Here is a 71,602-nt window from a genome sequence, read left to right as displayed (position 1 = left end):
AAATAAAATTTTATTATTTGATTTGAAGCTTGTGGATTGCTACCCGAAAAGCTTGACCCAAGATAAACAATTTAAAGGCAATGCTACCAAATACTAATTGAGTGTATGTAAACTTCTGACCCACTGGGAATGTGATGAAAGAAATAAAAGCTGAAGTAAATCATTCTCTCTACTATTATTCTGACATTTTACGTTCTTAAAATAAAGTGGTGATCCTAACTGACCTAAAACAGGGAAATTTTACTAGGATTAAATGTCAGGAATTGTGAAAAACAGATTAAATCTTTTTGGCTAAGGTGTATTTAAACTTCAACTGTGTATATATATATATATATATATATATATATATATATATATATATATATATATATATACAGTGGGGAGAACAAGTATTGGATACACTGCCGATTTTGCAGGTTTGTAATTTTTATCATAGGTACACTTCAATTGTGAGAGACGGAATCTAAAACAAAAATCCAGAAAATCACATTGTATGATTTTTAAGTAATTCATTTGCATTTTATTGCATGACATAAGTATTTGACACATCAGAAAAGCAGAACTTAATATTTGGTACAGAAACCTTTGTTTGCAATTACAGAGATCATACGTTTCCTGTAGTTCTTGACCAGGTTTGCACACACTGCAGCAGGGATTTTGGCCCACTCCTCCATACAGACCTTCTCCAGATCCTTCAGGTTTCGGGGCTGTCGCTGGGCAATACGGACTTTCAGCTCCCTCCAAAGATTTTCTATTGGGTTCAGGTCTGGAGACTGGCTAGGCCACTCCAGGACCTTGAGATGCTTCTTACGGAGCCACTCCTTAGTTGCCCTGGCTGTGTGTTTCGGGTCGTTGTCATGCTGGAAGACCCAGCCACGACCCATCTTCAATGCTCTTACTGAGGGAAGGAGGTTGTTGGCCAAGATCTCGCGATACATGGCCCCATCCATCCTCCCCTCAATACGGTGCAGTCGTCCTGTCCCCTTTGCAGAAAAGCATCCCCAAAGAATGATGTTTCCACCTCCATGCTTCACGGTTGGGATGGTGTTCTTGGGGTTGTACTCATCCTTCTTCTTCCTCCAAACACGGCGAGTGGAGTTTAGACCAAAAAGCTATATTTTTGTCTCATCAGACCACATAACCTTATCCCATTCCTCCTCTGGATCATCCAGATGGTCATTGGCAAACTTCAGACGGGCCTGGACATGCGCTGGCTTGAGCAGGGGGAACTTGCGTGCGCTGCAGGATTTTATTCCATGACGGCGTAGTGTTTTACTAATGGTTTTCTTTGAGACTGTGGTCCCAGCTCTCTTCAGGTCATTGACCAGGTCCTGCCGTGTAGTTCTGGGCTGATCCCTCACCTTCCTCATGATCATTGATACCCCACGAGGTGAGATCTTGCATGGAGCCCCAGACCGAGGGTGATTGACCGTCATCTTGAACTTCTTCCATTTTCAAATAATTGCACCAACAGTTGTTGCCTTCTCACCAAGGCAACAACTGCTTGCCTATTGTCCTGTAGCCCATCCCAGCCTTGTGTAGGTCTACAATTTTATCCCTGATGTCCTTACACAGCTCTCTGGTCTTGGCCATTGTGGAGAGGTTGGAGTCTGTTTGATTGAGTGTGTGGACAGGTGTCTTTTATACAGGTAACGAGTTCAAACAGGTGCAGTTAATACAGGTAATGAGTGGAGAACAGGAGGGCTTCTTAAAGAAAAACTAACAGGTCTGTGAGAGCCAGAATTCTTACTGGTTTGTAGGTGATCAAATACTTATGTCATGCAATAAAATGCAAATTAATTACTTAAAAATCATACAATGTGATTTTCTGCATTTTTGTTTTAGATTCCGTCTCTCACAGTTGAAGTGTACCTATGATAAAAATGACAGACCTCTACATGCTTTGTAAGTAGGAAAACCTGCAAAATCGGCAGTGTATCAAATACTTGTTCTCCCCACTGTATATAAACTCAGCAAAAAAAGAAACGTCCCTTTTTCAGGACCCTGTCTTTCAAAGATAATTAGTAAAAATCCAAATAACTTCACAGATCTTCATTGTAAAGGGTTGAAACACTGTTTCCCATGCATGTTCAATGAACCATGAATAATTAATGAACATGCACCTGTGGAACGGTTGTAAAGATACTAACAGCTTACAGACAGAGGCAATTAAGGTCATAGTTATGAAAACTTAGGACACTAAAGAGGCCTTTCTACTGACTCTGAAAAACACCAAAAGAAAGATACCCAGGGTCCCTGCTCATCTGCGTGAACGTGCCTTAGGCATGCTGTAAGGAGGCATGAGGACTGCAGATGTGGCCAGGGCAATAAATTGCAATGTCCGTACTGTGAGACGTCTAAGACAGCGCTACAGGGAGACAGAACGGACAGCTGATCATCCTCGCAGTGGCAGACCACGTGTAACAACACCTGCACAGGATCGGTACATCCGAACATCACACCTGCGGGACAGGTACAGGATGGCAACAACAACTGCCTGAGTTACACCAGGAACAAACAAACCCTCCATCAGTGCTCAGACTGTCCACAATAGGCTGAGAACGGCTGGACTGAGGGCTTGTAGGCCTGTTGTAAGTCAGGTCTTCACCAGACATCACCGTCAACAACGTCGCCTATGGGCACAAACCCACCGTCGCTGGACCAGAATGGGCTGGCAAAAAGTGCTCTTCACTGACGAGTCGCGTTTTTTTCTCACCAGGGGTGATGGTCGGATTTGCGTTAATCGTCTAAGGAATGAGCGTTACACCGAGGCCTGTACTCTGGAGCGGGATCGATTTGGAGGTGGAGGGTCCGTCATGGTCTGGGGCAGTGTGTCACAGCATCATCGGTATGAGCTTGTCATTGCAGGAAATCTCAAAGCTGTGCTTTACAGGGAAGACTTCCTCCTCCCTCATGTGGTCCCCTTCCTGCAGGCTCATCCTGACATGACCCTCCAGCATGACAATGCCAGCAGCCATACTGCTCATTCTGTGCTGCAAGACAGGAATGTCAGTGTAATGCAGCTGGTGGCCATACCAGATACTGACGGTTACTTTTGATTTTGACCCCCCCCTTTGTTCAGGGACACATTATTCCATTTCTGTTAGTCACATGTCTGTGGAACTTGTTCAGTTTATGTCTCAGTTGTTGAATCATGTTCATACAAATATTTACACGTTAAGTTTGAAAATAAACGCAGTTGACAGTGAGAGGACGTTTTTTTTTGTTGCTGAGTTTATATATATACACACACACATTGACACACACTTTGGGTGACACGCAGTATATTGTAAAATTCAACTGCGCAACAGACCACACAACTTTTGACCTAAATTATTCATACTCATTTATATGTTAGTATTAAACTGTTATCTACTTTCTCAAAACACAAGATTAATCTGTAAAACAAATAATGAGACAATATTTGGTTACAACACTGAAGAAGATATTGGTGAAGAACCATTTTAAGAGTCTACAGGAGGGCGCATTGGGCTATGCAATGAAAAGTTGACAGGCAAGTCATTTTTTTTTTTTTTACCGGAAAGCTAGCCAACTAGTCAACTATCTAGTAAACACTTCAGATACGAGGTTGATGTCTCTTTTTTGAACAAAATTAAACAGATATATATCTTGTAATTAAACAAAATAGTAAGGTGGCCAGTAACTGGGGACCGTAAGCAGATAATACGGACATCTTTTTTTTGCTAAACCGTTTATCAAAAAGCTGACAGTAGTAATATTTCCACTGAAATGTCAAACATGCTAATTGATAACTCGTTAGCTAATATTTTTACGACACCAATAATCACAAAATATTGATGTTTGATCACAAGATAACACTGTTGAAGGTAATATATTTCTTAAATGCAGTTGAATATGCCGATAATACGGGGTGTTACGCTACTAACTTCAAAGAGGGAACTTTAGCTAGTAGCATAAAACCCACATGGAAAACTGAGATTCGGCAAATAACATATAAAGAGTGGCTTATTTGACGCCAAACCAATAACAATAGTTACTAATAACATAATTGCTAATGTACGATGCAAAAGGTGGATTTTATACATTTATATCCTGGGACCATTCAATTTTCAACTCACCCACAGCAATTCTACATAAATCTGCTGTGGATTACCCAGAATCCCATACTTATATCACTGAGTGTATTAGACAATGTAAACACACTAATCTACCAGGAGGTGGCATAATACCCATTTTATGCAATACCCATTTTAACAATTTAATTACACTGTTACATAGGCACACTTCAAACAGCTCATTTACATATCCCCTTAACCTTCAACCTCGAGTGATACTGATTGGCTGTTAAAAACAAGGGAGTTATGGACTATCATTAAAGGTGTATAGCTCCATATATTACATTATTATAATATTTTTTTACCTTTATTTAACTAGGCATGCCAGTTAAGAACACATTCTTATTTACAATGACAATCTAGGAACAGTGGGTTAAATGCCTTGTTCAGGGGCAGGATGACAGATTTTTACCTTGTCAGCTCGGGGATTTGATCTAGCAACCTTTCGGTTACTGGACCAACTCTCTAACCACTCGGCTACCTGCCGCCCCAAAGCAGTCCTTCCTCCTGGTCGGGGAATTGAACCCGTCTCCCGCGTGACAAGCGGGGATACTCACCACTATACTAATGAGGAGCAGGTGGTACAATGCCAGGAGCCACTGGTATATTTGAGAGCGCATAGTTCCACCTCCGACACAACCAAAACAACTGCTATGCGGATGTCGGTTGTGAGAGCTGGGACCACAGCGGATGTGATTGAATAGAGCCCCTGGTTTTCAAGCTGTCATCAAGTTCTCTTTGGATGATTTGATATGTTACTATGGAGCTATATATCAAATTAAAGTTTATTGGTCGCGTACACAGATTTGCAGGTGCAGCGAAATGCTTATGTTTCTGCATTGTTGCTAGAAACAAGCTTTTCGCTGCACCTACAATAACATCTGCATATCTGTGTACACGACCAATAAACTTTGATTTGATATATAGCTCCATAGTAAAACTTTGCGCTTGTGCAAATATCAGGCAAGTTGGCTATGTAACTGTTGGGATTTCCTAAATGACTGGGGCTTTTCCTAGAGGGAGGTGGCACATTGTGTAAGTGTAAATGTCACATTGTCTGACATCATTGGGCAGAGATTATCCATTATAACTTCAGTGTCATGAGTCTGTTTATTTGTCTACACTCTTAGAAAATAAATGGTGCTATCTAGAACCTAAAAGGGTTCTTCAGCTGTTGCCATAGGAGAATCCGTTGAAGAACCCTTTCCACAGAGGGTTCTAAATGAAGAGTTCTACCGGGAACCAAAACAGTTTAAAATGTATGAGGACTGCCAAAGAAACCTTTTGGAACCCTTTTTTATAAGAGTGTATAAATAAACCTATTACACTTCTGCTCCTACCCCACTGCTCTCAGTAAGCGCTTTGCCATCTGCTGCCCAGCAACCGGCGGGTAGTTCCTACTCAGGTACATCTTCACCTGCTTAACTGCTATTCTCCTTATAGAGCCTTTTGATGTGGTTCTGTTTACATATATAAGGTAATATCTTCAGACACAATATAGCAGAAATGATTACAGTTACATGGAATGTGTTTGTTATGTCTGCTCTGCTCTTCCTCTTCAGAGCCCTGTGTGCTGCATCAAGAGGTGAGTTCAGGCTTCTGGCCGGCCGCCCTCTACCTGTCCACGGAGGTCCACCAACACCAGCACACCTCTACCCTCTTCCAACATCAGCCCCCTGGCATACTACCCATACCTGTTCCACCAATGCTGGCGACACCAGACAGAAATGTATGGAGAAGTACTACTGTTTTATCAGTGTTTTATATAAATTATATCGATGATGCCTGTTTAAGCCAAGATACAATTATTATTTTATTTATTTATTTTTCTCCCCAATTTCGTGGTATCCAATTGTTAGTAGTTACTGTCTTGTCTCATCGCTACAACTCCCGTACGGGCTCGGGAGAGACGAAGGTCGAGAGCCATGCGTCTTCCGAAACACAACTCAACCAAGCCGCACTGCTTCTTAACACAGCGCGCATCCAACCCGGAAGCCAGCCGCACCAATGTGTCGGAGGAAACACCGTACACCTAGCGACCTGGTCAGCGTGCACTGCGCCCGGCCCGCCACAGAAGTCGCTAGTGCGCGATGAGACAAGGATATCCCTACCGGCCAAACCCTCCCTAACCTGGACAACGCTAGGCCAATTGTGGACCTCCCAGTCGCAGCCGGCTGCGACAGAGCCTGGGCTCGAACCCAGAGTCTCTGGTGGCCTTAGACCACTGCGCCACCCAGGAGGCCAAGATACAAATTTAATGAACACCTTTGTTTTTTACTCTACAGCTGCCCCATCCCCATGTGATGCTGAGGTTGTCCCCTATGGCAGCCACCGTTGTCCCCCTCCTAGGACCCTTCGGCTCCCTCCATGGGGCCTTCCAGCCAAAGACATGCCCTCCCCAGGTACCAGGGGAAAAGGGAGTGATGGGACTAGGAAGTTGGGGCTGAGGAAAAATACATAGTATTTATGTATCATCACGTTATGGTATAATCAGTGGTGGTTGGTGCTATTTAAGATGAGGGAGGACACTTTTTTGTTTTACGAGCATGGCCTTATTTATATTACAGCATATTGGATGACTGTCATTCATATTCCATTCACCCGGCTCAAAGTAACATCGCTAGGTTTAGGCAACTACATGATGATCGAATTTGCCCTATACCCATCATGAGGTTGCTACAACCTAGCCTAAGAATGAAAGTTTACAGCCAGGGTTGGGTAGGTTACTTTCTAATTTGAATCCATTATAGTTACCTGTCCAAAATTGTAATCAGTAACATAACTTTTGGAAGATCCAAACTCCGTAACGTAATCTGATTACATTCAGTTACTTTTAGATTACTTTCCCCTAGAAGAAGAAGAAGACAAATATTTATGTTACCAATTGAACCATATCTATTGCAGGATAAATCAATGTTAAAGTTTACATAGCTGGCCATACAGTGGGGAGAACAATTATTTGATACACTGCCGATTTTGCAGGTTTTCCTACTTACAAAGCATGTAGAGGTCTGTAATTTTTATCATAGGTACACTTCAACTGTGAGAGACGGAATCTAAAACAAAAATCCAGAAAATCACATTGTATGATTTTTAAGTAATTCATTTGCATTTTATTGCATGACATAAGTATTTGATACATCAGAAAAGCAGAACTTAATATTTGGTACACAAACCTTTGTTTGCAATTACAGAGATCATACGTTTCCTGTAGTTCTTGACCAGGTTTGCACACACTGCAGCAGGGATTTTGGCCCACTCCTCCATACAGACCTTCTCCAGATCCTTCAGGTTTCGGGGCTGTCGCTGGGCAATACGGACTTTCAGCTCCCTCCAAAGATTTTCTATTGGGTTCAGGTCTGGAGACTGGCTAGGCCACTCCAGGACCTTGAGATGCTACTTACGGAGCCACTCCTTAGTTGCCCTGGCTGTGTGTTTCGGGTCGTTGTCATGCTGGAAGACCCAGCCACTATCCATCTTCAATGCTCTTACTGAGGGAAGGAGGTTGTTGGCCAAGATCTCGCGATACATGGCCCCATCCATCCTCCCCTCAATACGGTGCAGTCGTCCTGTCCCCTTTGCAGAAAAGCATCCCCAAAGAATGATGTTTCCACCTCCATGCTTCACGGTTGGGATGGTGTTCTTGGGGTTGTACTCATCCTTCTTCTTCCTCCAAACACGGCGAGTGGAGTTTAGACCAAAAAGCTCTATTTTTGTCTCATCAGACCACACGACCTTCTCCCATTCCTCCTCTGGATCATCCAGATGGTCATTGGCAAACTTCAGACGGGCCTGGACATGCGCTGGCTTGAGCAGGGGGACCTTGCGTGCGCTGCAGGATTTTAATCCATGACGGCGTAGTGTGTTATTAATGGTTTTCTTTGAGACTGTGGTCCCAGCTCTCTTCAGGTCATTGACCAGGTCCTGCCGTGTAGTTCTGGGCTGATCCCTCACCTTCCTCATGATCATTGATGCCCCACAAGGTGAGATCTTGCATGGAGCCCCAGACCGAGGGTGATTGACCGTCATCTTGAACTTCTTCCATTTTCTAATAATTGCGCCAACAGTTGTTGCCTTCTCACCAAGCTGCTTGCCTATTGTCCTGTAGCCCATCCCAGCCTTGTGCAGGTCTACAATTTTATCCCTGATGTCCTTACACAGCTCTCTGGTCTTGGCCATTGTGGAGACATTGGAGACTGTTTGATTGAGTGTGTGGACAGGTGTCTTTTATACAGGTAACTAGTTCAAACAGGTGCAGTTAATACAGGTAATGAGTGGAGAACAGGAGGGCTTCTTAAAGAAAAACTAACAGGTCTGTGAGAGCCGGAATTCTTACTGGTTGGTAGGTGATCAAATACTTATGTCATGTCTCTCACAGTTGAAGTGTGCCTATGATAAAAATTACAGACCTCTACATGCTTTGTAAGTAGGAAAACCTGCAAATTCGGCAGTGTATCAAATACTTGTTCTCCCCACTGTATATGGATGTTAAATGTTACTTTATGGGTTGGTTATGTAGGCTTCTTCTTACCCATCGCTTTCTACTACGTATAATAATATGATTACAGGAGAAACAGGAGACAAAGAGCTGTGAGACAGGTTAAATCCCTGATACATGAAAAGTGGGATGTACACGAAGCGTGTGGGGCAACAGAAGACGAACAGCAGAGGGGCTAAGGATTTTTTAGAAGGGGAAAGGGACGATGAAATGGGGGAAAGTTACGGGACTCCACCCGGAGGGGCAGGTCCTGAGTGGAAAGCCATACCCTCTGCCCGAGCCGATACCGGGGCAATCCGCCTGTCACTGATACCTTGATGTGGTCTTCAGATGAGCGGCCCAGGCTCTCTTCCAGGTACGGCGACAGCAGCGGACGAACATCTGGCAGAGGGTATGCTGACTTCTTCCTCTTGCTCAGGGAAGAGCACGGACTGATATCCCAAGGAACACTCGAAGGGCTAGAGACCAGTGGCCGAGCAGGGAAAGGTGAAATGGGTGAATATCAGGGCCTGACGAGCCTGCCTAGAGTTGAGGCGCTTGGTGGTGCAGAGATATTCCAGGTTCTTATGGTCAGTGCACACAAAAAGTGAGTGTTCCACCTCCTCCAACCAGTGCCTCCACTCCTCCAATGCCATCTTGATGGCGAGGAGTTCTCAATTTCCCACATCATAGTTCCTCTCAGCAGGGGTAAGACGATGGGAGAGAAAAGTGCAGGGGTGAAGCTTTTTGTCCTGGGCAGAATGCTGGGACAGGGCGGCCCCCACTCTGACATCCGATGTGTTGACCTCCACCACAAACTGACGGGACGGGTCGGATAGATTATGATGGGGGCTGTAGTGAATAGATGTTTGAGATCTGAGAACACCTGGTCAGCTGCTGGAGACCACATGAATGGAACCTTGTTAGAGGTGAGTGCTGAGAGGGGCAAGCCAGGGTGCTGTAACCCTGGATGAAGCAGCGGTAAAAGCTAGCAAATCCCAGGAAACATTGGATTTGAGGGTTGAGGCCAATCCACCATCGCTCTCACCTTGTCTGGATCTATCTGTATATGTCCTGCATCGATGATGTATCCTAGGAAGGAGATGGTGGAGCGATGGAATTCATACTTCTCCGCTTTAACGAAAAGCTGGTTCTCCAGAAGATGCTGAAGGACCTATCGGACGTGTAGGACATGCTCTTGAGCTGAACGGGAAAGGTAAACAAAGATGAACCAATTCAGCATGTCCCGGAGCACATCGTTGACCTGGGCCTGGAACACAGCGGGAGCGTTAGTCAGTCCGAATGGCATAACCAAGTACTCATAGTGCCCGCTAGCCGAGTTAAAGGCTTCCACTCGTCTCCTTCCCGTATCCGAAGCATATGGTAGGCGTTCCAAAGGTCGAACTTTGAGAAGATGAAAAAAAAGCCGCCCCCGAGGTGGTGTAGTGCCCGGGAGACGGTCAATGGCACAGTCGTAGGGTCGATGTGGAGAGAGAGACGTAGCACAGGCCTTATTGAAGACCTCGTCAATGTCCAGGGTACTCTGCGGGAATGGCGGGGAGATCCGAGGCTTCTCCCAATCCTGCAGGAAGATATTCAGGGTCAGGCTGTGCCGACTTAAGACAATGCGCATGAAAAACGGGAACCAACCCACGATAGAACCAGTAGCCCAGTTGATCAGGGGATTGTGCTTCTGGAGCCATGAATACCCCAAAACCACGGGTATATGTGGAGATTCTAGGAGCAGGAACTGCATACTCGTAGGTTGATAGGAACCGTATTGCGGGTGACTCGGCCAATAGAGCGCCCATCCAGCGCTCTGACGTCAATGGGAATGGAGAAGGGTTGAGTGGAGATAACGAGCTCCGACACCAAGGTAGCGTTGATAAAGCTCTCGTCGGCCCCAGAGTCAATGAGCACCCGGAGAGTTTTGCCCTGGTCACCCCACAACAGGGTGACATGAAGAGGGGTACGAGTAATGGAAGATTGGAAAATCCCGTACGGCTCAGAGTTCTCGTACCTACTAATGAGCCTGGTCTTTTTATTGGACAGGTAGAAATATAATGTCCTGTAGTCCTGCAATACAGACAGCTCCTGGTGCACAATCTGCGTGAATGTTCATCCGGAGGCAATCTAGCACTTCCTAGTAGCTTGGGCTCTGGAGGAGGTGAGTCGACCGCCCTTGGTGATTCTCGTGGGAACTCGGGTGACATTGGATTCTCTCAGTAAGGTGGATGTTGGGAACTTCCGGGATTCCTCGGTGGCAAGGTGGGAGCAGTGGGCGAGTGTGACCGGGAACAGACCTCTCCCTCCTATGTTCCCATAGCCGCCCATCGATCCGTAAAGTCAAGGCGATGAGGGAGTTCGAGGAAGCTCCTGGGCTGCAAGCTAGTCTTTAACCTCCTACAATACTTAGTGAATGAACGTGTCGAAAAGAGATTCCGGGTTCCAGGCACTTTCAGCGGCCAATGTGCGAAAATATACCACACTACGGGAGTTGACACAGTTGGAGTAGCTTCAGAGCAGACTCTTTCCCGGACAGAGAATTAAACACCTTCCTACTCTCCGCCACGAACTCCTCCAGACTGAAGCTAATGGTGGGATGTTGCTCACACACTGCTGTCGCAGAGGTGAGAACCCTCCCGGTCTTCAGCGTTATAAGATACTCTATCTTCGAGCGATCCGAGGGAAACGAAGAGGGCTGCAGCTCGAGGATGAGGGAGCACTGGTAGAGAAACGCTCGGCAGGTTCCTGGATCTCCAGCTTATCGCTCCGGAGGAGGTAAAGCAGGGTTCTCGGGAAGCTGGGATAGGCTGGGGAGAAGCGCCTCTGGTAGCAGGGTTACTAAAAGTCTGGGGGTTACCATAGAGGCTTGCTGCCTAGTAGAATATCCGCGGAATTGCTCCAGCAATGCATTGAAAGCGCGGTCGTGGTGTTCTGCCAAGTTCTGGAGTACTTCCATGAGGTTTTGAAGTAACTCCTCGTGTCTTCCAATGGTGGCTCCTTGGTGAGGAGACAGCGTTGCGGAGCTGGTCCAAGTCTGCTGCGTCAGTCAGGGCCAGTTCATACTATCAAGGCTCAGGCTAAGACCCAGATGAAGACAAAGGAGGTGGATAGTACGAGTCTCAGAATTTATTCAAGTACAAGGGGCAGGCGAAAGGTAAGTCAAAGCAGGCAAAGAGTCGTAATCCAAATCTGAGTCAGGCAGGTACAGGATGGCAGGCAATTGGTAGGTCGAGGACAGGCAGAGGTTCATAACCAGGCCAGAGTCAGAAAGGTACAGGACGGCAGGCAGCTTGGGGTCAGGGCAGGCAGAATGGCAGGCGGGATCAGGGTCAGGGCAGGCAGAAAAGTTCAGAACCGGGAGGACTAGAAAACAGGGACTAGAGAAAACAGTAGTACGGAAAAACACACTGGTACGCTTGATGAGACGAACTGGCAACAGACAAACAGAAAATGCAGGTATAAATACACAGGGGATAATGGGGGAAGATGAGAGACACCTGGTGGGGGGTGGAGACAAGCACAAAGACAGGTGAAACAGATCAGGGTGTGACATGGAGAAATGTAACCACTCTCAGATTAATAGACATCTATGGATGCAAGGACTGACCATCCATGATATCAAAATGATTGTTTTAACCATGTTATGAGGCTATACAGTGTTTGTTTACATTTACAATGTTTACAAACATTGGAGAAAAACAAGCTCATATTTTGGGTTCTCATGAAGTTTGACAGTTGAACTAAGCTCATGAGGCATTTATATATTCTTCAAGAATCAATGGATATATAAATATATATAAACACTACCGTTCAAAAGTTGGGGGTCACTTAGAAATGTCCTTGTTTTTGAAAGAAAAGCTAATTTTTCGTCCATTAAAATAACATAAAATTGATCAGAAATACAGTGTAAACATTGTTAATGTTGTAAATGACTATTGTAGCTGGAAACGGCTGATTTTTAATGGAATATTTACATATGCGTACAACGGCCCATTATCAGCAACCATGACTCCTGTGTTCCAATGGCACGTTGTGTTAGCTAATCCAAGTTTATAATTTTAAAAGGCTAATTGATCATTAGAAAACCCTTTTGCATTTATGTTAGCACAGCTGAAAACTGTAGTTCTGATTAAAGAAGCAATACAACTGGCCTTCTTTAGACTAGTTGTGTATCTGGAGCATGAGTATTTGTGGGTTCAATTACAGGCTCAAAATGGTCAGAAGCAAGTACCTTTCTTCTGAAACTCGTCAGTCTATTCTTGTTCGGAGAAATGAAGGCTATTCCATGCGAGAAATTGCCAAGAAACTGAAGATCTCGTACAACGCTGTGTACTACTCCCTTCACAGAACAGTGCAAACTGTCTCTAACCAAAACAAAAAGAGGAGTGGGAGGCCCCGGTGCACAACTGAGCAAGAGGACAAGTACATGTCTAGTTTGAGAAACAGACGCCTCACAAGTCCTCAACTGGCAGCTTCATAAAATAGCACCCGCAAAACACCAGTCTCAACGTCAACAGTGAAGAGGCAACTCCGGGGTGCTGGCTTTCTAGGCAGAGTTGCAAAGAAAAAGCCATATCTCAGACTGGCCAATAAAAATAAAAGATTAAGATGGGCAAACACAGACACTGGACAGAGGAACTCTGCCTAGAAGGCCAGCATCCTGCAGTCGCCTCTTCAATGTTGACGTTGAGACTGGCATTGTGTAATATACAGTTGAAGTCAGAAGTTTACATACACTTAGGTTGGAGTCATTAAAACTCGTTTTTCAACCACTCCACACATTTCTTGTTAACAAACTATATTTTGGTAAGTCGGTTAGGACATTTTCTTTGTGCATGACACAAGTAATTTTCCAACAATTGTTTACAGACAGATTATTTCACTTATAATTCACTGTTTCACAATCCCAGTGGGTCAGAAGTTTACATACACTAAGTTGACTGTGCCTTTAAACAGCTTGGAAAATCCCAGAAAATTATGTCATGACTTTAGAAGCTCTCTGATAGGCTAATTGACATAATTTGAGTCAATTGCAGGTGTACCTGTGGATGTATTTCAAGGAGTGCCTTCACACTCAGTGCCTCTTTGCTTGACATCATGGGAAAATCAAAAGAAATCAAACAAGACCTAAAACATTTTTTGTTGACTTCCACAAGTCTGGTTCATCCATGGGAGCAATTTCCAAACACCTGAAGGTACCACGTTCATCTGTACAAACAATAGCACGCAAGTATAAACACCATGGGACCACACAGCCATTATACCACTCAGGAAGGAGACCCGTTCTGTCTCCTAGAGATGAACGTACTTTGATGTGAAAAGTGCAAATCAATCCCAGAACAACAGCAAAGGACCTTGTGAAGATGCTGCAGGATACAGGTACAAAAGTATCTATATCCACAGTAAAATGAGTTCTATATCGACATAACCTGAAAGGCCGCTCAGCAAGGAAGAAGCCACTGCTCCAAAACCGTCATAGAAAAGCCAGACTACGGTTTGCAACTGCACATGGGGATAAAGATTGTACGTTTTGGAGAAATCTCTTTTGGTCTGATGAAACAAAAATAGAACTGTTTGGCCATAATGACCATCGTTATGTTTGCTGGAAAAAAGGGGAGGCTTGCAAGCCGAAGAACACCATCCCAACCGTGAAGCACGGGGGTGGCAGCATCATGTTGTGGGGGTGCTTTGCTGCAGGAGGGACTGGTGCACTTCATGAAATAGATGGCATCATGAGGCAGGAAAATGATGTGGATATATTGAAGCAACATCTCAAGACATCAGTCAAGAAGTTAAACTTGGTCGCAAATGGGTCTTCCAAATGGACAATCACCCCAAGCATACTTCCAAAGTTGTGGCAAAATGGCTTAAAGACAACAAAGCCAAGGTTTTTGAGTGGCCATCACAAAGCCCTGACCTCAATCCCATAGAAAATGTGTGGGCAGAGCTGAAAAAGCGTGTGTGAACAAGGAGGCCTACAAACCTGACTCAGTTACACCAGCTCTGTCAGGAGAAATGGGCCAAAAGTCACCCAACTTATTGTGGGAAGCTTGTGGAAGGCTACCCAAAACGTTTGACCCAAGTTAAACAATTTAAAGGCAATGCTACCAAATACTAATTGAGTGTATGTAAACTTCTGACCCACTGGGAATATGATGAAAGAAATAAAAGCTGAAATAAATCATTCTATCTACTATTATTCAGACATTTCACATTCTTAAAGTAAAGTGGTGATCCTAAGTGACCTAAAACAGGGAATTGTTATGATGATTAAATGTCAGGAATTGTGAAATAGTGAGTTTAAATGTATTTGGCTAAGGTGTATGTAAACTTCCGACTTCACTGTATATATATATATAATTTATAAGTCCAAAAATGGATGTAGCAACTACATATTGCGCCTTTAAGTCTATCAAACGTGTGTGAGTTTAAGCATGTGTCCATGAGGCCTATGGATTTAAAAAATAATTTTTCATCAGCATGAATTAGATTGAGTAATAAAAGCCCCAGTTTTATTCCATAGGCTGGGATCCGCACTATGCAGCTGTTGCAAGAGCACATTTTCCACTGGCTGTCCACTGGTTTCAAAAACAATGATTGATAGGCAGCTTAAACTTCTTAAATTCAACCATTATTGGGTTCAAATACACATTTAGATTCGTGAAAAGCCATCTACAACAATTACAATCCGTAAGGCGCAAATAGCTAAATGAGAGAGCAGTAGTGGGATTCACATTTTTTATTTCACCTTTATTTAACCAGGAAGGCTAGTTGAGAACAAGTTCTCATTTACAACTGCGACCTGGCCAAGATAAAGCAAAGCAGTGTGACACAGACAACAACACAGAGTTACACATGGAATAACATGGAAAAAACAATAAACAAGCCAATAACACAGTAGAAAAAAAGAAAGTCTATATACAGTGTGTGCAAAATGCATGAGGAGGTAGGCAATAAATAGGCCATAGTAGCGAAGAATTACAATTTAGCAGATTAACACTGGAGTGATAAATGAGCAGATGATGATGTGCAAGTAGAGATACTGGTGTGCAAAAGAACAGAAAAGTAAATAAAAACAGTATGGGGATGAGGTAGGTAGATTGGATGGGCTATTTACAGATGGACTACGTACAGCTGAAGCGATCGGTTAGCTGCTCAGATAGCTGATGTTTAAAGTTGGTCAGGGAAATATAAGTCTCCAGCTTCAGCGATTTTTGCAATTCGTTCCAGTCACTGGCAGCAGAGAACTGGAAGGATTGGCCTTCCAAATGAGGTGTTGGCTTTGGGGATGATCAGTGAAATATACCTGCTGGAACGTGTGCTACGGGTGGGTGTTGTTATTGTGACCAGTGAACTGAGATAAGGCGGAGCTTTACCTAGCATAGACTTATAGATGACCTGGAGCCAGTGGGTCTGGCGACGAATATGTAGCGAGGGCCAGCCGACTAGAGCATACAGGTCGCAGTGGTGGGTGGTATAAGGTGATTTGGTAACAAAACGAATGGCACTGTGATAGACTGCATCCAGTTTGCTGAGTAGAGTATTGGAAGCTATTTTGTAGATGACATCGCCGAAGTCGAGGATCGGTAGGATAGTCAGTTTTACTAGGGTAAGTTTGGCGACGTGAGTGAAGGAGGCTTTGTTGCAAAATAGAAAGCCAATTCTAGATTTGATTTTGGATTGGAGATGCTTAATATGAGTCTGGAAGGAGAGTTTACAGTCTAGCCAGACACCTAGTGTAAGAAATTGTATTAGATATTGGTAACTTGTTTTAACAACTTCTCAACATTAGCTATAGTTGACACAACATACACACCCCCTCTTTTTCTTGGACATATGCTGGACTCATTAGACACATATACAACACCCACAACTCCCCTCCCCCATGACAATCACACAGACACACACAACTCAGGGTTGGAGCTCAGGACAAAGAACTACCTCAGGAACCAATGGAACGTGGACACCAGGCCTGTTCAGGACTACCCAAGACCCAGATCGACCAATCGGAAGGCCAGACTCGCAGATCTACCTACTTTGCTTGTTGTCTATATAATACTGTACAACTGTTGAAACTAGCCTCTCTTCCGGACGATTTCATACAAATCAGACAGAAAGAGCCGTGCTGCACGCTTTGCCTAATATCTTTACACTTGAATAAATCTGCCTTATTATACAATTATATACCTTGTCATATGTCTCCTCTTGTTCTCCTGTCTCAAGTAAAACGAATTATCAACACTAGGTATTTATAGTTGTCCACATATTCTAGGTCAGAACCGTCCAGGGTGGTGATGCTAGTCGGGCGGGCGGGTGCGGGAGGCGAACGGTTGAAAAGCATGCATTTGGTTTTACTAGCGTTTAAGAGCAGTTGGAGGCCACGGAAGGAGTGTTGTATGGCATTGAAGATTGTTTGGAGGTTAGTTAGCACAGTGTCCAAAGAAGGGCCAGAAGTATACAGAATGGTGTCATCTGCGTAGTGGTGGATCAGGGAATCACCCGCAGCAAGAGCGACATCATTGATATATACAGAGAAAAGAGTCGGCCCGAGAATTGAACCCTGTGGTACCCCCATAGAGACTGCCAGAGGTCTGGACAACAGGCCCTCCAATTTGACACACTGAACTTTGTCTGCAAAGTAGTTGGTGAACCAGGCGAGGCAGTCATTAGAGAAACCAAGGCTGTTGAGTCTGCCGATAAGAATACGGTGATTGACAGAGTCGAAAGCCTTGGCCAGGTTGATGAAGACGGCTGCGCAGTACTGTCTTTTATCGATGGAGGTTATGATATCATTTAGTACCATGAGCGTGGCTGAGGTGCACCCGTGACCTGCTCGGAAACCGGATTGCACAGCGGAGATGGTACGGTGGGATTCGAAATGGTCAGTGATCTGTTTATTAACTTGGCTTTCGAAGACTTTAGAGAGGCAGGGCAGGATAGATATAGGTCTACAGCAGTTTGGGTCTAGAGTGTCACCCTCTTTCAAGAGGGGGATGACCGCGGCAGCTTTCCAATCTTTAGTGATCTCGGATGATACGGAAGAGAGGTTGAACAGGCTGGTAATAGGGGTTGCAACAATGGCAGCGGATAGTTTTGGAAAGAGAGGGTCCAGATTGTCTAGCCCAGCTGTTTTGTACGGGTCCATGTTTTGCAGCTCTTTCAGAACATCTTCTATCTGGATTTGGGTGAAGGAGAAGCTGGGGAGGCTCGGGCGAGTTGCTGCGGGGGGGGGGGCGGAGCTGTTGGCCGGTGTTGGAGTAGCCAGGAGGAAGTCATGGCCAGCCGTAGAGAAATGCTTATTGACATTTTTGATTATCATGGATTTATTGGTGGTGACCGTGTTATCTAGCCTCAATGCAGTGGACAGCTGGGAGGAGGTGCTCTTGTTCTCCATGAACTTTACAGTGCCCCAAAACGTTTTTGGAGTTTGAGCTACAGGATGCAAATTTATGTTTGAAAAAGCTAGCCTTTGCTTTCCTGACTGACTGCGTGTATTGGTTCCTGACTTCCCTGAACAGTTGCATATCGCGGGGACTATTCGATGCTATTGCAGTCCGCCACAGGATGTTTTTGTGCTGGTCAAGGGCAGTCAGCCGACAGATAAACAAAAATAAACAGAATGGAGTACCGTGATTAATGGACAGTCCAGCAGGCATCAGCTATGTAGCCAAGAGATCATAGGGTCCAGGGGACAGCAATAGATAGAACAGGGAAGCTGCGGAGTAGTCGCTACTACGCTAGCACGCGGGCGACACGGCATTTAAAGTTAGCAGCCCGGGGCTAGTTGAAGCGTCTGCTCCGACGTCCAACGGAGGCCGGTTGAAGGCACAGCGGATGGAGTATTCGTCGGCAGACCAGTCGTGGTGGTGCGGCGGGGCGCCGTGTCGACAAAGGATCCAAGCCAGATGGCGAAAGAGGTATTGTAGTTGTAGTAATTTAGTTTGCTAGCCGGGAGATGCGCCTGGCTCACAGCTAACTGGTGCTAGCTTCGGGGCGGGGCATTAGCCACTATAGCCACTCGGTAGCAGCGGTGATCCGGTGCCAAGGTCCAGAGCTTACTGCAAGGATCCGGTGGAGTAGTGGATTCTAGCCGTGTTTGGGTGGAGTCCGGGTGAACAACTGAGTAGGCCGGGAGGTGGGCCTGGCCTGGCTCAGGGATAGCTTCGATACTGGGTCACTCAGTGGCAGCTAGCTAGCTGTGAAGATCATGAGTAACGGTCCAGGGTTTACGGCAGGAATCCGGCGTTGTAGTGGAGAAACAGTCCGATACTGGTAGGCTGGCGAGTATTATCCAGGCTAAAAAAAGGGCTGGTATCTGTGCAGAAGGTAAAGGCCGCTAGCAGTGGCTAACAATGACTAAATAGCTTATAGCTAATTTGTTAGGGCTGCGAAAGTTCAACTGAGATAGGAACAATATCACACCTGAACTTGGTTAAAATAATTGTTTAATTCAAAAGTGAATAAATGGCAAATACATTTTTCGTATATACGGGTTCACTGCACCACCCCGCAGGGTGGAACAGAGAAGACACTTGTTCCTGACAAAGATAGTATATTATACTCGTGACAGAGATTAGTTCCCACTTCCGAGCCGGCCTGTCAGAGTAGAGACTGGGCGTGGTTTAGACTCACCCAGCCTATCGTTGATGTTGGCACATAAGCTGGTCCCAGCCTCTTTGCGCTTTCTGGTGTCCTTTCGCTGTTGCTGTGTAGATTACGCTCCCTCACCCCAGAGACTGGGGTCAGACAGTTTTATAACATTGTCTGAGATATCTGCACCTGTATACAATGTCCACTGTTCTCGCTCAAGGCTAACTACAGCTTCCCAGCACTCTTATCTGAGCTAACTGTTACTTCCAGCACACACACACAGACACCCAGGCGCCCAGGCCAACAGTTTGTCAATATCCAATCACATTTAATACAGTTGCTAATCACATTTGTTATAGTATTCAATCACATATAATACAGTTGCTAATATTCAATCACGTGTGTTATAGTATAACTCAGAACCTCACATATGTTCTTCGTGTGTATAGCTTATCTGTTATTGTCCATTGTACACCACAGTCAGCAGTCTCATGATTCACCCCCTCCTGTGTCTCTCTAAGATTAGCACAGTCTCGGTCACACAGTACAGCTTCACACTACTGATACATTTGTTGCATACACACATATTTCACACAGTACAGCTCTCTTTTTAACACACACACATTTCAGGCTGTGGCCTCATGGTTAGGCCCTGAGCACTGGTAAGAGTAGAGACTAATGGAAAATACAGGTTCACATGAGTCAGCAATTCAAACTTTAATGCATAAGAAGCCCTACTAGCTTATAGTTAGTTAAGCATGTCAAAAAACCTTATAAAACCCCACAATCCCCCGTTTGACACCTAAAAGGTGTCAACATAGACCTTTTTGATTAACATAGACATTTTTGATGAACATAAACATTTTAGATTAACATAGACATTTTTGATTAACATAGACATGTTTGATTAACATAGACATTTCTGATTAACATAGACATTTTTGATTCCCCCGTTTGACACCTGAAAGGTGTCACATACAATAAACATTTCATCCCTTTTCCATATACTAGGTGGGCTCGTTACCACCCAGGAACTTAAAACCTTCTTAGGGAGAACAGTGTTATTCATAAACCTCTTTTACAGCAAACCATGGGTCATCCTCAGTCAACCCCCTCTGTTCATTGGTCTCGGCATCCTCCCCACTAGCTGCAAGCAGGGGCATCATGCCAGAGGCCTTAGCAGCATCTGCAATAGATTTCTTGGCACAAGGTAAAATGCAAGCAGCGCAACACTTCTACAGCAAATACAACTATTAGGGTCAGAAATCCAGTAACCATCAATGCAGTGTACTCACCAAAACAACCACCCAGCCAGGAGAACAGTCCACTCTCCTCCACACCTGCAAGACCCTTCATCTCCACAGATAACTTTTCCAACCCGCTCAGAGCTTTTGAAATGCTCCCATCCGGACTGGTATTGTTAGGGATAAACGTGCAACATTGTTCTCCAAACATTGTACAAACACCCCCCTGGTTGGCCAGAATCATGTCTAGTGCTAGTCTATTTTGTCTACTGGTTCGAGACGTGGCATCCAATTGTTCAGCCATCTCTGTAAGTGCAGTGTGGGTGTAGTTAACAAATCGTTGTTGATTATAGTAGATATAATTGATCCAGGCATTCTGCTTAGCATCAACAATAGCTGGGCCAATAATGGGCAATAAATGCCACAGGCCATCATTCCTGTTTAATGTCTGGAATTAGTGGGGGACCCCTATTGGGACCCCAACAGGTTGGTGTGGATGTTATCTGTACCCTCGGACCAAGGAGCGTCACGTTTCTGCCGTCTCCTGGGTTGGTCCCGAGCCTCTGTGTCATGTGCAGCTCCCAGGAGTTGGTTAGCTGTAACCTCAATAATAGTCAATGGTGTTATCAGACTGGCCAAAGCACATGTGCCCTGACAATCTCCTTTCAAAATAGGGGTCAACCGCCTGGCAGGTCCACACATCCACCATACATCAGCAACACCTCTAGTTAATAGTGACATTAGTGATGCAGTCAGTAGTAGGGAGCCTCCCATAGTCTATACCCCTACCTGTACCAGTGATACAGCTGTAATTTCCCCCATATGCCTTAACTCCCCATGGTGTCTTCTGGGGAGGGACTTCTGGGAACCCAAGACTCAGAGTTTTACACAGGGTTGAATTTGGCTTATTATAATAGAAACTTTCCAATATGCACATCCAACCTTCCCCATTACTTAGGGCAAATGGGTGATCAGCCAGAATAGGTCTAGCATGTCCACATACGACACAGTCCTTTCTATTAAGTGTTTTGGCTGTATACCTCATATAGGCCAACCACATATTCTCCCTACCCTCTTAACCAGTTTCAGTCCCCAATTGGTCACTATCTGAGATGTCTTTCACATTTATTACCTGTACAAGATTGGAGAGCTTAGGTGATGGTGTGGGACTTGGTCTTGAAGTGGTGGAGGAGGCCGGCTGAACCTGGCCCGTTGAAAATGGTGGTGGTTCCGGCAGCACTGTGATGGCAACCATCCCCATCGTATCCCAATCAGACAGCTCAGGACTACAAGCAGTCCTGTAAAGCCCCACCCTCTCCCAGAGAACACATCATCAGCCAGAGACCAAGCAACACTTTCACTTCTATGAACGTACACAGTGATGAGAGGGCGGGGTCAGGGAATCTTCATTAAGGAGTTGATCCCCGAACTCTATTAGCTACGGTTCTTCTCCTTAACTCTGTGATCATTCGGCAGTGTCAGTGTGTCTCACCCTCCAAGCGCGATATGCCCCCAGGTCGAGTGAATCACCTTCTCTTTTAATTCACCTGTAATGCATAAAATCTTGGACATACAGGTTTGGTTAACAAACAGTTTCTCATTTGTTCTATCTGATTATATATTTAACTTCTATGCCTATTTGTTAGCTAGAATTTTTTATTATTATTATTATTATTATATATTTTTTTTCAATTAGTTTATTATCCAATAGGCCCCATCCTATCCTAGACCACAATGTACCCATCCCCCTTTTGATACCTGGCTCTGGCCAGGTAACAACCTTACCTACTCTAAATAATGACTTAGGTAAGATTAGTAAAATATACTTATGTTCTACATTATCATGTAGGAACGCCCCTTTCATTTTCCACATGTCCAATTGTCCCTTGGGTTTGGGTGTCCATTCATATCTATCCTTTACCAATTATCTGTCAAGTGACTTATCTACTTTAAAATGTATAAGTGCTGCTTATATATGTTAACCCCCTTCTCTCCTATCTTATTTCACAGCCTACCTTGCTCATTTCCTGGTCCCCCCTCCCCACTCTGCTCTCAAACCTTCAAGGTCTCAACAGTGCGGGGTAGACCCATCTGTCTACCTTTTTCTCATAATAGTCAATAACAACTATGTGTTCCTTTGCAATATTAACTAAGTGTCTCACTGTTTTGACTTTATCTAAAATCATGGATTAAAAAAAAAAAAAACATGTCTTATAGTGTCAATCTCTAAAGTCCTTACATAACCTTAATCAACCTATCTCTATCATATCAATAATCCTAAATCATCACATATGTCATATATCCCTGTCAATTTTAATACTATTTAAATAAAAATCTTCTAATGGCCAAAACAAATGCTAACCATATCAAATCCTTTCTTTACTAATAAGCTCTCTCCCCCTATTTTATTTAACAATAACATTGGTTATCCTTAAAGTCAGTCTCATAAATAATTAATATATGTTTTACATTGTGGATACCTTATCCACAGTAAATTACCACTCCTAAGAACTGAAACTTATTTCTTTATATTAATAATTTAAATGCTTATGTATTTTCCTGCCCTATTGGCTTAAAATATCTCCTGTTCAAACCTCAATGTATCATATCATCCCATATTTATTATAGATGACAAATGGGATTTTTTCTGTTGTAATACCAAATCAATAATAGCCAATTCAAAACCTTCATAGCCAATGTTTAAAAACAGAATCCTGACTCCTCAGTGGTTCAAACTACAATTATGTTCAAGAGCTATAAACTCCATTATAATGAATTTACATCAAAACTAGTATCCCAAATGACCACAAATTCATTATCTTCACTACATCCCCCCGTGGGTGATCAAACCACAGGAGAATGCAATGAAAACAGGTCAAAGGTTACACCACCCCCTTACATTCGTGTTCCATACCATGTCTAGACATACTAAAAGAACCCTTTATCTTAAAAAAGTCCCTTGTCTAAATAAAACTCAGAAAACAAAACTCCCAATATTCCATATATGAGTTTACCCCTTTAAGATATCTTGTCTCTGGGAACACGGAAACCCCTTAACCCAAACGTTTACTACAAAAACAAAACCTAATAATTATGATAATACCCTCAAATCATTCATTTTAAATTTCCCCGATGTTTCATGTAACTCATTCACACAACCGTGATAAACGTGTACTGTCCCTTTAAAAACTCCCAGCCAGCCATACCAGTTTGCGGCCGGTCATTGTTCCCCATAATGAAAACAGATCACGTTTAGAATACGTTTACTTCTTTTTCGAAATCCCTGGTGTTACCTAAACAAAAACCAATAACTTTTAGCCACTGTTGAAAAGTGAAGCAAAGCTATAATGCACGCATTTTCCCTCTAAATGACACAACCAATTTTTCTGGCATAATTTGATACGGCCACACCCGGTGGGGAAAGTACAAATTGTATCCCGTTCCTCCTATAATACCCAATGCTAAATTCAACGTTGTGGTTAAATATACGGATTTGCCAATCATTATCAAATGTTGAATATATAGGTTTAGTAATTTTATCAAATAGATTAGTATAGTACAAATCAAGATATGCGTTTACTAGCGCTCAACCTGTGTTCACTGTAAATCATTGTTGACTAACTGCAACAGGCAATAGTACGGGTTCGATAAACCAAACCCAATTTATCACAAAGGTTGGATCTTGAATAGAATTTACAACGTCAATCAACATCTCTTAATCAAAACTATACTGCCAGAAGTACAGAAAATAGTTTACCTGAACAATGGCCAAATCCATTCGAGTAACGTAATTGTGTATCCCACCTACTGAGGTTGTTTTACGTCGTTACACAACAAATCATCCTGTCTCTAGCAACGTACCCTGAAAATTAGTAGCCAATACAATACCAAAACTAACTGTCTTATTCATGCCTCTAGGCAAAACATCTACTTACTCCAATTGAGTTGTGCATCAAAACTATCGTATAAGTAAAATCAACTTCTCAACTTTCTCTACTCCAAAGTGTAAACGTACCATACTGGGAGCCCGTTGAGTGTGGCAATGCTGCCCTCTTCTGTCCATTCTCTGTATAGCTTTTCTCCCAGCCACCTTTTCAATTTGAGCCATACCTGTTTCTTATTATATCTTTTGTTTTATAATTTTTGTTTTTATCTGTTATTACCTAGTTAGACTAGAGTGTCCGTGACAAATAATGTGAGATTATAGTACGTGGTTAATGTGTGATTTAAGTATACATGACTATGTAATCTACATGCATGACCTCACTTTCTGTTATTATAGCAGCCTGACACAATACATACATAAAAGTTCAATCATAAAGCAGAACAAGCATACAGTGTGACTTATCTTATATCCAACACGTCTTATTCAATCAGTGAACTTATCTTATTTCCAAAAACACTGCCGTTCGGTCATATGCGCATAAAACCCAACTTATCTTATATCCAGTGCAATTGCCTTTCACTTGTTACAGGGAACATGTCTTATACAGTGAATTGCCGTCGAGGGACCACCTAGACTTATCTTATTATCCAATTCTTCTGCCTTTCCCTGGACTATGTTGCCGTCCACTTTAACATTAAGCGACAATTTATCTTATATCCAACACACCATGTAAACACATAAAAATCCGTGAACCCAGTATATTGCCGCTCAATTATTAGAACTTATCTTATTTCCAATATTCCGCCATTCACAGTGGTTAATGTTGCCATTGTCCTCACTCACTTCCCTAATCTTATAGACATTTGAGACAACCCTAGCTTATATACATACACACACACAATCAGGCTTTTAATTTCACGTCATACACATACAGTCATTCCATTGTTATCCTGTTGGCCGACTGAAAATGCATTCGCCATCAAGTAGTACGTAATGAAATAATACGTAATTAGTTTTATCATTACTTTACTGTAGTGAACATATGGTTCGAAAATTTAGTAACTTACACCAGTTAGGTTTTCTCACAAAATAAATTTGGTTAACTCCAATATGCAGAATTTCAGTTTTGAAACAATAGGCTCTGCTTACCTGTTTTTTAGTAGACCGGTCTTTTTGTGAGAGGACCCCGTCTGGCGACAGTCTAGGCCAAAGGCTGGATGGCTCAATGTCCAGCGAAGTTCCCTCAGATCACGTCGGGGTCACCAATTGTTAGGGCTGCGAAAGTTCAACTGAGATAGGAACAATATCACACCTGAACTTGGTTAAAATAATTGTTTAATTCAAAAGTGAATAAATGGCAAATACATTTTTCGTATATACGGGTTCACTGCACCACCCCGCAGGGTGGAACAGAGAAGACACTTGTTCCTGACAAAGATAGTATATTATACTCGTGACAGAGATTAGTTCCCACTTCCGAGCCGGCCTGTCAGAGTAGAGACTGGGCGTGGTTTAGACTCACCCAGCCTATCGTTGATGTTGGCACATAAGCTGGTCCCAGCCTCTTTGCGCTTTCTGGTGTCCTTTCGCTGTTGCTGTGTAGATTACGCTCCCTCACCCCAGAGACTGGGGTCAGACAGTTTTATAACATTGTCTGAGATATCTGCACCTGTATACAATGTCCACTGTTCTCGCTCAAGGCTAACTACAGCTTCCCAGCACTCTTATCTGAGCTAACTGTTACTTCCAGCACACACACACAGACACCCAGGCGCCCAGGCCAACAGTTTGTCAATATCCAATCACATTTAATACAGTTGCTAATCACGTTTGTTATAGTATTCAATCACATATAATACAGTTGCTAATATTCAATCACGTGTGTTATAGTATAACTCAGAACCTCACATATGTTCTTCGTGTGTATAGCTTATCTGTTATTGTCCATTGTACACCACAGTCAGCAGTCTCATGATTCACCCCCTCCTGTGTCTCTCTAAGATTAGCACAGTCTCGGTCACACAGTACAGCTTCACACTACTGATACATTTGTTGCATACACACATATTTCACACAGTACAGCTCTCTTTTTAACACACACACATTTCAGGCTGTGGCCTCATGGTTAGGCCCTGAGCACTGGTAAGAGTAGAGACTAATGGAAAATACAGGTTCACATGAGTCAGCAATTCAAACTTTAATGCATAAGAAGCCCTACTAGCTTATAGTTAGTTAAGCATGTCAAAAAACCTTATAAAACCCCACACTAATTAGCTGGTTAGCTTCTGATGGCTAGGTGGTTCTGGCTATAAGGTCTAAAAATAAAAACTAATAGCGGTTCCGTATCACATTGGGTGAGGCAGGTTACCGGAAGGTATAATTGATTTAAAATGAAAATAAAATTGAAATATATACAAAAAAGGACAAAAAATACAAAAGTACACGAGAGGACGAACAAAACACGTATGCACTGCTACGCCATCTAATGCGCTATGTAGATATCAATCATAAGTGATATCCGTAGACTACACCACTGCTGTCAACCTTATCTCCAAGCGTTTATTATCATGGATTAAGGTAAGACCCAAGTGCAGACTGTGCTGAAGTAACATTGTTTATTGTAACAAGGGTAGGCTAACAACAGGTCAAGGCAGGCAGGGGTTGATAATCCAGAGTTGTGGGGCCAAGGTACAGGATGGCAGGCAGGCTCAGAGTTAGGTCAGGCAGAGGTCGGTAATCCAGAGGTGGAGCAAAGGTACAGGACGGCAGGCAGACTCAAGGTCAGGGACAGGTAGAGTGGTCGGGCGGGTACAGGGTCAGGACAGGCAAGGATCAAAAACCAGGAGGCCGAGCAGAAGAGGGACTGGGGGAAACCAGGAGCTGAGCCAAGCCGCTGATTGACTTGAACAAACAAGACGAACTGGCCCAGAGAGACAGAAAACACAGGTATAAATACCAGGGAATAAGTGGGGAAAATGGGTGACACCTGGAGGGGGTGGAGACAAGTACAAGGACAGGTGAAACAGATCAGGGAGTGACATATATTCAAATTTGATCATTTTTGGATGGCGACAGCAGTCGCACCATTGGAAGACATAGCTTGGACTGGACCCTACAAAATACTATTCCTGTTCTTTTCCCGTGATCCATCAAACCCATTTGGTGTGTCATCATAGTGGTCTCTGACTTGTGGTCAGACTTGCTCAGGTGGAACGAACTCAAACTTGTGCCTTTTTTCAATGCTGATTTGAATGTCATTGAGAAAACAGAGAAGTGTCATATTTTTTTCCGCAAACATCCTTGAATTTAAAAGTTATCCTCGAAGTAATCATCTAGTTTTTCAAAAGTATCTGATTACAATATTTTTGCTAGTAACGTAATGGATTACAGTTCGTTTTTTTGGTAACATGATTGCATGTAATCCGTTACTGCCCAACCCTGTTTGCAATGTAGGTTGAGAGAAATTAAAGTAATCAAGGTGACAGATAGTGACACATTCAATACCGCCTTGCACACTTTTGCCTGCATCTAACTGATCTAGGTTTTAATCATTAGTCCAATCCTTAGTTGCAAACGAGAGTTTCTATTGGATAAATTCAGGTGTTTATCCTCGCTTCATTCCGTTTGCTTCCATTTAAGAAACGTTTTTCAACAGAAACGGCGGAATGAATACACCCCTGATCACAGGCAAATAGAACTAGCAGCCACATATTCGTAAATTGTTAGCACTCGGAGTGCCCTCCGGGCGTTCGTAAATTCAAAGCGTTGTCAGATTGCCCGTTCGTATATACAGTGCATTCGGAAAGCATTCAGACCCCTTCTCCTTTTCCACATTTTGTTACGTTACAGGCTTATTCTAAAATTATTGAAATATTTTTTTTCATCAATCTACACACAATACCCCATGACAAAGCAAAAACAGGTTGGTTTTTTTTTTTGCAAATGTGCTAAAAATAAAAAACACATACCTTATTTACATAAATATTCAGAACCTTTGCAATGGGACTTGAAATTGAGCTCAGGTGCATCCTGTTTCCATTGATCATCCTTAAAACATTTCTACAACAATTCAATTGATTAGACATGATTTGGAAAGGCATACACCTGTCTATATAAGGTCCCACAGTTGACAGTACATGTCAGATCAAAAAACCAAGCATGAGGTCGAAGGAATTGTCCGTAGAGCTCAGGGACAGGATTGTGTTGAGGCACAGATCTGGGGAAAGGTACCAAAAAGTGTCTGCAGCATTGAAGGTCCCCAAGAACACAGTGGCCTCCATCGTTCTTAAATGGAAGAGGTTTGGAACCACTGCCCGGCCAAACTGAGCAATCGGGGGAGAACTGCCTTGGTCACTCTGACAGAGCTCCAGAGTTCCTCTGTGGAGATTGCTGTCCTTCTGGAAAGTTCTACCATCTCTGCAGCACTCCAATCAGGTCCTTGTGGTAGATTGGCCGGACGGAAGCCACTCCTCAGTAAAAGAAACATGACAGCCCGCTTGGAGTTTGCCAAAAGGCAATGAAAAACAAGATTCTATGGTCTGATGAAACCAAGATTGAACTCTTTGGCCTGAATGCCAAGCGTCATGTCTGGAGGAAACCAGGCACCATCCCTATGGTGAAGCATGGGGGTGGCAGCATCCTGCTGTGGGGATGTTTTTCAGCGACAGGGACTGGGTGACTTGTCAGGATCGAGTGAAAGATGAGCAGAGCAAAGCACAAAGATCCTTGATGAAAACCTGCTCCAGAGCTCTTAGGACTGTAGACCGGGGCAACGGTTCACCTTCCAACAGGACAACGACCCTACACAGCCAAGACAATGCAGGTGTGGCTTTGGGACAAGTCTCTGAATGTACTTGAGTGGCCCAACCAGAGCCCGACTTGAACCCGATCGAACACCTCTTGAGAGACCTGAAAATAGCTGTGCAGCGACACTCCCCATCCAACCTGACAGAGCTTGAGAGGATCTGCAGAGAAGAATGGGAGAAACTCCCTAAATACAGGTGTGCCAAGCTTGTAGGGTCATACCCAAGAAGACTCGAGGCTGTGATCGCTGCCAAAGGCGCTTCACAAAGTACTGGGTCTGAATACTTATGTACATGTGATATTTCAGTTTATTTTTAATAAATTGGCAACAATTTCTACAAACCTGATTGATTTGTTGTTATGTGGTATTGTGAATAGATTGATGGGAAAAAACAATACAAATATTTAGAATAAGGTTGTTACATAATAATTATTAGTACTATTTTTCTAAATTGTAGAGTAATAGTGAAGACATCAAAACTATGCAATAACATGGAATCATGTAGTAACCCAAAAAGTTTTTAACAAATCAAAATATATTTGAGATTCTTCAAAGTAGTCACCCTTTTCCTTGATGACAGCTTTGCACACTCTTGGCATTCTCTCAACCAGCTTCATGAGGTAGTCACCTGGAATGCTCTTCCAACAGTCTTGAAGGAGTTCCTACATATGCTGAGCACTTGGCTGCTTTTCCTTCACTCTGCTGTCCAACTCATCCCCAACCATCTCAATTGAGGAGGCCAGGTCATCTGATGCAGCACTCCATCACTCTCCTTCTTGGTCGAATATCCCTTACACAGCCTGGAGGTGTGTTTTGGGTCCTTTTCGTGTTGAAAAACACGAGTACCAGTAAGCGCAAACCAGATGGGATGGTGTATCGCTGCAGAATGCTGTGGTAGACATGCTGGTTAAGTGTGCCTTGAATTCTAAAAAAAATCACTGACAGTGTCACCAGCAAAGCACCATCCCACCACCTCAATGCTAAACGCTGGGAACCACACATGCGGAGATTATCTGTTCACCTACTCTGTGTCTCACAAAGACACGGCGGTTGGAACGAAAAATCTAAAAATTTGGACACATCAGACCAAAGGACAGATTTCCACCCGTCTAATGTCCATTGCTCGTGTTTCTTGGCTCAAGCAAGTCTCTTCTTATTGGTGTCCTTCAGTAGTGGTTTCTTTGCAGCAATTTGACCATGAAGGCCTGATACACATAGTCTCCTCTTAACAGTTGATGTTGAGATGTGTCTGTTACTTGAACTCTGACACATTTATTTGGGATGCAATCTGAGGTGCAGTTAATTGTCGATTTCTTAGGCTGGTAACTAACGAACTTATCTTCCTCAGCAGAGGTAACTCTGGGTCTCCCTTTCCTGTGGCGGTCGTCATGAGAGCCAGTTTCATCATAGTGCTTGATTGTTTTTGCAAATGCACTTGAAGAAACTTTCAAAGTTCTTGAAATGTTCCGCATGTTCCGTCATTTCTCTTTGCTTATCTGAGTCTTTCTTGCCCTAATATGGATTTGGTCTTTTACCAAATAGGGCTATATTCTGTATACAAACCCTACCTTGTCACAACACAACTGATTGGCTCATATGCATTAAGAAGGAAAGAAACACCTGTTAATTGAAATGCATTCCAGCTGACTACCTCATGAAGCTGGTTGAGAGAATGTCAAGAGTGTGCAAAGCTGTCATCAAGGCAAAGGGTGATTACTTTGAAGAATCTCAAATATAAAATATTTAGATTTGTTTCACACTTTTTTGGTTACTACATGATTCCTTGTGTTATTCATAGTGTTGACGTCTTCACTATAATTCTACAATGTAGAAAATAGTCAAAATAAATAAAAACCCTTGAATGAGCAGGTGTGCCCAAACCTTTGACTGATACTGTATATATACTACGAAATGTTTACTTAACAAAAATATAAACGCAACATGTAAAGTGTTGGTTTCATGAGCTGAAATAAAAGACCCCAGAAATGTTCTACACGCACAAAAAGCATATTTCTCAAACAGTGTGTGCACAAATTTGTTTCATCCATGTTAGTGAGCATTTCTCCTTTGCCAAGATAATCCATCCACCTGACAGGTGAGGCATATGAAGAAGCTGATTAAACAGCATGCCCATTACACAGGTGCATCTTGTGCTGGGGACAGTTAAAGGCCACTCTAAAATGTGCAATTGGCATGCTGACTGCAGAGTGCAATTGGCATGATGACTGCCGGAATGTCCACCAGAGCTGTTGCCAGAGAATTTAATGTTAATTTCTCTACCATAAGCCACCATCAACGTCATTTTAGAGGAATTGGACAAAACTTTCAACTGGCCTCCCAACCGCAGACCACGTGTAACCACGCCAGCCCAGGTGCTCCACATCCAGCTACTTCACCTACAGGATTGTTTGAGACCAGCCACCATGACAGCTGATGAAAATGATGAGTATTTATGTCTGTAATAAGCCCTTTAGTGGGGAAAAACTAATTCTGGATTGTCTGGGCTTGGCTCCCCAGTGGGTAGGCCTGGCTCCTAAGTGGGTTGGCCTATGCCCTCCTAGGCCCCCGCCCTCCTAGGCCCCCCCATGGCTGCTCCCATGCCCAGTCATGTGAAATGCATAGATTAGGGCCTAATGAATTTATTTAAATTGACTGATTTCCTTATATGAACTGTAACTCAGTAAAATCATAGAAATTGTTGCTTGTTGGGTGGACAACATGTCAGTTCATGCTGCAAGAGCTCTGATAGGTTGGAGGACGTCTTCCGGAAGTTGTCATAATTACTGTAAGTCACAGGTTGATGGCACCGTAATTAGGGTGCACGGGCTTGTGGTAATGACTGGAGCGGAGTAGGTGGAATGGTATCAAAAAAATCAAATACATGGTTTGCAGGTGTTTGATGTCATTCCATTTGCTCCATTCCAGCCATTATTACGAGCCATTCTCCCCTCAGCAGCCTCCTGTGGTGTAAGTGTATGGAAGGGGGTGAGAACCATGAGACTCCTAGGTTTGGTATTGAAGTCAATGTACCCAGAGGAAGACAGAAGCTAGCTGTCCTCCGGCTACACCATGGTGCTACCCTACAGAGTGCTGCTGAGGCTACTGTAGACCTTCATTGCAAAACAGTGTGTTTTAATCAATTATTTGGTGACTTGAATATATTTTGTAAATCTAAAGGGGATAACTTTTTTAATGTTTCACCTTTTAAATTAGTTTTATTCTGATATTCACTAAGGATGATCCTCCCCTTCCTCCTCTGAGGAGCCTCCACTGTGTCATGAGTTACTAGTGTGTGATCAACAGTCTACATTTCCTTGTCTTTGTCAGACATCAAACGTTCTAGACATGGCACCTAGACCTAGGACTGGGTCACACAAGCTGCTACAGAAGGATCCAAGAGTGAATATCCTTTTGATTATTTGCAATTTAATATCTACATATATTGCAAAAATATTCTCATTTGGAAAGTGTTTTGAGTTGTTTCTATTCTGACCTATTGAATTGGTTGTTCTCTCAGAGACCAGGAAGGTGGAATACAATGCATGTCCGCATTGCATGGCAAATCCACCACCATAAGCTGAGAGTGAAGGTATGAAAACGTGTTGAACATCCACTAAAATGTGTATGAAACCCAATACATATTATCTGTATCCAAACCAAACATTATACCTGAAGCTATTTTTCTGTCTGTCCGTCCTTCCATTTCTCAGCAGAAGATGCAAGTGGACGCATATGCAATCAACTTCGGTGTAAAACCGGAGTTTCTGACTCAGCCTCCTGGTTCTGATCTGATTCAAGCCATCCCCCATCAGCGGGACCTTATTCAGTACTCCACCCCACTCTCTAACCCAGGTGAGGAAAGAGACCAAAGACTAAACCTCCTTAAAAATATGACTTGTCTTACTATAGTACTGTGTCTAACAGAGAGAAATTACTCAACATAGCATTTTTCCATTATTCTCCTGCTCCAGAGTCACACAGTAGACATCCTTTATTTGTAGGTTTGGGATCACTGAGCGTCACCTTTGGTGGACTGCCAAACCTTGCACTAAGTGAGTAGCACATTCAGTCTCCCTTCAGTGTTGGTTCAGTATTATGTTTAAGACAATATAATCATAAAGGAGGGAATTGCGTTTCTAGCTCACACATTTCTTTGACTTGCTTATTCTTCCTCCTCTTAAAAACAGACTATCCCATGATCTATCACAAAGACAATCTAAATGCACCAAGTGGAGAAGGAGGAACTCCTGAGTGGTGGAGCAGGCAGAAGACACCCCCGTCCTCTGTATGTCAACCTGAACGCTCTACAGAACCTGAACAACCAGGAAGAGATTCAATCAGGGAACCTCAGGATAGGGATACACTCAGGGAGAGGGAATGGGGACAGCAGCTACACCTACCCAGAGAGAAGATGGAGGAGAAAAAGTACATAGTGGAGAAACACCAAGGCCACAATGCTGCAGGGATTGACAGTTCACCTGCTGAAGACAAGTCTGTTCCTCAGACAATGACCTTGGAACATGGTCAGCGGTCCAATGGCAGCCGTAGCTGGGAGTCAGGTGACAGGAAGAGAAGGCTTGAGTGTAAGAACTACATAAAGGTCAAGAAGATTAAGCGGCAGACAGAGAATGACCAGGAGGATTTCAATGAAGGTCCTCAACCCAAGGACCCCACAGAGAAACCATCCCTGGTCCCACTCACGCCATCCTCCATGTCGATGCAGCACATGACCATAGGGAGCATTATTCCAAGGCTCTACCCAGTAAATAGTGTATGTAATCTGGCCCAGACTCAGGTTGGCACTCCTAATATGGGGCTCATCCCCTACCATGCACTTCCCTGGGACACCCCAAGAGATCCACTGTGGGATGTATACAGGGGTATGGACCACCCTGTTTCCTCCTGTCAAGAGCTGGTCATGAGGGCTGATCCTCTGCATGGTGTGGTGGGGGCCAGGCTGTTGGAGGCAGCAGACTGTTCATATAGAGACCCTCATCACAGCTTTCCACACCCACCCCATCACTCCTCACTGGTCCTGAAGCAGCAGGAGAGGGCTTACCTCATGGAAAGAGAGCGTCTGCACCTGCGCAGAGAGGAATACTACGAGCACAGCCTCTATTCTGCCACCATGGGCGACCATCTCCCCCATCCCAGCCTCCTGACCTCCACCTATTCCAGGTCACATATCTCCAGGGTGGGTCTCACCCAGAGTAGCCTCCCGAACAGAACTCTTCCCTCTGGGTTCTTAAGCACACTGCCGCCTTTGGTCCCCTTCTCTCTCCCCTTGTCTGGTGCTCCCCACAGAACTACCTCGTAATGACAGAAATCAGAAGACCCTACTCTGTGTGCTTGCATGCTTGCCTTAGAACTATAACTCAGCACTGCTTCAAGACAAATTCTGTGATTCTGATTACTGCCTGTATGACACAGATAAAAGACAAACTACTATGTTGAAAAATGACATTCCTCAACAGAAAAGTGCAATCCAACGAATGAGTTCCTAAAATGTTGCTAACACTTGAGTTTGTCAAGTTACTGTTCCTAAAATGGACAGACAAAAAATATAACTGACAAAACTTAACAAATGTAAAAAAACAAAAACAAGAACTAGGTCAAATAAAAAGCTATAGCATTAAATCAGAATAAAGGAAAAGAGTTTTCCATTAAGAAAAACATCAGAAATATGACCTGACAAACTTCTACACCACAAAAGTTACTTCAAAACTGCTGTCAATGGGGTCACATTCTGAGGCTGAACTAAACTGAAGCTGCATTAAAGCTCATACTGTAAAACACTAACAAACAAAAACACACTTTGTATTATTTTTTTAAATAATCTTCACATTCTTGTCCACTTGTCACATCTCAACCGGAGATACTAACGTTTAGTAAACTTTAATAACCAGTCCATCCCAGGTTAAGCCCAGCCATCATACATACAGCACAGCTGTAACAGAGAGATTCAGTACTGCCACATTAGTGGTCTCCAACATTGGTACTGACAAGATGCTGGATCTGATTTAGTTTTTTTAAAAGCTAAGTGCTCATTTCATAAATGAATGACATGGTGCGTTAGATATTAATGGCTGCATTGATCGACTGAAATATTCCTATTCATTAATTAAGATACAATTCAAGTTGGTATCATTACTTTAGTCTACAGAATCAAGGTTGGAGATAACAATGGTGGCAGCGTTAAGAGTTAACTTGGACTACTAGAATAAGGAGGGTCAGTGTGTGTGATTACACCACATCCATCCCCCGACCCCTGGCCACCTCAGTCAGGGCCCTCACTGCACCTGAGGGCCCGCAGGAGTCAGAGTCGTCCCGGGTGGCGTCGGGGTCATCCCCCATATCAGACACATTACTCAGGACGCAGTACACAGGTGAGTCACTGCCCCTGGGGCTGGGCTGAGCTGACGTCTCCTTCCCTGCAGAGAGCTCTGAGGAAGAGGTGGAGCAAGAGGAGGAGGAGGAGGAGGAGGAAGGGGGAGAGCCGTGACTCCTGGCTGCCCTGTTGGCAGCTCTCTTGGCTCGGCTGCTGGACCCGGGGCCCTTATGGAGCGTCCTCTTCTGAGCCATGTTCTTCATGATCTCCTGAGTCACCTCTACTGTCTCGTAACGCACCATGTTCAGCCTCAGGTAGCCATCTTCATCCTCCTTGTATCTGTGGAGCAAGCCAAATAATCAACAACCACCTCCTTATGGTAAAACTGACTAACTCATGTTAACTCATCACATAAGGGAAAGATAAAGTGTTGTTCATACCTGAAGCGAGAGTGTCCAGAGGGCCATTTCAGGTGGTGTTTCTTGCGCAGGTGAAGATTGTGTAACACCAAGAGAAGGTTTTGTCACAGAGATGACACTTGTATTTCGTAACCATTCCACCCTACAGAGGAGAATTATGCAAGAGTCAAGTAGAGTACACTTGATCAAAATTCCAAAAACCCAGAAGCATTTTTGCAAATTAAAAAGTCTAGCTTTGACACGGATATTGATTTTGTAGTTCTATTGAGCACCGAGTGACTGTTTGGCGCCCCCTGCAGCCAGTCTGAAGTACCTCGTGTACTCTCTTGTAGTGCTGGTTCATGGTGTGGGCCATGCGGTAGGAGTAGTCACAGCCCTCTACAGAGCAGTGGTAGGCCGCCCCCTCATTATGGGTCTCCATGTGCTTCCGCAGGTCGTGCTGGTTCTTAAAACATTTCTGGACTACCCATCCCGGATCCGGGATCATTCTCATCAGAAACGCTGACTAGCATAGCCTAATGCCACAGGGATATAATATAATGTAATTTCATGAAATCACAAGTCCAATACAGCAAATGAAAGATAAACATCTTGTGAATCCAGCCAACATGTCCGATTTTTAAAATGTTTTACAGCGAAAACACAACATATATTTATGTTAGCTCACCACAATAGCCCAACACACAACGCCATTTTTTCACCGCAAAGATAGCTTTCACAAAACCCACAAATAGAGATAAAATTAATCACTAACCTTTGAACAACTTCATCAGGTGACAGTTATGACATCATGTTATACAATACATTTATGTTTTGTTCGAAAATGTGCATATTTATAGCTACAAATCGTGGTTTTACATTGGCGACATGGTCAGAAATGGCTCCAAAACAGCCAGAATAATTACAGAGAGCAACGTGAAATACAGAAATACTCATCATAAACTTTGCTGAAAAATACATGTTGTACATATAATTAAAGATACACTGGTTCTTAATGCAACCGCTATGTTAGATTTAAAAAAATTACTTTAGTAAAAAGCACAGCATGCAATAATCTGAGACAGAGCTCAGCCATTCTCCGCCATGTTGGAGTCAACAGAGTCAACAAAAATACGAAACATCATAAATATTCCCTTACCTTTGATGAACTTTCATCAGAATGCAGTGCCAGGAATCCTAGTTCCACAATAAATCGTTGTTTTGTTTTAGAATGTCAATTTCTTCTGTCGAATTAGCAACTTTGGCTAGCATGTGTAGCTCACGTCAAATAAACTGGTCAAACTCAGTTGAGAATCCATCTTTAGGATGTTTTTCTCATATATATCCAATAACGTCCCAGACGGAGCATTTCTTCGTTTCTACCTAACGCATTGCAGACAAAGATATGACATGCCCAAGTGCGTAGCCAAATACTGCCAATATGGCTGACCTCTCACTCCAAAGACTCTCATCCGGTCCCAAATAAGGCTAGACACTTCATTCCATGTTCTACTGCCTGTTGACATCTAGTGGAAGGCGTATGAAGTGCATACAGATCCATAAATACAAGGCAATTGAATAGGCGATGCCTTTCACAGAGACCCATTTCAGAATTTTCACTTCCTGTTTGGAAGTTTGCCTGCCAAATGAGTTCTGTTTTACTCACAGATATAATTCAAACAGTTTTAGAAACTTCAGAGTGTTTAATAATAATATGCATATCATATGATCTAGGACAGAGTACGAGGCCGTTTAAATTGGGCACAATTTTATCCAAAAGTGAAAAGGGCGCTGTTGAGGGAATTAAATAATTCCTCTAATGTACTCATTCATTAAAATCAATCTGTCTATTTATAAGAATTTGTAAGATACTTATTAACATAAAATAGACAGGATACAGTCTTATTAAAATTAGATAATAGTATTTATTCTCGGAGCACGCTCCCATTTGACCATAACCAACAGTTTATATACAAGATATGACGTCATAGGTTACAGAATAAATCTCCTCGTCCTGGCCAATATAAAACAGGTTCAAAAGTTCATTCCAACTTCCCAGCGCACACACATGACACACAATATAATCTATTCTCCTGAAGGCTCACTATAATTTATTACCACTTTAGCAGACAACTCAAGATAATGGAAGACCTAAAAAGTTACTCACTACCTTATCTAAACATCTCAGGGCTAAGTTGGGTCAGTTCAACCATAGTTTAACGACCCTTTCTGCTTATTTTATAACCCACAACACAAATCTCTTTTCACTAGGCGTGCAGAGTTCAATTAGTTATAGTTTTATCTAAATCTAGAAATTGTTTTAATTATTTATTAACAAAATTCCTAACAATCCACCCTAAATAACAAAACAATTCATAGCTACATATCAAATACTATATAGAAACATAAATGTTATACAAGAATAAACCAAACCAATACATGTATTTACACTCCATCAACATCAATGACTGTTCTAACCTACATCAGAATCATAACTCTTCTATTTAGGATTTTCGTTACAATCTTCATTAAAGAAACAGTCTATACATTGAAACATGAAACCGTCTAAATTCTCTAAACGTCAAATACGGTCTCGTCCAATCTCGGTTCCTCATAATTAAAAGATCCGGATTCCTCCACTAGATCCGGGCCCATACATTCATCATTCCACTGGTCAGAGCTTAGAATTGGTCCGTACTTCATCATCTGTTGTGTCATCGATTTCTCCAGAATCCTGGAAATTAGAACTTTCACACACGGAATCAAACCACATCCGCACAAAACTAACACAGTCATACAGGTGAAGTTTGCCCAAAACAGAGTGAACATGACGTATATTCATTTCACAAACACACTTATCAAAAATTCATTAGAGCATTATCCACCCTAGAGTCCCCTGCCAGGGCCTTGGTCACTTGATCCGCCAGGAGCTGTGTCATCGGGGACCAAAGTAACCCCATACACCCCCACCCTTTTCAGCCATCAACATATCCAAAACTATTCTATTCTGCCAAGCCATTCATTACATCTCTGGTATAATAGATGAAGCGCTGTTGATTATAATAAATATAATTGATCTAGTCCACATTCTTATTGAGAGTGGACCACTAGAAAATACTTGACTCTAATCCTGCTATGATCTAATTCCTCGCTTTGAATTGGATCTGGGTAAGGGTAAAGAGCATGCCTAACTGCACTAGTGCACAACTACCGGTCCAATTGGTAGGCAGGTTAGGTCACAGCTTCATACCTCCACACTCTAAACCTTTTCATCTGCCAGTCAGGTCCCTCATTGTCTCCTTGGTTGTAACATTCTCAGTCCTATTGCATGTACTGACTTCCCCTACTTCCCATCCGTGTGTTATGTAGTGATCCATAAAATCCTGTCACTGTGAAAGAGAAAATCTGGATGTAATCGGCACCTGGGGACACATATCACAGATCAATGCAACTGTCATAGTTCAGCTTCCTGCCCTCTTGAACCGCTTTATCATACAGGCCATTCCATGGGTGTAGCAATTCCATCAAATGGAAAGGAAATGGTTATGAACAGAGGTTTTGCTGAGGCATGCCTAGCATTATTCTTTCGCCACTGATCTGGCTTTATATTGAATCCATTCTAACCATAGGTTAGAATCCCCATAACAGTTTCCACCTCAATCACTTCCTTAAAATCTTTCATCTGAACCATCCACATCGGCCCTTGGCTCTGGACAACTCTACGGTCAGTATCTGCTTTGTCTGGGGCTCTGCTTGTATTCTGGCTGACTATCATCTGCTCTAACTTCTCGTACTCGGAATGGCACTAGGTTGTCAACTGAAACCCTTACTTTCACTACACTCCATCTTCTTCCATACTGGGTATGTAGATTTATGTAGCCCTCTCTCATGATGTGAGCTATAACCTGTTTCCATGAACTACACAGGGACTTGCATAGATGTCTTCCACAATGGCTGCTCTTAGTCCTAACTGCCAAAGAGTCAGAGACCCCATTTGGTCTACATAGAACTCCACAGAGACATCCTTCCAATCTCTACTCTAACTTCCTGTCAATCCAGATTAAGTGATCTCTTATGCTTGGTTAATACAAAATCCTCATTCTCTAACTAGCTACCCTCTTTGGCCTTCTCGGGGTTCATGGTGTATCAGGAACACTGCTCCCACGATCAGACAGCTCAGACCAATCAGCACTCCTGTAATGCCCCACCCTCTCCCGGAGAACATATCCTCAACTTGAGGCCAAGCCATACTTTCACTTCTATGAACGCTCACAGCGGGGAAAGGTCGGGTATAAGGGAATCCTCAGTAGGAGTTTAACCCCCGTATCCTGTTGATATCGGTTCTGCTCCTACCCCTGTGATTGTTCGCCAGTGTCAGTGTGTCTTACCCTTTTACAATGCGTGACATGCACCCAGGTAGATCTATCAACTATTCTCACAGCAAAGGCTGTCACCAGGAGTCCTCTGTATGGCCTCCCAACGGGGCTGCTTCCCGTCCTCAGGGACTGGATTGAGTGTATCACCTTCTCCTGTAATTCACCTGTAGTGCATAAAATCTTGGACATACAGGTTTGGTTAACAAACAACCTTTTCATGTGATCAACAATACTTCTTTCTATTTCTATATCTGCTTGTTTAGCTAGATTACTTTAAAAAAAATTAGTTTATCATCCAATAGGCCACATCCTATCCTAGACCACAACTGACCCATCCCCCCTTTGTTACCTGGCTCTGCCAGACCTGACCAATGACTTAGGTAAAATTAGTAAATTATCCTTATGTCTGACATTATCATGTAGGAACGCCCCTTTCATTCGCCGCATGTCCAATTCTCCCTTGGGCGTCCATTCATATCTATCCTTTTCCAATTCTCTGTCAAGTGACTTATCTACTTTAAAAGGTATCTGTGCTGCTTATATATGTTCTTAAATATATATATATTTATTGATTTAAACCGTATCCCTTTTCTCTCCTATCTTATTTCACAGCCTACCTTGCTCATGTCCTGGTCCCCCCTCTCCACTCTGCTCTCAAACCTTCAAGGTCTCAACAGTGCATGGTAGACCCCTCTGTCTGCCTTTTTCTCATAATAGTCAATAACAACTATGTGTTACTTCCAAATATTAACTTCTTATGGCTGCAAGGGGCAGTATTGAGTAGCCAGTTAAATCGTGCCCATTTCAAACGGCCTCGTACTCAATTCTTGCTCGTACAATATGTATATTATTATTACTATTGGATAGAAAACACTCTCTAGTTTCTAAAACCGTTTGAATTATTTCTCTGAGTGAAACAGAACTCATTCTGCAGCACATTTCCTGACCAGGAAGTGGAATGTCAGAAATCGATGCTCTGTTCAACTTCCTGCCTAACTTCATACACCTTCCCCTGGTTGTCAAGAGGCGGTGAGAGAAGAAATTTCGTGTTTATCTTGGTCTGAGGTGGAATTAAAGCTCTTTGTATGACGTGACCGTCCATTTCCTGTTTCTGGAGCGCGCGAAAGGGGACATGGATTTGCCTTCTGTTTAGCTGTCGTTATGGACGACTAACATCTCCGGTTTAGATTTTATTTGATACATGTGACCATATCATCGTAAAGTATGTTTTTTCAATATAGTTTAATCAGATAATTGAAATTTTTTCGGGAGTTTTGCCGTGTTCCGTTCTCTGACTTTGTTGACGTTGGAGAGATCCGTGCCACTTGGCAGGTGCCCATGCTAAATCAAGAGGGAAATTTGCCGTTCCAGATCCAAACAACGACTGTTCTGGACAAAGGACACCTTGTCCAACATTCTGACGGAAGATCACCAAAAGTAAGAAACATTTTATGATGCTATTTCTAATATCTGTCGTGCATGTGAACTGGTCGTGGGCGCCCAAGTGTTTCTGGCTATTGTGGCTACGCTAATATAACGCTATATTGTGTTTTCGCTGTAAAACACTTGATAAATCGGAAATATTGTCTGGAATCACAAGATGCCTGTCTTTCAATTGCTGTACACTATGTCTTTTTCAGAAATGTTTTATGATGAGTAATTAGGTATGCTGTATTGGACTTGTTAATGTGTGAAAGTTAAATATTTAAAAAAAATATCTTTTGAATTTCGCGCCCTGCACTTGAGCTGGATGTTGTCATAAGTGTACCGGTGTCGGGCTGCAGCCCAAACAGGTTAACTAAGTGTCTCACTGTTTTGGCTTTATCTAAAATCATGGATAAAAAAAACAAACATGTTTTTGTGTCAATCTCTAAAGTCCTTACATAACCTTAATCAACCTATCTCCATCCTATCAATAATCCTAAATCATCACATATGTCATATACCCCTGTCAATTTTAATACTATTTAAATAAAAATCTTCTAATGGCCAAAACAAATGCTAACCATATCAAATCCTTTCTTTACTAATAAGCTCTCTCCCCCAGGAGTCCACTGTAATTTATTTAACAATAACATTGGTTAACCTGTTTGGGCTGCAGGGGCAGTATTGAGTAGCCAGATAAAAGGTGCCCATTTCAAACGGCCTCGTACTCAATTCTTGCTCGTACAATATGCATATTATTATTACTATTGGATAGAAAACACTCTCTAGTTTCTAAAACCGTTTGAATTATATCTGTGAGTCAAACAGAACTCATTTGGCACAAACTTCCTGACCAGGAAGTGGAAAGTCTGAAATCGAGGCTCTGTTCTACTTCCTGCCTATAAATGGGCATGATACGTATTAGTATACATGCACTTCATGGACCTTCCCCTGGATGTCAAGAGGCGGTGAGAGAAGAAATTGAGTGTTTATCTTGGTCTGAAGTGGAATACAAGCTCTTTGTATGACGTGTCCCCCATTTCCGGTTTTCTGGAGAGCGCGAGAAGGTACCTGGATTTGCCTTCTGTTTAGCTGCCGTTATAGGCGACTACTATCTCCGGCTTTGATTTTATTTGATACATGTGACCATATCATCGTAAAGTATGTTTTTTCAATATAGTTTAATCAGATTATTGAAATTTTTTCGGGAGTTTTGCCGTGTTCCGTTCTCTGACTTTGTTGACGATGGAGAGATCCGTGCCACTTGGCTAGTGTGCTTGCTAAATCGAGAGGGAAAGTGGCCGTTCTAAATCCAAACAACGATTGTTCCCGACAAAGGACCCCTTGTCCAACATTCTGATGAAAGATCAGCAAAAGTAAGAAACATTTTATGATGCTATTTCATATATCTGTCGTACATGTGAATTAGTCGTCGGCGCCCAACTTTTGGGTACTCTAGCTATACCGAAGCTGGATGTCGTAATGAAGTTATTTTTTAGAATTCTAACACTGCGATTTCATTAAGAACTAATGGATCTATCATTTCCTATACAACATGTATTTTTTAGTTATGTTTATGAATAGCTATTTGGTCAGAATATGTGTGTCAGAAAAAGTGTCAGAAAAATATCCGGACGTTGTGGGAAATAGTAGCTAAGTTAGCACAATGTGTAACCACTGATTTCAGCTCTAAATATGCACATTTTCGAACAAAACATAAGTGTATGTATAACCTGATGTTATAGGACTGTCATCTGATGAAGAAAATCAAGGTTAGTCAAAAATTATATATCTTTTGCTTGTTTGTTACGATCGCTAACTTTTGCTACTGGGAAATTGCTTGTGTTTTTGGCTATTGTGGTAAGCTAATATAACGCTATATTGTGTTTTCGCTGTAAAACACTTGATAAATCGGAAATATTGTCTGGAATCACAAGATGCCTGTCTTTCAATTGCTGTACACTATGTATTTTTCAGAAATGTTTTATGATGAGTAATTAGGTATTTGACGTTGGTGTCTGTAAATATTATGGCTGCTTTCGGTGCAATTTCTGATTGTAGCTGCAATGTAAACTATGATTTATACCTGAAATATGCACATTTTTCTAACAAAACATATGCTATACAATAAATATGTTATCAGACTGTCATCTGATGAAGTTGTTTCTTGGTTAGTGGCTATTTATATCTTTATTTGGTCGAATTTGTGATAGCTACTGATGGAGTAAAAAACTGTTGGAGTAAAAAAAGTGGTGTCTTTTGCTAACGTGGTTAGCTAATAGATTTACATATTGTGTCTTCCCTGTAAAACATTTTAAAAATCGGACATGTTGGCTGGATTCACAAGATGTGTACCTTTCATATGCTGTATTGGACTTGTTAATGTGTGAAAGTTAAATATTTAAAAAATATATATTTTGAATTTCGCGCCCTGCACTTTGAGCTGGCTGTTGTCATAAGTGTACCGACATTGGGCTGCAGCCATAAGAAGTTAAACCCACTTTACATTTATCTGTATTCGTAATTCCAATCCCGAGTCAACAAAATATCCCTAATTTAAAAGCTCAAGCTTTTCCTCAGTGAGAATTCTTATTTTTCTCGCTTTCGTTGTTTTTTGACTCTCTCTTATTCTCCCGATAGCCGCGCCTGACCTCCCTCTTAATTAAATTACAATCTTGATGTTTATGTCCTAGCCTGTCACAATGTGTGCAGGGAATATTACACTCCCAGGCGATATGCCCTAAATTATTGCAATTAAAACATTTTCTCTTTTTCTTTTGACTCACATTACCCACTTTTCTCGACTTATTTTCTTTCTCTACACCGACTATTCCCCCTTCGGCTTCAGCAGACTCCACAATTTTGGGTGGTGGTTGTACCGTTAGCTCCTGCAGCCGTATTCTCACCACTACTATCTCATCAACAGGATTACCTCTGTATATCTGGTCTACTAGAGAAGGACATAGTATTTGACTCCCACCCCCGCCCAATCGGCTAACTTTTTCATCTGTGGGAGCGGAGTGCAGCGTATTTTGGCTCTCTTTAGGTTTCTTTCTGTTCTCACCCTCTACTCTTTTCCTAGCTTCCGAAAGCCAGACTCTAGCCGTGTACATCCCCTGTTTATTCTGCTTCTTCTCATCCTCACCACACTCCTTATGTATCTGTTTGATAAGCAATTCTAGTTTTTCAACATTCAGCCTCCCATCAAATTCATACCGCTTACTCCATTTTGGATAGAATTCTAAGTTCCTCTTATCTTTCAGTTCCATAAAACGCTGGTCTCCCGTTAATACCGGGACCTCCTTGGAGGATTTACTACCCATGTTTGATAAATCCTTGCCGTTACTAGTAGTTATAGTATTTATCACCTATCTATGCCTTTCTAGTTATTATTTTATTTTTTTACCTCCTATGGGTGTGTTACCACTTATAATCTATGTGTAATTTATATGATTCTCCCTGGAAACTTTATCTATAGCGTTGTTATCGATCGGACATTAGATCTCACTTTCTCCAGTCAGTTATTACCCAGGGGGCACTCATCCCTGGTTAAACTCGGGTTATATTTATCCAGTCTCACTTCGCTATTTTAAGTTTCCCTCCCACTCTTTTGGATATTATCACTTTCAGTATTGAATAGGATCAGTTATTCCGTTCGCCTAGGATTACCCTGCCTTCTCACCAAGCCTAATTTATCTTCACCTGTTTTAATATATCTCCTATTTTTCATAGTCAAACTACTTCCCATAGACAGATAGACCATTTAGGTTAAAACTTTATTTAGGTATGTCTTTTGAATTAATGGCTGTCCTATTTGTACAAAACGACCGTCCTATCTAACAACACTTACTATATCCTCCTTACTAACCCTCACGGCTTGCAAGGCCCAGATCATTAAGGCCAATATTTTTTTTCCGGTAATGCACCTACCATAGGTCTTTTCGGACCTATAACACCCTTCCTTGTATTTTGGTCATACAAGTAACCCACAATATTTTTGGAATAGCGAAGCTCCTATTATTGATAAATTCAAAACACGTTTAGAACTTCAATTCAAAGAACTTACATCATACCCCCCACATTCGAGAATAAAGACTATTTACCTTCGTCTTGCAGACTGGGAAAAGCAATGCCGGTTGGATTCCGTCACCGTCAGATATATATATATAGGCCTGTTTTTTAACCTCAATTCAGAGGCCAGGACTTTAAGTAACGGGTCCAGACCCGCCCGTGCACGGTTTTCGGCTAATATCTTCGGATGACAGAGGCAAAGTTTGGAAATCCGTCTCGAAGGACCAATTGTTGAGGGAATTAAATAATTCCTCTAATGTACTCATTAATTAAAATCAATCTGTCTATTTATAAGAATTTGTAAGATACTTATTAACATAAAATAGACAGGATACAGTCTTATTAAAATTAGATAATAGTATTTATTCTCGGAGCACGCTCCCATTTGACCATAACCAACAGTTTATATACAAGATATGACGTCATAGGTTACAGAATAAATCTCCTCGTCCTGGCCAATATAAAACAGGTTCAAAAGTTCATTCCAACTTCCCAGCGCACACACATGACACACAATATAATCTATTCTCCTGAAGGCTCACTATAATTTATTACCACTTTAGCAGACAACTCAAGATAATGGAAGACCTAAAAAGTTACTCACTACCTTATCTAAACATCTCAGGGCTAAGTTGGGTCAGTTCAACCATAGGTTAACGACCCTTTCTGCTTATTTTATAACCCACAACACAAATCTCTTTTCACTAGGCGTGCAGAGTTCAATTAGTTATAGTTTTATCTAAATCTAGAAATTGTTTTAATTATTTATCTATTTCCAAGAGGTTAAAGTTGGGAGACATACATCATAAACAACAGAGTGTAAGCAAATTAATATGTGCACAATATGTACAGTCCATAAGGGTCAGCAAGTTGTGGGGAGTCTGATGAGTCTATGTGGGACAACAACCTGCTCTCACAGAAGTCACAGGGAAAGGGTCACTCGTCACAGTGGCGGAACTTGATGTGGATCTTCAGAGTGGCGAGAGAGGTGCAGGTCATGTCACACTTGATATGGTTCACTGAAAGGCAGGATAGATCACTCATAAGGTTTACAGTGAAAGAAACTGGACACAGACAACAGCCATCATCAGCTAATCAAAATATCTTGACAAACCGTATTGATAGCATTACAACTAGAATAAATCTTCTTGACTAAAGCCAGACATGGAAAATGAGCTAAATCAAGACAAAGGAGATGATTGTGGACTACAGGAAAAAGAGGACAGAGCACACCCCCATTCTCATCAATGGGGCTGCAGTGGAGCAGGTTGAGAGCGTCAAGTTCCTTGGTGTCCACATCACCAACAAACTAACATGGTCCAAGCACACCAAGACAGTCGTGAAGAGGGCACGACAAAACCTGTTCCCCCTGAAGATTTGGCATGGGTCCTCAGATCCTCAAAAGGTTCTACAGCTGCACCATCCTGACTGGTTGCATCACTGCCTGGTATTGCAACTGCTCGGCCTCTGATCGCAAGGCACTACAGAGGATAGTGCGAACGGCCCAGTACATCACTAGGGCCAAGCTTCCTGCCATCCAGGACGTCTATACCAGGCGGTGTCAGAGGAAGGCCCTAAAAATTGTCAAAGACTCCAGCCACCCTAGTCATAGACTGTTCTCTCTGCTACCACACAGCAAGCAGTACCGGAGCGCAGAGTCTAGGTCCAAGAGGCTTCTAAACAGCTTCTACCCCCAAGCCATAAGACTCCTGAACACCTAGTCAAATGGCTACCCAGACTATTTGCATTCCCCCCCCCCCCTCCACTGCCACTCTCTGTTGTCATCTATGCAGTCACTTTAATTAACTCTACCTACATGTACATACGACCTCAACTAACCGGTGCCCCCCGCACACTGACTCTGTACCGGCACCCCCCTGTATATATTGCTATTTTTTACTGCTGCTCTTTAATGACTTCTTATTTTTATCTCTTATTCTTATCTGTATTTTTTTGAAACTGCACTGTCGGTAAGTAAGCATTTCACTATAAGGTCTCCAACTGTTGTATTGGCGCATGTGACTAATAAAATTAGATTTAATAATTTGAATAATACTGAACAGAGAAGTGGTGGAAAACAGCACACTCACCATGCTGTCGTACGTGGTCTCTCAACAGTCTGTCAATGGCAAAGCCTTTGTCACAATGCTCACACACACACACACACACAAGGGATTCCGTTAGAATCAGAGGGCATTCAATCAAAATAAATGTACATGTCTAAACCAATAACATATCTGCCTGTGCTGTAAAACAGTGACTTCTGGCCAGGCAGAGCCCATTCACCCTCTGGCTCAGCCTGTCTTTGGATGTGGTCGAAGAACTTGGTGTTGCTGGAGAACATGCAGCCGCAGGTGGGGCAGGCCACCAGGCGCTCCTGAGTGTGGCTGCGCAGATGCTCCCGGAGACGGTACTTGATCTTAAAGAATGCATCACAACCTGAGGAAACAAAGAGGGTATCAGCTGAAGCAGGCCAACAAAACATCAGTATATTCAATACAGCAGGAAAGGCTGTGCTGATACAGTGTCGTTGGAAATTTATTCAGACCCCTTGACCTTTTCCAAATGTTGTTACATTACAGCCTTATTTGAAAATGGATTGAATTGTTTTTTATCCCCCTCAATCTACACACAATTCCCCATAATGACAAAACATAAACAGGTTTTTAGAAATTGTTGCAAATTGAAATATCATATTTACATAATGTTAGGTTCTAGTTTGAAATACTTACTATACTAGAAGTCAATAGTTACATGTATGAGGAATGTATATGGTGGGGTCAATGGAGGTTGGATAAGACCTAGAAAGTTAAAGGGCCTGGAAAGTTACTAAGGGAAAAGGCAATCACATGGTTGTGGTCACTGATAAGGGTGGATAGCTGTGGATTAGTGAGGAATGTGGGCCGAGGTCATGTCAGGTCACATGAAAGGGAGAAGGTACGGTTTTATTACACACATCACTTAAGTCCCTGCCTAGCAACAGATGTATTGGCTGTCTAGATGTGCAAGGAGTTGACTCTGCCCAGTGAAGGGTATAAATATATGTACTTGTGGAAACATGTCTTTGTCTTTTCAGCTGTTTGACCCAGTGAGTGAATAAACTTGGTCTGAGCTTTTCCTAGTCGTCCATTCATTTTTTTACTCTATTTAGAACCTAACAATAGGTATTCAGACCATTTGCTCAGTACTTTGTTGAAGCACCCTTTGGCAGCAATTAAAGGATAGAGTCTTCTTGGGTATGACGCTACAATCTTGGCACACGTTTATTTGGGGAGTTTCTCCCATTCTTCTCTGCAGATCCTCTCAAGCTCTGTCAGGTTGGATAGTGTAATAAATAATATCCTTAATTAACAGCGTTGAACTGTTAGAACCTGTTATAACTACTTAGAACCTGTTATAACTACTGCATTTCCCATTAGTCTCTACTCTTACCAGTGCTTTGTCTAACCATGAGGCCACAGCCTGAAATTGCAACAAATGTATCTGAGCATAAGATATGAACAAGCAGTCTGAAATGTGTGTGTGTGCTGGAAGTAACAGTTAGCTCAGATAAGAAGCTGGGAAGCTGTGGTTAGCCTTGAGCGAACAGTGGCCATTGTATAACAGGTGCGAATAGCTCAGACAGTATTGCAGAAACTGTCTGACCTCAGTCTTTGGGGTGAGGGAGCGTAATCTACACAGCAACAGCGTCGGGACTTTCCTCAACCCTCATCGACCAGTCAGGAGCACAGACTACCGGAACCTACCTACGTCAAGACAATGTATAAAATGTAACTGCACACAATGTTTCGGGGCTCTTCCGACGGTTCCCTATGAGCTAGACGAACGAGTCCTTTACCAGATATCTTTACCTCTGAATAAACTGCCTTTACCATACCTGATCCACTTCGTCCAGAGTCTCTACTTGGTCTCAGTTCTCCAGTAATTCAGATATCAACAATAGGGAGCGTTGCTGCACAGCTATTTTCAGGTCTCTCCAGAGATGTTCGATCGGGTTCAAGTCTGGGCTCTGGCTGGGCCACTCAAGGACATTCAGAGACTTGTCCCGAAGCCACAGATGCGTTGTCTTGGCTGTGTGTTTAGGGTTGGTGTCCTGTTGGAAGGTGAACCTTCGCCCCGGTCTGAGGTGCCGAGTGCTATGGAGCAGGTTTACATCAAGGATCTCTGTACTTTGCTCCGTTCATGTTTGCCTCAATCCTGACTAGTCTCCCAGTCCCTGCTGCTGAAAAATATCCTCACAGCATGATGCTGCCAGGTTTCCTCCAGACGTGATGGTTGGCATTCAGGCCAAATAGTTCAATCTTGGTTTCATCAGACCAGATAATCTTGTTTCTCATGGTCTGAGAGTCTTTCAGGTGCCTTTTGGCAAACTCCAAGCGAGCTGTCATGTACCTTTTACTGAAGAGTGGCTGCAGTCTGGCCACTACCATAAAGGCCTGATTGGTGGAGTGCTGCAGAGATTGTTGTCCTTCTGGAAGGTTCTCCCATCTCCATAGAGGAACTCTGACAGAGTTCTAGAGTGACCATTGGGTTCTTGATCACCTCCCTGACCAAGGCCCTTCTCCCCTGATTGCTCAGTTTGGCCAGCTCTAGGAAGAGCCTTGGTGGTTCCAAACTTCTTCCAGTTATGAATGATGGAGGCCACAGTGTTCTTGGGGCCTTTCAATGCTGCAGAAATGTTTGGGTACCCTTTCCTAGATCTGTGCCTCGACACAATCCTGTCTTGGAGCTCTACGGACAATTCCTTCGACCTCAGGGCTTGGTTTTTGCTCTGACAACTGTGGGACCTTATATTGACAGGTGTGTGCCTTTCCAAATAATGTCCAATCAATTTAATTTACCACAGTTGGACTCCAATCAATTTGTAGAAACATCTCAAGGATGATTAATGGAAACAGGATGCACCTGAGCTCAATTTCGAGTCTCATAGCAAAGGGTCTGAATACTTATAAAAAATAAGGTATTTGTTTGAATTTTTTCATACATTTGCTAACATTTCTAAAAAACTGTTTTCACATTGTCATTATGGGGTAGTGTGTAGATTGCTGAGGATTTAAACAATTTTTAAATCAAATTTAGACTAAGGCTGTAACGAAACATTTTGAAAAAGTTAAGGGGTCTGAATACTTTCCGAAGGCACTGTTTAATGTGATCTCTTCCTTTCCCCTAGCAGTACCTTTCCAGCTGCAGAAGATGGCCTGCTGCTGGTCTGGGAGAGGAGAGAGCCCAGTGCAGTGAGCGTGCATGTCCACATGCCGATAGAACCACTCCGGGTTGTTAAATGTACTCTGTAGCAAAACAACAAAAATTAAGTATATCACATACACAGAAGAGAGATGTCAAACAGTGGGATGCAGAATCCCCCCACGGTATTATTAACTAACACCACAGTGCTCCCACTGGCACACGAGTCCCTCTGAGATCTCGGGAACCAGGTTGTTGCTGTGGAGGTCCTGGGTGCAGCTGGGGAAGTTGGGGTGGGACTTGAGCAGCTGCGCCCCGATGAACTTGATTTTGCTGTGGAAGGTTTGGAAGTGTGCATGGATCTCCAACTCCCTGGGGCTGCCCATAGCCAGGAACTCACAGCCCTCCCACAGACACGCATAGTCATCTGGAGTGAGCAACACAACACACGTTATTTGGCGAAAGGCAGTATGTGCTGTTAGTGGTATTCTGGTGAGCATATAATCAACCGTGCCTCCTTACTAGGGAAAGGAAGCTATTGAGACAATACTGAGACACTGATGTTGTTATCTGACAGTCCCCTCACCCACCAACCTAGTTCCTCCATAGCATCTGTCTCCTAGGTGATCCTTCAGGTGCAGTGACATGTGTTTGCTGACCTCCTCCATGTCATGGCCTTTGAAGGTGCAGGACGCACACTCACACAACACCACCAGGTTGGACAGGTTCCTCCTCTTCGCCATGTTGATCTGGCTGCTGGACACAAGGTAGGTTGTGCTGCCACACCAGTCCCAAACCCCTCAGAACCAAAAGAACAGCAGCAGGTCTTGCTATAGCTAAATAGCCAAAGCAGGTTTGATTTAGCTACAGTAGTTGCTAGCTAGTTCACAACCAAACTGGATTAATTCAGTTGGTCACTATTTTTCCCATTTCAATATGACCAACAATACTAGTTAGCGTGCTTGCTACATGTGGGAAATACAGTTGAAGTCGGAGGTTTACATAAACTAGTTTTAATGACTCCAACCTAAGTTTTTCAACCACTCCACAAATTTCTTGTTAACAAACTAGTTTTGGCAAGTCGGTTAGGACATCTACTTTGTGCATGACACAAGTAATTTTTCCAATAATTGTTTACAGACAGATTATTTCACTGTATCACAATTCCAGTGGGTCAGAAGTTTACATACACTAAGTTGACAGTACCTTTAAATCAGCTTGGAAAATTCCAGAAAATTATGTCATGGCTTTAGCAGCATCTGATAGGCTAATTGGTTTCATGCATGTTAACATTAGAAGCCTCCTCCCTAAGTTTGTTTTATTCACTGCTTTAGCACACTCTGCCAACCCGGATGTCCTAGCCGTGTCTGAATCCTGGCTTAGGAAGGCCACCAAAAACCCTGAGATTACCATCCCTAACTATAACATTTTCTGACAAGATAGAACTGCCAAAGGGGGTGGAGTTGCAATCTACTGCAGAGATAGCCTGCAGAGTTCTGTCTTACTATCCAGGTCTGTGCCCAAACAATTTGAGCTTCTACTTTTAAAAATCCACTTTTCCAGAAACAAGTCTCACCGTTGCTGCTTGCTATAGACCACCTTCTGACCCCAGCTGTACCCTGGACACCATATGTGAATTGATTGCCCCCCCATCTATCTTCAGAGCTCGTGCTGTTAGGTGACCTAAATTGGGACATGCTTAACACCCCAGCCATCCTACAATATAAGCTTAATGCCCTCAATCTCACACAAATGATCAATGAACCTACCAGGTACAACCCCAAATCCGTAAACACGGGCACCCTCAGATATCATCCTAACCAACCTGCCCTCCAAATACACTTCTGCTGTCTTCAACCAGGATCTCAGCGATCACTGCGATCACCCACCCCCATCACTGTCAAACGCTCCTTAAAACACTTCAGCGAGCAGGCCTTTCTAACTCGACCTGGCCCGGGTGTCCTGGAAGGATATTGACATTCCGTCAGTAGAGGATGCCTGGGTATTCTTTAAAAGTGCATTCCTCACATCTTAAAAAAGCATGTCCCATTCAAAAAATGTTGAACCAGGAACAGATATAGCCCTTGGTTCACTCCAGACCTGACTGCCCTTGACCAGCACAAAACATCCTCTGGTGTACTGCATTAGCATCAAATAGCCCCCATGATATGCAACTTTTCAGAGAATTTAGGAACCAATATACACAGGCAGTTAGGAAAGCAAACGCTAGCTTTTTCAAACAGAAATTTGCATCCTGTAGCACAAACTCCAAAATGTTATGGGACACTAAAGTCCATGGAAAATAAGAGCACCTCCTCCCAGCCGCCCACTGCACTGAGGCTAGAAAACACTGTCACCACCGATAAATCAACGATAATTGAGAATTTCAAAAAGCATTTTTCTACGGCTGGCCATGCTTTCCACCTGGCTACCCCTACCCCGGTCAACAGCCCTGCACCCCCCACAGCAACTTGCCCAAGCCTCCCCATTTCTCCTTCACCCAAATCCAGATAGCTGATGTTCTGAAAGAGCTGCAAAATCTGGACCCCTACAAATCAGCCGGGCTAGACCATCTGGACCTTCTCTTTCTAAAATTATCTGCCGAAATTGTTGCAACCCCTATTACTAGCCTGTTCAACCTCTCTTTTGTATCGTCTGAGATTCCCAAAGTTTGGAAAGCTGCCGCAGTCATCCCTCTCTTCAAAAGGGGAGACACCCTAGATCCAAACTGCTACAGACCTATATCTATCCTACCCTGCCTTTCTAAGGTCTTCGAAAGCCAAGTTAAACAGATCACCAACCATTTTGAATCCCACCGTACCTTCTCCGCTATGCAATCTGGTTTTCGAGCTGGTCATGGGTGCACCTCAGCCACGCTCAAGGTCCTAAACGATATCATAACCACCATCGATAAGAGACAATACTGTGTAGCTGTATTCATCGACCTGGCCAAGGCTTTCGACTCTGTCAATCACCACATTCTTATCGGCAGACTCAACAGCCTTGTTTTTTTTTTTTTTAAATGACTGCCTCGCCTGGTTCACCAACTACTTCTCAGACAGAGATCAGTGTCAACTCGGAGGGCCTGTTGTCCAGACCTCTGGCAGTCTTTATGGGGGTGCCACAGGGTTCAATTCTTGGGCGGACTCTTTTCTCTGTATACATCAATGATGTCGCTCTTGCTGCTGTTGATTCTCTGATCCACCATCCATGCAGACGACACCATTCTGTATACCTCTGGCCCTTTGGACACTGTGTCAACTAACCTCCAGACAAGCTTCAATGCCATACAACTCTCCTTCCGTGGCCTCCAACTGCTCTTAAATGCAAGTAAAACTAATAAAACTAAGAGCTGCCCGCATCTGCACGCCCCTCCAGCATCACTACTCTGGACGGTTCTGACTTAAAATATGTAGACAACTACAAATACCTAGGTGTCTGGTTAGACTGTAAACTCTCCTTCCAGACTCAAATTAAGCATCTCCAATCCAAAATTAAATCTAGAAATCGGCTTCCAATTTCTCAACAAAGCATCCTTCACTCATGCTACCAAACATGCCCTCGTAAAACTGACTATCCTGCCGATCCTTGACTTCGGCAATGTAATTTACAAAATAGCCTCCAGCACTCTACTCAGCAAATTGGATGCAGTCTATCACAGTGCCATCTATTTTGTCACCAAAGCCCCATATACTACCCACCACTGCGACCTGTATGCTCTCGTTGGATGGCCCTCGCTTCATATTCGTCGCCAAACCCACTGGCTCCAGGTCATCTATAAGTCTTTGCTAGGTAAAGCCCCGCGTTCTCAGCTCACTGGTCACCATAGCAGCACTCACCCATAGCACGCGGTACAGCAGGTATATTTCACTGGTCACCCCCAAAGCCAATTCCTCGTTTGGCTGCATTGCCTTCCAGTTCTCTGCTGCCAATGACTGGAACGAATTGCAAAAATTACTGAAGCTGGAGACTCATATCTCCCTCACTAACTTTAAGCACCAGCTGTCAGAGCAGCTTACAGATCACTGCACCTGTAAATAGCCCATCCAAATACCTCAACCCCATACTGTTATTTTTTTTTTGCCCCCTTGCACCCCAGTATCTCTACTTGCACAGTCATCTAATTGCACATCTATCACTCCTGTGTTTAATTGCTAAATTGTAATTAATTTGCAATTATGGCCTATTTATTGCCTTACCTCCCTTATCTTACCTCATTTGCACACACTGTATATAGCCTTTTTCTATTGTGTTATTGACTGTATGTTTGTTTATTCCATGTGTAACTCTGTGTTTATGTCGCACTGCTTTGCTTTATCTTGGCCAGGTCGCAGTTGTAAATGAGAACATTTCTCAACTGGCCTACCTGGTTAAATAAAGATGAAATAAAAAAATAAAAAATTACATCATTTTAGTGAATTGGAGGTGTACCTGTGGATGTATTTCAAGGCCTACCTTCAAACTCAGTGCCTGTTTGCGTGCCATCATCAGAAAATCAAAAGAAATCAAACCTCCGAAAAATAATTGGAGACCTCGACAAGTCTGGTTCATCCTTGGGAGCAATTTCCAAACGCCTGAAGGTACCACGTTTATCTGTACAAACAATAGTTCGCAAGTATAAACACCATGGAACCACGCAGCCATCATACCGCTCAGGAAGGAGACACGTTCTGTCTCCGATTAACGTACTTTCATGCGAAAAGTGCAAATCAATCCCAGAACAGCAAAGGACCTTGTAAAGATGCTGGAGGAAACAGATACAAAAGTATCTATATCCACAGTGAAACGAGACCTATATTGACATAACCTGAAAGGCCACTCAGCAAAGAAGAAGCCACAGCTCCAAAACCGCCATTAAAAAGCCAGACTACGGTTTGCAACTGCACATGGGGACAAAGATCGCACTTTTTGGAGAAATATCTTTTAGTCTGATGAAACAAAAATAGAATTGTTTGACCATAATTATGTTTGGAGGAAAAAGGGGGACGCTTGCAAGCCGAAGAACACCATCCCAACAATGAAGCACGGGGCTGGCAGCATCATGTTATGGGGGTGCTTTGCTGCAGGAGGGACTGGTGCACTTCATGAAATAGATGGCATCATGAGGTAGGAAAATTATGTGGATATATTGAAGCAACATCAAGATATCAGTCAGAAAGTTAAAGCTTGGTCGCAAATGGGTCTTCCAAATGGACAATGACCCCAAGCATACTTCCAAAGTTGTGGCAAAATGGCTTAAGGACAACAAAGTCAAGGTATTGGAGTGGCCATCACAAAGCCATGACCTCAATCCTATAAAAGAAATGTGGACAGAACTGAAAAAGTGTGTGCGAGCAAGGAGGCCTACAACTCAGTTACACCAGCTGTGTCAGGAGGAAAGGGCCAAAATTCACACAACTTATTGTGAGAAGCTTGTGGAAGGCTACTTGAAACATTTGACCCAAGAGAAACAATTTAAAGGCAATGCTACCAAATACTAATTGAGTGTATGTAAACTTCTGACCAACTGTGCTGTACAGAAACCCAGCCTAAAACCCCAAACAGCAAGCAATGCAGGTGTAGAAGCACAGTGGCTAGGAAAAACTCCCTAGAAAGGCCAAAACCTAGGAAGAAACCTAGAGAGGAACCAGGCTATGAGGGGTGGCCAATCCTCTTCTGGCTGTGCCGGGTAGAGATAACAGAACATGGCCAAGATGTTCAAATGTTCATAAATGACCAGCATGGTCAAATAATAATCACAGTAGTTGTCGAGGGTGCAACAGGTCAGCACCTCAGGAGTAAATGTCAGTTGGCTTTTCGTAGCCGATCATTGAGAGTATCTCTACCACTCCTGCTGTCTCTAGAGAGTTGAAAACAGCAGGTCTGGGACAGGTAGCACGTCCGGTGAACAGGTCAGGGTTCCATAGCCGCAGGCAGAACAGTTGAAACTGGAGCAGCAGCACGACCAGGTGGACTGGGGACATCATGCCAGGTAGCCCTGAGGCATGGTCCTAGGGCTCAGGTCCTCCGAGAGAGAGAAAGAGAGAATTAGAGAGCATACTTAAATTCACACAGGATACCGGATAAGACAGGAGAAATACTCCAGATATAACAGACTGACCGTAGCCCCCCGACAAACTACTGCAGCATAAATACTGGAGGCTGAGACAGGAGGGGGTCAGGAGACACTGTGGCCCCATCCGATGATACCCCCAGACAGGGCCAAACAGGCAGGATATAACCCCACCCACTTTGCCAAAGCACAGCCCCCACACCACTAGCGGGATATCTTCAACGACCAACTTACCATCCTGAGACAAGGCGGAGTATAGCCCACAAAGATCTCCGCCACGGCACAACCCAAGGGGGTTGTTAATCAATGTAGTTCTCCATTGCCTCATTTTCCAGGATAATGGGGGGTAAACATGGCCCTTCGGTGGGGACACTCCAGGGAGTAAGTCAATAGCACAGTCCCCTGGGCAATGTGGTGGCAGAGTGGAGGCCTTGATTTTCATGAAGACATTGCTGTAATGGGTGTATTCAAATGGTATGGTGGGTGGCACTGCATGGTAGGCCGAGTCAACTGGTGAAGCAGGTAGAAGGCTAGGACAGTAGTTCACCTTGTCGCCACGAAACGGCAGGGTCGTCTCGTGGCGACAATGGCTGAGTAGATGGCAATGGCTGAGTAGATGATCTTTCCCTCCACAGTATAGGCAGAGCCCTTCTTGGATCCGCCTTTGGCTGTCGATACACGGGAGAGGAGCATGGCCCAACTGCAAGGGCTCTGGAAGAATCTGACAGGATGACAGAATCAAGGAAAGAGAAGGTTTCGGGTTCCTGGGAGGCAGAGTTCTTCAGCGGTCGGCGATGAGGTGGTCGATGGAGATGGTGTTGGTCAATTTCTTAAAATGATCAGGTCTATATAACTATCAAACATACATTCGTAATGGAAAGAAAACAGACTTGAAGTATTAAAATACTCCTTTACTAATACAATTGTAGGCAGAAGTTGGTACACAGTACAGTACATAATAGCGCTCCCCAGGTTCTGTAAAATGTCTAAGACATCCTGTAACATATAGCCTCTCCCAGGCCTCCTTGCACGAGTTTCCCTGGCAAAAACATTGTATTAAATATAACCTCCCCCTGACAGCAGCAACCATCTTATCAGCAATTAAAAGCTCAGAAGTGGGTTTGACCGAAACTTGACCTTTCATCACAAGTATAGGGTCATAACAAGGTGAACGAGTGTAAGCATCTTCTGACAGGTGGCTGTTTATCAGGCCTGCGTAGCCTTGTGTTCTCAGAAAACCACGGTGGGATCCAACCAGGAGTCTGAAAGTAGACGCCTTCTGATAGTGTCTGAAGGTCACAACTCAAAAACAGGTTTTAACACCTGAGACCTTAGTTTTTCATAACAACATTTATTAACCCTTTAAAAGATATGAGGCCTTGGTTTAACCCTCTTCAATGGGCATACGAATGTATTGATTTAAATCCTGAAGGTCACCTCTACAGGCCAGCTCCGCCTGAAGTTCCCTGTTGAGCCCTCTTCGGTAGACGGTAAGTAATGCAGCCTCACTCCATCCACTCCCTGCAGCAATTGTTCGGAACTCGAGGGCATACTCGGCAGCTGAATTGCGTCCTTGTTGGTTCTATGAGGTCTCCTATAGGATGACCGGAAGGAGAGTGATCGAATAGCTCTTTGAAGAGGGTGTGGAAATGGGTCTCGGATTTGAGTTCTGTGCTGTTGGAAGTTCATATGTCAGTGGCCCAATCCAGGGCTTAGCCTGAGAGCAGAGACAACAAAATCCACCCTGCTCTTTTGGTGGTGAAGTTAATGGGGTTGTGCACAATGCGTTTGCTGCAGTGCATCAGAAATCCATGACATTTCCCAGGTGAACCGTCATATTTTCCAGGCCTGGATATCAATGAAGGAAGGCTATGGGTTACGATACCTGGCATTGGAGGAGAAGGGATAGGCTGGCGGAGAAGATGGCAGATTTCCTCCATACGCTCCTCTTGCTGGGTTAGGCGCCGCTGTAGCTCCGCTGAATCCATTCCGTTTTTAGGTGAGGTATTCTGTAATGAATACTCTGGGAGAAAAAGGTGTAGATTCATGCGCAGAGCGCAGCAGGTGTTTATTTCGCAATCGCAGAAGGCAGGAATCGTGGTCACATGCAGACAATGGTCATATACAGGTATGCGAACAGGCAGGTGACTCAAACCTAGGACTGAATGCTATAACTGGTTCTCACAATCGAGCTAGGAAAAGGCTTAGTAGAGTCAAAACGAACAATATCTCACAAAGGAACAAACAGAATGAACTGAACTAAATAAGGAGCTAATGAGACCAGGTGAGTAACTAACACAGGTGAAATCAATGAACAAAAATTAAAGACAGGGCTACGTTCAAGAACACAAAGAAACAGGGCTACGTTCAAGAACACAAAGAAACAGGGCTACGTTCAAGAACACAACGAAACAGAACACAAGGTTGACTAAGAAAATAAATACAGAATCTTAGACACATACGCCAGCACCCATACACAACCCACCTGTTAATGAATATTTGTTAGTGGTTAATACTCTGTTTGATGTAGAAGTGTGGGGTCTTTTAATTTGGTTTTAGTGGGTTTTCCACGGGTTAGAAAGGATGCTGTACACAAATGAAAGTTTCTATTGTCAGAGTTTTGGTTGCACACATGTAAATTCTCTTGATTAGAAGAAATGTACTGAAAAACCCAATGTAAACCTGATACACAAAATGTTTGAAATATCTTTAAATAATGTCTGAGGTACAGGAAAACAAACACTCACTTAATAGGCCAGACTCTGATTACCCTCACTAGAAAGACAGGAGACATTGTTTTTAAAAAAACAAATAATTACGAAAAAGTTTATAATTTAGCAATAATCCTATGTGTGATTCGGACAGGAGACATTGAGACATTGACAGAGACAAAGACAGGAGACATTGTTTTTTAAAAAACAAATTATTACGAAAAAGTTTATAATTTAGCAATAATCCTATGTGTGATTCGGACCACGAGAAGGACAGAGAGAGAGAGAGCTGTTGCTAGTCTATTTTTACCATTACCTTATGGGATACAATTATTTACTTATGGAGTTATCAAGAGATAATTTGATTTGTTATTCTAATTTGACATTTTGATATAACAGGCACTGTTTGTTTTGGACACATGACTCACATCGTGATCCATGTGTCCAAAACAAACAGTGCCTTAATGATTTATTTATTTTTTACCTCACGTTAGTCTCATTCCAAATGTCGTAAATTGTTGATTATCTGCACGAACCCAGTCTTCACTGAGTCATCCATACATCAATTGTCTTAAATCATTTATTTATTACTAACGAATTAATTCACAGAAATGCACAAACAAACAAACAAACTTAAAATTGGTTACATGAAATGGGAGAAATATGCCCTAGTGGCTGAACCGGCATGGCGGCTTGTTAGACAAAAGAGAAAATGGGGGGTCGATTCAGAAGTCACTACAGAGTATACTCTTTATAACAATTGACATGCTAATCCTTACACATGAACGCTCATTCATTCGGGAACAATTGCAATCAATATATATATAGTTACGCTCGGTGTGTGTCGTCTTGATCGTTGGAGAGAAGTTAGTTTCTGTTGGAGATTCGTCGGTCTCTGTCTTGGCTATTGTGGATAGTTCAGAGTGACATTCGTTATAGAATGATTGTTTCGGCGGTTGTCTTTCTTCGCGTTCAATGATACCGAGTTCCTAGCTGCAGACTAGTAGTCAATATCAAAGACTTGTTCTTATTCGTCTAAGAGTTTAACCACGTGGTATGGTTAAAGATTCAGCAATGGTACTTAACCTTCGTTCTCCTAATCTGGAGAAAACATGGTCTAATGGTAATTTCTCAGAGTTGGCTTTTATTCAGATAGCAGGAAGGGGCTGTCCTTGGATGTCTGACCCGTACTGGGCTCAGGGCGGTCCTTGGATTTAGTTCAAATACAAAAGGGATTTGTATTTTTCTTCATTAAACAGTCCAAAATCATATTACACAATTATACAAACAGTATCATACTCACTCATTCATTTTATACAACAAACAGATGTAAACCTCATATCTGAGGTTATTATATAAACAGCGGTATGGTAATGTAGTCCCACAGTCTCTCATGAGTTTCCCACGTGGTGACAAACGGGCATGTTAATAGCTGGACTCTCCACCGATCTTTTATACTTTTGCAGGAACATGAAATATGTTCGTACCTCAAGTTCTGTGAGGTGGAAGAAAATTCCTTTGTCCTGAAAGTTTACCCTCTCCCTAATACTGTTTGGCCATGAGGAGATTCTCAGGAATTTACGACGTCTCTCTGTGATGGGTTGAAGGGAGAGGGAGGGAGAGGGGGATGGGGTTTGCAATACCCAAGCAGGCAACGTCATGACACTATCATATAATGTGTCAACATCGATAACGATTATAAAACAATATGGTTTTCAGCCTAACATGCATTAGATATCATTTTAAAAGTGTAAACACTGAGTGCAGCATGGATCACGATACATACCTCCATCAAAGTTGAACAACTCTTTGGCTGGATGCTGCGTGATTATGCCTACATTAAAAAAAAATCCAGAGCTAAGAGACCACTGATCTGGTGGTCCTCCAGCCACACCTTGATTGACCTGGCTGTGTTGCATGGAACATTGTCCTGCTGGAAAAAACAGAGTTGGGGAACATTGTCAGAGCAGAAGGATGCAAGTTTTCTTCCAGGATAACCTTGTACGTGGCTTGATTCATGCGTCTTTCATAAAGACAAATCTGTCCAATTCCAGCCTTGCTGAAGCACCCCCAGATCATCACCGATCCTCCACCAAATTTCACAGTGGGTGCGAGACACTGTGGCTTGTAGGCCTCGCCATGTCTCGCACCCACTGTGAAATTTGGTGGAGGATCGGTGATGATCTGGGGGTGCTTCAGCCAGCCCAATCTCCAGATCTGAACCTGATTGAAAACCTCTGGAATGTGATCAAGAGGAAGATGGATGGTCACAAGCCGGGAAACAACGCCGATCTGCTTGAATTTTTGCGCCAGGAGTGACATAAAGTCACCCAACATCAATGTGAATGACTGGTGGAGAGCATGCTAAGACGCATGAAAGCTATGATTGAAAATCAGGGTTAATCCACCAAATATTGATTTCTGAAATCTTCCTAAGTTAAAAGATTAATATTGTGTTTAAAAATGAATATGAACTTATTTTCTTTGCAATATTTGAGGTCTGACAACACTGCATCTTTTTTGTTATTTGACCAGTTTTAATTTTCTGCAAATAAATGCTCTAAATGACTATTTTTATTGTCTACTGAAATGTTGTCAGAAGTTTATTGAATAAAACAAATGTTAATTTTACCCAAACGCATACCTATAAATAGTAAAACCAGAGAAACGTATCATTTTGCAGTGGTCTCCTAATTTTTTCCAGCGCTGTATATAGATACTCACGGGAATGCAGTTACTCAAATAATACAGCAGGTGGCTTCACAACTATACATGCATAACCTGACTGCTTAATTATGACAACTCATACAACTAAGAATGTCTATTTCAACCTTGTCACTGGTGCATTGAGTTGGTTGGTATCTCTCTAGCACGCTGACAAAAACAATTATTCATATCAAGATTGACTTTGAGTGTCTCTGTGTAAGAATTTCCACAACACCACATTGACAAATCTGACCACACCCTCACCCGTATGACCCGATCGAACAGGAAGTCCATAATCCAGTTATACAGACGTCCCCCAATTTCTCCCTTTTCTTTTTGTTCATCGTTCTTCTCGCCATTGAGCTCTTTCTTTGATACTCCGTTTCTGTCAATCCATTCTTAAGTACCCGTGGAGCTATATCCCTTTCCTGCACCACCTTTGAGCACTCATCTGTCCACCATGGCACCACCCGCCATCTTCTTCCCTCCGAACCCACTGGAACGATCACATCTGCAGCTGTTATAATTACAGACATTACTGCCTCAGCGCACTCATTCACAGACCCCTCCATTGATAACTTTTGTCCCGCCCATCTTCCAGTTAGCTTTCTCAAAGCACCACCTCATGTTATTGCCTCTATTCTGCATACACACATCCGTATTGAACTTACATCGAACCGGAAAATGATCTTGGCTATCTGACTGAATGATGGAGATGAGTGTTGGTTCCTGCTGAACTTTGGGGTCTACCATCCACAAAAGCCAAGCCAGATCAGTGTGGTTTTTGACTCCAGTACACAGCAGTACAGTCTCTCCCTCAACAACATGCTGCTCACAGGGCCAGACCTAAACAACAGCCTCCTGGGAGTTCTCAACCGCTTCAGGAAAGAACCTGTAGCAATAACAGCACACATCCAGCAGATGTTAAATTGTTTCATTGTGAGAGAAGATATCAGAAACTACCTGAGATTCCTCTGGTACTGAGAAAACAACGTCACAAAAAGACATCGAGTACAGGATGAAGATTCCACGTCTTCGGCAAAAGCCCATCTACTGCCGTCGCCATATACAGGCTCAGGCGAGCTGCACAAGGTGAACAGGACAATGGGGCAGGCACCTGACAGTTTGTGGAGAGACTTCTATGTCGATGACGGGCTCAAGTCTCTGCCCACAGACAGAGGCCATCGGCTTCCTACAGAGAACACAAACATCGCTAGCAGTGTTAGACATACGACTGCGCAAGTTCGCATTGAACAGTGCAACCATGATGGAAGCATTCCCCCCCAGAAGATCATGCCGAGGGCATTAAAGACCTAGGGCTTGGAGGAGAAACCACGCCCATGCAACACAGTCTTGAATTATGCTGGAAAATAAGCAAGGACCCCTTTACCTTCAGAGCATCAGTCAATGACATACCATTCACGCGTCGCTGAGGCCTGTCAACAGTAAATAGCCTCTTCGACACTCTCAGACGGGTAGCTCCGGTAACCATACAGGGAACTCTCCTCAGACACTTGCGATTGGGATTCACCACTCTCTGAAGAAAAGCTGAAAGAATGGGAAACATGGAGGGACTCACTACAGGATCTGAAGCAGCTTCATATCCCACGCACCTACACCACAAACTCCCTCTCAAATACAAACACACAGAGCTACGTGTGTTTTTAGATACTTCCAAGATGTGGGCTTCATTCTAGGGAAAGCCAGGCTAATCCCTCAGTCTGATCTTACTATACCCCGGCTCGAACTATGTGGAGCAGTGTTGGTAGTAGAAATGGCAGAGCTCATGCTAGATGAAATAGACCTCAAACCAGACACCATCAATTTATACTGTGACAGCAAAGTAATCCTCCGGTACATATACAATGAGACTAAACGCTATCTGTATGTACACAAGAGTCCAACACATCTGACCATCAACATGGCCGGAGCAGTGGCACTACGTACCTACAGAACACAATCTCATTGACCACACCAAGGTCAGTTCCCACTTCCCATCTCACTAGTACGTCATGGTTCACAGGACCAGTGTTCCTGTACAAACCTGATCATGCTCAGCCAAAGACACAAGATCTGTTCGAGCTGGTCAGTCCAGGCTTGGATGTCAAATTCCGCCCCAGGTAACAAGCCTCATCACGCAAACCAGATACAGAAAACTTACATCAGAACACTTTGAGCGCTTCTCCACATGGAATTCACTACTGAGAGCCGTTTCATTCCTCATCTACATTGCTTGCTCACACAAGTCAGACTCGATGGGCCAACCTACCAAATGCATAGGCTGGCATCAGCGCAACAAACTCGGACTCCAGAAGAGCTGTCTCAAGCCAAGAAAGTCATCATCAGGTCAGTTCAAAAAGAAATCTACTCTGAGGAGTTCACTGCATTTGAAGTGAAAAGAGACCTTCTTAAGATCAGTTGACTCACAAAGCTGAATCCCATCCTGGACGAAGTTCTCATCAGAATAGGAGGCCGTCTGAAACATGCACAGCTGGACAGTAGTAAGAAAAAGTCCCTTCATCCTATCAAGACACAACCACATACGTATCTACACTGCTAGTACGGCACTACCATGAACCGGTGAAACATCAGGGCCGCCACTTCACAGGAGCAGCAGTCAGAGCAGCAGGCCTATGGATTGTTGGGGGTAAGAGGCTCATCAGCTCTGCACTACACAAGTGTGTCACATAGTGGAAGCTCTGCGGGAAAATGAACAACAGAATGGCAGACCTGCCTCCCGAAAGCCTCAAGACAACCCCTCCCTTCATATACTTGGGGTTGGATGTCTTCGGCCCTTGGACAGTCACTGTTCGCCGTACCAGAAGAGGTCAAGCTCAACGCAAAGCTGGGTGATGTTGTTCACCTGCATGAGCACGAGGGCAGTGCACATCAAAGTCATCGAGTCCATGGACACCTCCAGATACATCAATGCCCTCAGGAGTTTCTTCGCCATCTGTAGACCAGCAAATAAGCAAAGATCAGATTGGTCCACAAACTGCATAGGGGACTGTAAGAAGTTGGAACTCGGAAAGGAGAAACATCAGAGGTCTGGTGTCCAGAACTACCTCAATGAACGAGGCTGTACATGGGAAGTCAACCCTCCTCACTCTTCACACATTGGAGGTGCCTGGGAGCACATGATTGGGGTGGCGCACACAATTCTCAACTCCATGCTGCTACAAAACAAGTTTCACTTCTCACAAAAAGTCCTGTGCACCCCTATGGCTGAGGTCACAGCTGTAATCAACGCCAGACCTCTCGTTCCTGTCTTCACCGATCCAGACTCCCCATTCATCCTGACTCCTGCTATGCTACTTACCCAAAATGTTAGTTCACCCACTCCTCCTGGAGATTTATACTGACAGATTTCTTCAAGCGCCAGTGAAGACAAGTGCAGAGTCTCACCAGCAAGTTCTGGTCTTGCTGGAGCTGTGAGTACCTCCCTACCTTGCTGAGCTGACGAAAGTGGACTGAAGATCACCGCATCCTACAGAGGGAGATCTTGTGTGCTTCTAAGAAGCCAACCTTACTGAAGCACAAATTCGTATCACTCTGTATTGGCCTAGGCCTACTACTTACCCTTGGCCACCCACATCATCCTCTACTCTCTTCACTGCCTCAGCATACAACACATTCTGTTCTACTCTGACCCTGGCAACCTCAACCGGTCTCTCTCGCACCGGACACTTCTGATCCCCAGCAAAATTGACGCACACTGTTTTTTTCACCGATACTACACATTCCTTTGTCCCATGCCCTCCTGCACACTTCTCACATCTCGGAATCTCCCTCCAACACACTGCTGCAACATGACCATAAACTTGCCATCTGAAACACCTTAGTGGGTTCGGCACAAAAGCTCTCACTGGATAACTGACATATTCTAATATGACTTTATCAGGTAAAAATTCAAAAGGACAGACAGTGTCTTCTCAGTTTCACCATGGTTGCCACTGGGTCTGTGTTGCACCAAACGGGCGGCGTCACACAGGGAATTAAACATTTTAGTTGCTCCACCTCCACTCCCAATGGGCCTGAATAATCCTTTGCATGACCATCTGGGCGATGCTCTTTACCACACCTGCCACCCACCACAAGTAATTCCGGTTCAATTTCTAAGCCAGAGACAGCAGAATACACATCCTCAACACATCTGCCCACTGCACTCGGCTCTTCTCTTTCTTCCTCAATGTCCATAACCATGTCTATCTGTTCACCATGCTCATGCCGCGTCTTCATCCGCTGTACAGCTTCTCCAATACCCACCTTCTGTTCTTTAGCCCAATTTACTAGTCTAGCTATCTCTGGACTTTCCAAGCTTCCAAGCTCCAAAAACGTGCCACAGTCATCAGCCAGGTCTCCTCCTCATCCATCGCAGTTTCTCGATGCCATGGTCACATTAAACTTCTTCTACGCTGTAGTAAAATTTATGACATGCGTGTCATGAATCATAAATTATGAAATATCATGTATATATGTAGCCTATGCTAAAATATATAGAAAATAACTCGAATGAATACAAACAAATACAAAGCAGGGGAATAATCTGCATAGAAATTTGGACTCAATTAGGAGATTCATGTCAATTCAGTAAAACTATTTCTCTGGCTTTGACTGTACATTTTGTGTGCCAGTGTTAACATTTCCATTAAAACAAACATGCAAATTACTGTGCTGTTATGTGAGATAATCTAGTATCATCACAAACCACAAAACACCGGATGTATTTTTTTTTTCACTGAGCAGTGTGAATTTTACTAGGAAGATACTATAGTCACATCATTTCTAAACCATGCTTTTCTGTGGTTCTGCAGTGGAAGATCCATTATGGGATTTTGGCATTGAAGCCCTTTATCTACTTCCACAGAGTCAGATGAACTCTTGGATAGCCTACCATTTTTATGTCACTGTGTCCTGTATGAAGGAAGTTAGATCCAGTTTCGCGAGCCAATGCTGTTAGCGTTAGCTCAATGATTGAAAGTCTACAAGAAAAATGGGAACTAGATAAAGGGCTTCATTGCCAAAATCCCAAAGTATCCATTTAATGCCCCTGTAGGCACAAAGAGTGATGAAAATAACTTTGACTGCCACACTGTGGACTGTGCCCTACAGGGGCATAGATGAATGTCTCTGAAAGCTTCCTCAAATTTGCTTCCAACTACATTACCGGTAGCCTATATGAAAATATGTCTATTGAGAGCCCTTTGCTGACTATATCCAACTAGAAAAATTATTTTGCCTCTTGGTGTTTGATTTCGTGTTTCCCGAGTGGAGCAGCAGTGTAAGGCACTGCATCTCAATATAAGAGGTGTTACCGCAGTCTCTGGTTTGAATCCAGGCTGAATATCATCTGGCTATGATTGAGAGTCCCATAGGGCAGTGCACCATTGGTCTGGGTTAGGCCAGGTCATTGTAAATAAGAATTTGTTCTTAACTTTAAATAAAGGTTAAATTAAAAAATACCTGATCATTATCATATTGTGACTCTTTTTAAATCAGTATAATTATCACATTTCCCACTCTCCTATAGTAACACCATCAGACCTATTGTGTTCAGGAGCCTTTTCAAGGTGATCTGTTAAAGGATTTGCTGTATGGAACAAAACAATAACTTCTCTCTACCAATTAGCATGATTTCTCCACCAATACCCTTGTTTAATTAGTAATCAGTCATTGAAATAGTTTGGAGCTGGAATAATTGGAACATTAAAATTGATAGTTACACTACAAAATACTTTTACAGTATATGTACACTACTGTTCAAAAGTTTGGGGTCACTTAGAAATGTCCTTGTTTTTGAAAGAAAAGCAAAAAAAATGTCAATTTAAAATAACATCAAATAGAACAGAAATACAGTGTAGTAATTGTAAATTACTATTGTAGCTGGAAACGGCACATTTTTTACATCTACATAGGCGTACAGAGGCCTATTATCAGCAACTATCACTGCTGTGGTCCAATGACATGTTGCGTAATCCAAGTTGATCAATTTAAAAGGCGAGTTGATCATTAGAAAACCCTTATGCAATTACGTTAGCACAGCTGAAAACTGTTGTTCTGATTTAAAGAAGCAATAAAACTGGCCATCTTTAGACTAGTTGAGTATCTGGAGAATCAGCATTTGTGGGTTCGATTACAGGTTCAAAATGGCCAGAAACAAAGAACTTTCTTCTGAAACTCGTCAGTCTATTCTTGTTCTGAGAAATGAAGGCTATTCCATGCGAGAAATTGCCAAGAAGCTGAAGATCTCGTACAACGCTGTGTACTACTCCCTTCACAGAACAGCGCAAACTGGCCCTAACCAGAATAGAAAGAGGAGTGGGTGGCCCCGGTGTACAACTGAGCAAGAGGACAAGTACATTAGAGTGTCTAGTTTGGGAAACGGATGCATCACAAGTCCTCAACTGGCAGCTTCCTTAAATAGTACCCGCAAAACACCAGTCTCAACGTCAACAGTGGAGAGGCGACTCCGGGATGCTGGTACGGTCTACAATATGCAAAGCTGAGGTTGAGTTTTTGTAAGCAGCCTGTTTTAATATTTCCATCAATGTTTTTACCAGGGGGTTGCATCATGCAAAGTTTCTAATGAATGACCAACTGGTTACCATGGTGTTCCACCCTCAGTCCTGCTGTAACATATCAAAGGTCTCTTTGTGAATTCAACACTTCCCTGATCCATCCTACATGTTATACTTAAATGAGAGCAAAATGGGTTGTTCCAAACAAAACAGATTGCCATACACACCTTGCCTTTCACCTGTGAACAAGGAAATCATCTCTGCCTCACATCACATAGCAGGCTATCTGGGCTGGGTTAAAAGGAGATGTGCCTGGGAAAGAAAAATATATTTTAAAAAAAATGCAAGAAAGAATATCCTCTTGGCTTATCAAGGTTGCCTTTATGTTATGTAAGTACCACTGATTTAATTATGTTGCATAGTAGCTGGAACCAAAACGTTTTTGTTGTCCATCCTTTCCTTATTACTGAATAAATCGACAGCATGATGACACAGATGACAAAATAATAAATAGAGACCTTATGTGCAAAAAAGAATAGATCTCTGTTAAATTTTGTTACATGTTTTATGTATGGTTTCATGAAGCTTTTAATTTGATAACTGCTAACTTTAACCCAGTTGTTTCCTAGGTGATAAACTTTAAGTAGACTGTAGTTTATGACTCAGCTTTCCACTGTCCACTGAGGTCAAAGCATGCTAAGTATTTGAATGACATTTAAAAAGTAAAGAGCAGTGTGACGTTTTAGTAATTGTTAATATACTACATTGAGTGTACAAAACATTAAACACCTACTCTTTCCATGACATAGACTGACCAGCTGACTCGAGGTGAAAGCAATGATCCCTTATTGATGTCATTTGTTAAATCCACTTCAATCAGTGTAGATGAAGGGGAGGAGACAGGTTAAAGAAGTATTTTTAAGCCTTGAGACATGGATTGTGTATGTGTGCCATTCAGATGATGAATGGGCAAGACAAAAGATTGAAGTGCCTTTGAACAGGGTATACTAGTAAGTGCCAGGCGCAGCGGTTTGTGTCAAGAACTGCAACGCTGCTGGGTTTTTCATGCTCAACAGATTCCCATGTATATTGAGAATGGTACACCACCCAAAGGACATTTAGCCAACTTGACACAACTGTGGGAAGCATTGGAGTCAACATGGGCCAGCATTTCGACACCTTGTAGAGTCCATACCCCAAAAAATATAGGCTGTTCTGAGGGCAAAGGAGGAGGGGGTGTACTATTCTTTCTATTTATCCAGCTTAACAGCGTACACCCAACATGTTCCCCCTGTTGATGATGCTTATTATGCATTATGGTTGAACTAAGAGATTACATGTCACAATAACACTTAATTCATACTAATCAACCTAATAATAATGACACACCCCTCACTATTGTCATTGGTTGCAATAATTGCACTGTTTGTCTACACAACCTGTTTCAAGCATTCATGAAATTACCCCGAAGAAGGCACAGTGATGCCGAAACGTTGGTGTTTTACCCAATAAATTACTGGGAGTTTATATATAGAGTGTGCGACTCTCTTCAAATAGATACATTGTTGTTTTTATTCACAGTTGTCACATACATTACATCCGTGTCAAGTGATGCCACTACTCCCTCAACTACACCAACACCCACTTCAAGTGATTCCACCACTCACTCAACTACACCAACACCCTCTTCAAGTGACGCCACCACTCACTCAACTACATCAACAGTCACTTCAAGTGATTCCACCACTCACCCAACTACATCAACAGTCACTTCACGTGATGCCACCACCACCTCAACTATATCAACAGTCACTTCAAGTGATGCCACCACTCCCTCAACTGCATCAACAGTCACTTCAAGTGATTCCACCACTCCCTCAACAGTCACTTCAAGTGATTCCACCACTCCCTCAACAGTCACTTCAAGTGATGCTACCACCTCAACTATATCAATAGTCACTTCAAGTGATGCCACCAATCCCTCAACTGCATCAACAGTCACTTCAAGTGATTCCACCACTCCCTCAGCAGTCACTTCAAGTGATGCCACCACCACCACCTCAACTATATCAACAGTCACTTCAAGTGATTCCACCACTCCCTCAACTACACCAACGCCCACTTCAAGTGATTCCACCACTCCCTCAACTACACCAACGCCCACTTCAAGTGATTCCACCACTCCCTCAACTACACCAACACCCACTTCAAGTGATGCCACCACTCCCTCAACTACATCAACACCCACTTCAAGTGATTCCACCACTCCCTCAGCAGTCACTTCAAGTGATGCCACCACCACCTCAACTATATCAACAGTCACTTCAAGTGATGCCACCACTCCCTCAACTACACCAACACCCACTTCAAGTGATTCCACCACTCCCTCAGCAGTCACTTCAAGTGATGCCACCACCACCTCAACTATATCAACAGTCACTTCAAGTGATGCCACCACTCCCTCAGCAGTCACTTCAAGTGATGCCACCACCTCAACTATATCAACAGTCACTTCAAGTGATGCCACCACTCCCTCAACTACATCAACACCCACTTCAAGTGATTCCACCACTCCCTCAACTACATCAACACCCACTTCAAGTGATTCCACCACTCCCTCAGCAGTCACTTCAAGTGATGCCACCACCACCTCAACTATATCAACAGTCACTTCAAGTGATGCCACCACTCCCTCAACTGCATCAACAGTCACTTCAAGTGATTCCACC

General features: G+C 43.1%; 1 pseudogene; it reads right to left on the bottom strand.

The window, feature by feature from the left end:
- Window positions 1–35,347: 35,347 nt before the first annotated feature.
- Window positions 35,348–51,629, bottom strand: LOC120028816 (annotated as a pseudogene).
- Window positions 51,630–71,602: the final 19,973 nt, after the last annotated feature.

Source organism: Salvelinus namaycush, chromosome 34 (genome assembly GCF_016432855.1).
Source record: "Salvelinus namaycush isolate Seneca chromosome 34, SaNama_1.0, whole genome shotgun sequence".
In the NCBI taxonomy this organism is placed as follows: domain Eukaryota; kingdom Metazoa; phylum Chordata; class Actinopteri; order Salmoniformes; family Salmonidae; genus Salvelinus; species Salvelinus namaycush.
Note: the sequence above shows the minus strand (reverse complement) of the source record. Positions and strands in the feature narration are given on the sequence as shown.